General features: G+C 42.4%; 1 protein-coding gene across 1 annotated transcript; it reads right to left on the bottom strand.

The window, feature by feature from the left end:
- Positions 1 to 1810: 1810 nt before the first annotated feature.
- On the bottom strand, positions 1811 to 51619 carry S1P (membrane-bound transcription factor site-1 protease). The gene is made up of 26 exons (XM_075703532.1): positions 51410 to 51619; positions 50820 to 51122; positions 46909 to 47060; positions 46439 to 46547; positions 46161 to 46240; positions 40891 to 41008; positions 40050 to 40160; positions 39841 to 39950; positions 39385 to 39501; positions 35163 to 35230; positions 34958 to 35060; positions 32874 to 32950; positions 31832 to 31906; positions 30175 to 30484; positions 29346 to 29528; positions 27221 to 27297; positions 27023 to 27118; positions 24268 to 24347; positions 24127 to 24162; positions 21664 to 21945; positions 20484 to 20561; positions 19524 to 19667; positions 19162 to 19284; positions 17003 to 17129; positions 7570 to 7732; positions 1811 to 2191 (listed from the first exon to the last, which is right to left on the bottom strand). The coding sequence occupies exons 2-26, from the start codon at positions 51010 to 51012 to the stop codon at positions 1931 to 1933; spliced, it is 3273 nt and encodes a 1090-aa protein (XP_075559647.1). The 5' UTR covers positions 51013 to 51122; positions 51410 to 51619; the 3' UTR covers positions 1811 to 1930.
- Between the last annotated feature and the right edge of the window lie 8435 nt (positions 51620 to 60054).

Genomic DNA, 60054 nt, shown 5'->3' with positions numbered 1-60054 from the left:
TCTCACTTTTTGTGCTCGAGGTCAACATACTTAAACTGACAGCATGCCAACGATCGTCTTAGTAGGCATTCACCTGAGGATGCTAGGCTAGTGTCTTGCTGTGGCTATAAATTATACGTTATGTTTCATAATATCCACAATCGTAGTAGGAAAAAATTGTAAAAGCTGAAATTTTCATAGTTAAAAAATTTAGGGTTGGGGGTGCTAAATAGTCAACTCTTGAATCAGTGTGCCAATTTTGATAAAATTTTCCATGACAATTTAATATTATTGGCATTAAAATATATTCCAAATTTCATTACGCAAGTGTAAAAAAGAAGCTATGCTCATCACATTGAGCAATTGTGTCAGCTTAGGGAAACAATCATTTAAACACTATTAGATATATTCATTTATTCTGAATATCTTCAGGGCAACGTATAATACAGAATAAGGGCAACCACTAGCACTTTTATGCTTTCCTTTATACAAATCACATCACTTGAAAACTAATCTCAAGTAGCAGTTGCCAATAGCCTACAAATGGAAAGCTCGTGCATTTTCCTGTTATCTTCCTTAGCTATTGGCCCCCCTACCAGTCTCTAAGCAAGAAATGGTTTTTCTGCCACACTTAAAATTAATCGATGGATTTTAAAAATCCACAGTGTTGACCACACCCTCACCAAAAGGTCCCTTGTTGCTAGGAAGCATGAAACACAAACCTTCTAATGAGGGCACTGACTCCGTGTTCATCTTTTCTCCCGCTCTGCAGCTATCTTAAAACCACCGTTCACAAGAGCTTCCAATGGTAAATGTGTGCCAACGTCAAAAAATAAAATGATCTTTCTCTTTTCTACAGAGCAGATAACAAACCTTGGTGAGAAGGTTCGTTCCTATAGAGAAATCAGAACACCAAAAATCTAAAAATAAGTTTTTATGGTGAAAATAAAAATTTTAGCCTCGTATCCTCCTTTATTGTTGAAGTTTGATGTCTCAAAGCTACACTGCAGGCTTGGAGAGGTGCCGTAGTGGACTCCAGAAAAACAGGCTCGTAAATTCGAGCAAACAAGCATTTCTGCATTCCACTTGAAACAGAATGCCAAATGCTGCTGCCAGGACTAAATCCCATGTTTATGTGCTCAGTAACGTAATGTCACGACCACTAAGCCACTGTGACAATTACTTTACGAGTAGTACTTTCAGGCACCTAAACATAATGACTAACAAACAATGACATGCAGAAAGCATGTGTTTGAACAGGAATGATGCATGCAGTGGTATTGTGCTTGTACTTTCAATGGGCTTAAAGGCATGCACACACTCAGCAATTCAAGGACGTGTTGCATTGCCATATACTAGTGGAATGCGTAGCTGGAAATAACAGCTATAATTTGTCGTTTTTGAAAAGGGTCGGAGGCCTAAGAGGTTTCTATGCATCATGTCATTAGTGCTCTACTTTGATATATACTAGTATTTTGGCATTATGCACTCTTCCACCATGAGAGGCACATTTATGGCATGAGACAGTTGCAAAATAAGTGCACAGACACATCTGTCTTCTCTCTCCGTACCTTCCATGCAGGTCTCATGAAAAGTGCAGTACCAACGTATTAGTGATATTTTAAACTGTATAAAGCTGCAACAAACCAATTTTCTATTGCAAAAGTATGCTGCGTTGTAGAATTATACTCACAGAACATGACAGCATTATTATTTTGTGTGGCCATCATCTTCTTGGTGACATACTAATATGTACACGAAAGGCCTGCGATACTACACATGTGATTAAAATCATAGGGGGGCGGGGAAGAAGCCGGGAATGAACACTGTATAAAAAAGAAATAGCTTTTTATTTTCTATCTGAGTGGGCCTCTCCCAGATGCACAAAATTTCAAAGAATGCACACAATGCACTGTTAATATGAATACACTAGTGTTTTTAAATAACAATGTCACAGTTCAACATGTTGGTGCAAGTTCACACTGACATGAACCTCAACATGAACATGATTGACAGAGTCATCGATGGCCACGCCAGGTGCCATGTGTCCTGTTTCATGTTGATCAGAGATGCGGCGGAAAGTCTGAGGCACAGCAGACCAGTCAATAGGGTGATGGCCATTTTCAGCACGTTCAACCAGGTCACGCACCACATCGCCATCTTTCCTCAAAAATGGCTCACTGTCTTTTGCCACACTGTCCTCTGAAACCACCTGCAGAAGACACGATAGAGTTGTCGGGCCCAGTTGGCATTAAGGTCATTCCCTTACTCAGAGTCTTGTTAGTCCTCCACAGTGGGTTAGTCAGCAAGTACTCCAGCCACCTAGATGAAGGCAACAGGCAGCTGCCCTCACCAGGAAACACAGAGGCTAAACAGTCTCCACCACCGCTCTTACACTCTTACAGTACAACTTTATGAAGTGCTAGAAATTGCAGCCATACTGCACATGTGTGAAGCAAACAAAATCCATGACTTCAAGTTGGACAACAATGAGCAAGGCACTTCAGTGTACTTTGTTGCAATACTATTAACAGTGATAACTTGCAAACCCTACCATATATATACATAGTAGAGTACTGCATGGATGGTTGCACTGTACAGATTTCTACAGTGAGAAATGAAACAACATTGGCTCTCAATAAATATCACATGCAATTCTGAACAAATAAAATCACAAAAGCTCAATCTCCACGTCAAAGCTGCTAGTCAAATTCAAGCCAACACAGAGGTAGAAAGTGAAAAAAGACACCAGCAAACAGCTGTGATTATACGAATTCAAACCTTTTGCCATTACATGATTACAAAAAACCTTATTCACTGGTACACCTATAATGCTCACAGAATCTCCACATTAATTTCATTCAAAGTCAAAACACACCACAGTAATTACACAGCACCAAAAGACCAGACTACTACAAGACAATGAACAATTCTACAGTGATTCAAAGTTGTAAGGTTCTCCAGGCTAGACCTTTCAATGACACTTGCTAAAGGCAATAATATGGAAATCCAACAGCTAGGCAACAAACGTTACGATGTTACCATATGTATAACAGTTTTATCTGTTGCTTATCTGTTGAAGCAGCTTCTTGGTTCATGTCAACCATTTCAAAAAAGCATATGGTTGGGATAATTGTGTAGGCAAGGGAAATTCGATGAAATGAAACATAAGATATCACCTGAACACTTTAATTAGGCTCCTGAAACAGGTACGCGAGACTGACAACACTATATGTTTGTTAAATGACAATGCACTACATATTGTTATCCTTTGCTGTTTTAATGAATATGCAGTATATGAAGCAAAACAAAAATATCTGCAATTTCAAAAGATAAGAATTCTTAAGATAAAAGTGAGATAAAAGTGCGCATGCTAAACTGCTGGCACTGTGAAACTAGTTCCAAAAGATTTTTAAATTTCTGCCATAAGCTGAAATCTACAACCACATTTCATCCAATGAAATGCTGAAAATGATGAAATCCAATGGATGAAGGGATGGGCAGCTCGGAGACTATAGTTTTAAAAGGAAAGCCTCCACAACAGTGTGGTGGGGATCACAATATTTTCGCAGTACAGACAAAAAGCTGAGAGAGAGAGAGAGAGAGAGAGAGAGAGAGAGAGAGAGAGAGAGAGAGAGGAGTCATAAGGGAAAGGCAGGGAGGTTAACCAGGCTGAGCCCGGTAGGCTACCCAGCACTGGGGAGGCAGGAAAGGGGATTGAAAGAGGACAAAAAGTTGAGATTTTCCAACAATGTAATCATAGAATGTGACATCTCAGTTCCCACTGAAAGAAGTGTTTCACAAATTTTTTTTAATGGTACTTTCTTGTTTTCTCCTAAATCTTGCTCAGAAAATTTTTTTGTTGTGGTTAGTGTGACACTGCATTTGACATCACTGCTTGTTTTGTCAGGTTCTGTAAATAGGAGTCTACTACCAAGAGTGGAAAAGGATAAGTACCAAAAATTCAGTGCAAGGCTTCACAACTAATTTTTCAAGGGCTAGTGGCATCAATAATCGCCTTAAATTTTTGGGGAAGCCCCGTTGGACATTCTTTCCATCGCTCTCGAGCAGTAATGTCTCGAACAGTAATGCCACAAGCTGTGTTGGAATATGGACCCTGCACTTAGTGTGGGTTCGTGCTGCACAAATGTGTAAGATTTTTCCTCGTTATAAAACACTAATACAGTAAATACCATCACAGAATGTGATATCCGAAAACTTCAGATGTGATACATCCCTACACAAAAAAGGAGGCTGGTTTCAAATATGATGCTTTTTTACACCATCTAAAAGCCAGAGGAAAGAAAGAAAGGGGAAATACACCCATTCCAATAAATTATGTTCTGCTTGATCCTCAAAGCAATGGATGAATGTTTGCTTTTGGGTATACTGATGAAACTAACTATTTTACTGCATATCCCTACTGCAGAATGCAATGCTAAATTGAGCCAATATATAAGAAAAACCTTGGTGTGCTTAAAGTGTACACAAGACAGAAATCCACCTACTAGTATAATTTCACTGCATTTTGTCCAGTTACTAAACTCTCTTAGTGAAGCACACAGTATCATGTGTGGCAAAGGATAGCTTTCTGTAAAGTCAGATAGATTTTATAAGTGTAGCGTTTAACATTAAAAGTGCATTTTGCTTCTACTAAGATTGCGATGTGCAGGCAATACTGAAGTACATTACTTTCAGGTAGTAGATTAATATAGCTGCACAAGAAAGCCAACTGTTTTAATCAGTGTTCAGGTATGTTGACAGAAAAATGTAAGCAGCAGCACATTAGCAGCTCATATTTCAAGACATTTACAGCAGAATAAAGTAACCTGGTATGCATACAACAGCCCAATAGGAAAGGCCGAGGTGTATTCTTGTTACTTTTCCCCTTAAAACCACAGCTCTTATGGATCTCAGATATAAAAGCACGAGTCCAGTTCGCAAAGCAAAACAGAAGCCACATTTTAATATAAACCAGCCTGAAGAGGCAATGTTAACAAATTAAAAATTTTACTTGTTCAACAGGTAGTAATGGGCGAGCTGTTGTGGTGCACTTGAGAAACACAAGTGCGCTGAGAAAATACAACATGCCTTAACACAAGACTGATGAGGCACGATAACAACTGCACAAGAAAAGGTTCAGGACATCTGGCTTTGCACTGTAGAGCTAGTTGCAGCTGCTCACCTACACTGACAAAAGCTGAGCTGAATAGGGAATACAATAAACAAATCTTAAAAGAAAGTCAAATGGAAGCAATAAGAAATTGAAAAGTGAAAGGACATGTGCATTGGCTGCCCCTCAGTTGCATCTTCAGAAAAAGCATGACGCTTCCTGGGTATTTTGATTGCTTCATGGTCACACACACACACAATGATGGTTATCGTCAGTTTGGGTGTTTCTTTAATGGTGGCCTTCATAGTGCAAGCATTTACCAGCCACTCGCTTAATGTGTGAGTAAAAAAACCAACAGTTGCAACTGCTTTGCAGATGTTATTTTACGCATGTCCGCATTTCTCGGTGCACTGCTCTAAGTTAAAAATGCTCACTGATCACCACGATTCAACAAGCTGACTGCCCTAAAATACTGGTGCCACTGTTCTGCCCATTCCGTAGACCTTTGACAGATATCAAAGTGTTTATCCAGAGCAAAGAGCTGTAAGCAGTTCTGAATGAAATTAAGTTCACTGCTGTTTATTTTTATGGCCATTTCATTGAGTCCTTAGACAAGTGTAATGCCCATGCAGCATCCTTGCAACCCTTTGATATGCTTGACAGACCTGCCTTCAAAGTTCCTGTGCACACCAGAATGAGCACAAAAACACTTGCACTGCAAAGGCACTAGATGCTTGCAGGCCAACGATAAGGGCCTTGATATCAAGTCTTGCGTAGCTTAAACATGCAGATGTCTTCAATTTCACTGAAATATCTACGTCCCGGACAAATGCAAAGAGCTGCCTGCTTTAGTGGGAGTAGTGAAGACACACTTCATTTCTAGAATTGACAGAGCTCATGAACTACTGAGCAAGCAATACTACTCCAAAGCGTCACTACTTTCCTGCACTGCAATGCCGACCACCCAGCTTTGTATTAATGACCATTTTTGTACTTTCTTCTGTTATATCTGCCTTTGCAACAATTGTGCCTCACATTCCTCGAACTGCGTCTTATTGCCATCTGTCTATTAATCCTTATGCAATGCCATGGAACTTTCAAATGCAGGATATAAATAAATATGCAACCTCTTGCTACAAAGATGTCAGAAGTTTAACTGCCTGCAAGTTACTTAGTGTAAAGGCAGTACTACTTTAAGCAATTTGGAACACAACGTCTAGGTTCCCTTTTGCAAAACAGGTCAGTATTAAATTAGAGGTAATAACGAGATTATTTCAAGCTGTCATAAGTTTTCTGTGCCAGAAACCCAACAAACGGGCAGATAATCATAAGGGACCATCCTCTTTCTTAAATGACTAATTTGACAAATACCTTGGTCTACACACATAATCAAAAGTATTTTTGTCCATTGTACAAACAGTACAATACCTAAGAGGTTCATAAATGGTTGAAGCTTTAGGCCAGCTTGAAATTCAGGCTTGTTTGTTGTAAGCTGGACCTTGAGAAAGTTGTGTTACATACACAAAAATGATCAAGTAATTTATAAAGTAATATTTCGGACTGAAGTTCCGTCCAAATACAACAATAAAGAAAAAGCGGATGCAAGAGGGAACTTCAATGTGCCCTATATCTGTGTAACTTTGGAAAGGGTACCACTAGGTCTTCATAAGACACAAATGTGCAAAAGCTGGGCATGCAAGTAGCCACAGTGCTCCCAATAAAGTTCCAAACAGTAAACTGAGATAAGAAACTTTAACACAGGTGAGCAGCGATAGCTGTAAAGATTACTGCTACTAAGTCAGACTTTATATATATAGATGAACACCACTTCATTTGACAAAACGAATTCATCAAAGCTTTCGTCATAGTGATTTGATTCATGCAGATGAGATTAAATGATACGTAATGACGTACATGCAAGTAACCTTCAAAATCACTTAAATTTCACTTAGTGCTTACTGCCGTGAACCCATAAATTGCAATGGCATAAACAGAAACTGCAAATAAGAATGTTAACCTACTACCGAGTGGACTACTTTGGGCTTGGCTAATAAGTAGCAGTTTAACATTAATGCTAAAACAGATGCAATTATCATTTTAAATCATCACTTGCAGTAGCTTCAAGCACCGGTCTTAATATTCACCACAGTATAAAAGGCATGAAAAATTTAGTAGTGATTGAAAAAAAATATATATATAGAACAAACAGGTTGACTGCAGTGCACAAGACAGGCTGAAAAACTGTTCACAGAATTATATCACACGCCTCGCAGAAGCTTGCTAATGGGTAGCGAGAGGATGCGCCGACGTGCACGACCCTTGCGGCCCTGCGCTCTGCGAGTGGCTGCACGGCAGCAGCAGCATCGGCGGTACAGCAACCAGCCACAGATGGCAGCTGTCAGCACCCCAAAGCACAGCACCGTGCGACGCTGCTCCAGCGCCAGCCGCAAGGGAGAGAAATATTCAGAGGCGCTCACAGCCTGCCTGCTGTCGTCTTCATCTGGCTGCAAGGCCCATCCACCCCAACGCTGCTTCAAGGATGGAAACGCCAGGTCGTCGGCCATGTCAACCACCCCTCCTGCACCAGCTCCGAGTGGTAGGGGCTCAACAGAGAGCAGTTTCTGGGACTTCCACAGGATACTGCATGCATGGCATGAGAGAGAGAGAAGTCATAAGGGAAATGCAGGGAGGTTAACCAGGCTGAGCCCGGTAGGCTACCCTGCACTAGGGAACGGGGATTGAAAGAGGAGAAGGAAGAAAGAAGTTCACAGTTTGCACTGTTGCACGCTCAAGCACTCATCGCTGAGTCACTCACAGGCAGTCATACAGGCTGGTGCATTTCAAGAAACACACCAGCACCCTTGTGGCCTTGCACATAGCAGACACATGAGGCCACGGGCCCAAAATCTTCTGCTCTGTGAAAGGACGGTCATCTAAGTGACCCCAAAGCTGTCCGGAGGGAACTCCTCTCGTCTTCGTACATGTGGGGAAGTCACACAAGAGATGTTTGGTCATTTCTTCGACACCACATGTGCTACAGTTGGGACTGCCCGCCATTCCAATTAGGAATGAGTAGGTGTCTGTGAAAGAAACTCCTAGCCGCAGGCGGCACAGTAGCGTTTATCCCCATACAGTAACACCTCATTAAACCATACCCACTTAAACAGTAGTTTCATTTTAAAGGTAGTAAAGTCAAATCCCCGACTCAGCGGCCATTGAACATAAAGCTTTTTGTATCCACATAAACCATACCACCTTATTGCGTACGTATCGGTTAACACGTAGTGTTTCCACTTTTCATTGTGCAATCACGGCGGTGCGTCATCCCGAATAGGTGGACCAGCAGAACAACAAGCCTCAGAGATCAGAACAAGGGCCTCCAAGCGCCCTGTGTGTTTGTGCGTGAAGTCACATCAACATCAACATCATTTCGGTGCCTTGCCAGAGCGTTGTGGGGTCTTGTAATCTAGGACTTGCGTAATGCCAAAGCTCGCATAAAAAAGACCGAGTGCTCAGCGTAGAATAAAAATTGGACATCGTTCACGCTATCGAATGTGGCACAAAGAAGTTGGCGCTGGCACACGACAAGAATTTACTGCTGACTACGGTGTGTGGCATTGGGAATGTGAAGAAGTTGCTCGGCAGCACTGCTGCGACCGCGAACAGGTGTTGGCTATGAGGTTTGACTTTTCTATATCGTTGCCTATGTTCTTGCCGAAGGGTCGCCTAATGACAGTGACGAGGACGACATGGAAAGAGATAGCACAGGTGATTCAGGCCCAACAGTGGCAGAAGTTGCGTGTTACATCAGCCTCATTAATGCAATCCTCGCAAAGAGGACAGCACCCTGCAATGAAAAAGGCACCCCGCAACTTATGCAGAACTACCGCGCCCGTGCACGGAGAATATGCAACACCAATAAGGAATCTGCCATGTGAGTGTTTGCCGACAAAAGGGGGCTGGCTGAAAAGCTGGCTCACAGCTTCAGCAAGTTTGAGGCTACTGTTGTCGCTGCTAAGCCGCAGCGGCATCAAATGAAAATAACAGACTTTTGTCGCGGGAATTGAATAAATACTGCATGTTTTTGCCCTTTCATCGCACTCTCTCCAAGTTCTGCTTTTGACAGGTAAGCGGGTGATCTCATGCTATTTCACTTAAACAGTACTATTGTTTAGTACATACTTTTTCCGACCTCCGGCCAACTACGGTTTAACGAGGTTTCACTGAACGTTATGACCAGGTAAAAGTTGTAATGTCATATGCAGGTCCATGGCATATAGGCGCCGGTTGGTGAACTCCGATATGTTCCATTTTCTTAGAGTAACTATATGGGGAAGACCGCCGAGGTGCCATGCTGCATCCATTCTCAAACACTTCCCGAATCAAACTTGCACCTACTTTCTATGTGTACAAAGTAGAAAACTAACATAGAAATGACATTAAAGCTCTAAACAAAGTACAAATCTAGCACCTACTTTCTATGTGTACAAAGTAGAAAACTAACATAGAAATGACATTAAAGCTCTAAACAAAGTACAAATCTAATGCGCACCCGATGGCAAGAAAAGTAGCTTGATCAACCAGTTGCTACTAAACATTCATCATCATCATTATCATCATCATCATCGGCGGCGGCGCAGCAGCAGCAGCAGCATGTAGTCAAGCTCTAGAGATATCAATGTCATAAACAACCCTCACTTTCTTCTTTTCTCTTGCTGTAATGTTTTCTTATTTTCTGTGTGAACACAATGTAAACCAGATGTTCCAAAACCGTTTTGTTTTGGGTAGCACCATCTGCTTCCAAGTAGTACTGAGAAATGCTCTAGTTCTTGCTCCATAAGCATGCATGACAAATAAAAAGAAGTTGGCCCATTCTGTATCAAAAAGTGAATACTGAAGAAAATCTTATTTCACTATACATGAGTGCCTCTTATACTGATGAACATAAAGATTTCAGCATAATAAAGCGGTAATGAAAAAGCTGAGACTGCATGACAGTCAACTTGCGTTATTTCGAACCTGACGGGACCAACAAAACAAAGCATGAGAACCTAATCTTACCTCTTCACTGTGCAATATATATATGTGTACTTGTCACTGCCACAAACAGTACAGTTAGAAATGAGAAAAAACGATTTATTTTACCCTGTTTCAAAATGAACTATTCCGCAAAGCAAAATTCTTCACAGAAGAAAGTTTTTCGTTGCCTTCTTGCACTTCTAAGGCAGGTCACGGTCGAGCAGCAGCTTTCTTGTGCTCAGATGACTCGCGTGCGAGCTGTCAATCTGCCAAAAGGCACAAAAAGCGCACAATTCCAAGAACGCGGTCTTTAAGTGCTGTCAAAGTGCTGCCATCTATGTAATAGAAAACAAAGACTGCCACAAACGTGCCCCTCCAGTGCTGACAAAATAACTGCCATCTATGTCGCAGAACACGAAGACTGAAACAACACGGCTTTCAAGGTGCTGAAAAAGTGCTCGCATCTATGTAGTAAAACAAAAAAGAGTGACTAACTGCACATTTCAAATGCTACTACTGCAGCTGTCTATGTAGAACCAAAACAATATGGACGTGGTGAGTTCATCGAATCGCTCTGAAAATGGGATTATTGCCATTGATGAGCTGAGCTTGTCTAAAACACTTATGGGGGGAGGTGGGGATCAGAGGTGTAATTCTTTATTTTTTGTAGTAGAGCAATGAAATTTGGCATGCTTATTGGGAAGTGTGCTGAATGAATAATTACAACGTTTCATTAAAAGGTCATGCAGAATCTACCCTTTTCTAAAATTTGATTTTTCATGAGAATTTTGTTATTTGATCCCTGCATCCAGTCTTAAGGGTTTAAAATACCTTTTTTCTTTTCTTCACTACACAGGTTCACAGGAAGATGGGGGGCAAAGTGATCAGCAGTGGTGAAACAAGGGACCTCTCAGGCCAACATTTTGACAAACTTTTGTACTCGTTAAGATGTGCCCCAGCAACGATAAAAACTTGTTCTTGTTGAAATGTCGGCTACCAGCCTGAGACACACCGCTGAAACACCGTTGATCTTTTCCTTCTGTCAATGCAACTAGGTAGTACTATTTCAAGGCCCACAAAGATGTTACTAATGGTACCTGTTTCTACTGAAGCGGACTATTTTCTCTTATCTCCAAGAGCAACAAATGTGATGTAAAGTATTTACATGAGTATAATGCAACTATGAAAATAATGTGAGGGAGGGGTTTGCGCCCTTAAGAAAAAAAAATTAGTATTACAATTATAACGCGAGCTCGGGACTTTTAAGGGCAGCTGTAGTCGAGGGGGCAAGAAACTGTCTCCGCAAGCACTCCGTACAGATGGTTAATCATCGAAGCTGAAATGTGCAGCCCTTGGTGTTTATAACTGGGTAAATCTTGACGGTTCATTAAAGTCTTTCTCAATTATTGGCTATGTCATTGTTTTTCTTAATTAATTAATGATGACACCTAACACAGTAGCAGTGGCACGAGCGCGTTCGCGCGGTAGCACCGAGGGGTGCCAACGAGCAAGTTGTGGAAGATGACGACGACGCTGGAGGCAATGCTGACAATGATAGTTCTTTTCTAGACGTGGACACCATAGTGGAGAAAGTAGCCGTTAAAAGTTACTATTACATTATTATTTAGGAAAAAAACTCATTATAATAGCGTAAATATGGTAACTCTCCGAGCCTGCTTGTCCAGATTGTGCATTAAAGATCACTACACGTGCATGGATGATAACCCACAGGCCAGCACAGTGTGTTGTCCGGTGTATTTGGGCACAGCTGACAGAGTTCAAACGCCACTGCCACTAAAAAGAAACTTTTTCTTTTTTATCCTCACTATGTTGCCGTGGCGGTGGAGTGCATAGGATACGGCACTTATCGCTCTTTCTGTGTTTCCCAGGTTGGCTGGGGACCCAACGCTACTACAACAGGCCTGTAGTACAACTTTTCTTGGACCTGCCCAGCTGCTTCCATCCTCAGTACTATGCTACTTGCCAAAAGCATTTTCATCGCCTCCGCTAACCTGGACATTTGAACTTCGCGCCATCTGTTCGCAAGCCAGACCACGTGTGCTGCCATCGTCGTCGACGAAGCGCAGCTCGTAACAGAGCCGGGGGCGTTTCCCATCATATTGGCTGTGGCGGTGTAGTGTAAAGGACACGGCACTTATCGCTCTTTCTGTGTTTCCCAGATTAGTTTCTTTCTCTACGTTACTCATCTTGCAATGCGCTCTTTCCGCTACAGCCAATCTACACATTTGTGTTCATTTGTTGTTTTTATTGCCCTATTTTGGAAAGCCATAGACCTTTACAGTTGGAAACTATGTCGCGTTGCTATGAATGTCGCTCTGTGATAGATGAAGGCGAATTGTTTCTGACTTGCCACAATGTGAATTTTCGTATCATAGCGGTACCTGCTCTGGCATTGCTGAAAGTGCCATTAAGGGCAAAAGAGATCAATTCAAAAGTCTTGGAAGTGTGAGTCTTGCGAACCTACAGGAAGTAAAAGCTCCTTCTCTGCCAAAGCGTGTAAGAATAAAAATGAAATAATAAAAAAACTTGCTAAAATGGACCAAAAACTAAACTTGCTTGTTAGTCTGCCAAACAAGGTAGACGGGATTGAACAGTTCATCCAAACACTTTCCGATCACTATGATGAAATTCAAAGAAGGCCTTGAGAGCCACGAAAAGGAATTAAACACTGTCAAACGGAAAGTAGAAAAAACAGAGAAGTACGCTTCCCCTAGGGAGCTCGGTCAGATTCAGGCTGACATAGACACAGTTGAGTGGCATAGCAGACATCTTAACATTGAAATACACGGTGTACCTGAGGCTGACGGTGAAAACCTACGTGAAAAAGTAAATGCCTTGCACAGAAGCTTGAACTTCAACCTCTATCTGAGGAAGATGTAGCAGTTCATAGGCTCCTGGCAAAGCAAGGAATAATGCGCGGAATTATTGTCTGCCTTGCACGGCAGGAACTGAGGGATGCATAGATTGCCAAAAGGCGAGCCTTAAGGAACAGCTAGGGCAACATCCTCATTAACGAAAACCTAGCCTCTCCCTCGAGGAAGCTCCTTGCCACTGCCAAAGTATGGGCAAAGGAGGCAGGATACAAATTCGTGTGGCACTCAAACGGAAAAGTTCTCGTGCGTAGGGCAAATGGTGGATCAGAAAATGTCGTTAAGGATGAAAATGATCTTCATGCTCTATTGGAATGAACGCCAACTTCTTGTTGCTATCATTTGACTCTTTGGCGAAATGAATCATTTGGGATATATTGGCAAGGAGGATTGGTTCACGTCCTTGGCCACTCAAAAGAAGGGACCTTTCATACATATGAACATTCGATCAGTCTCCAGCAAGCTACCTGAATTAGAAATTTTTTTTTCTGATATAAATAGTCAGTGCAATTAGTAATGCTAAGCAAAACATGGTATTGCTCTGATGTCTTTCGCCTGCCTCGCAAAAAAAGTATTTCATAAAAACCGAACCTCACGTTACGGTGGAGGAGTATCCGTTTTGATAGATGATTCTCTATCATATGAACTGTTAGCCGAGTATTCTTGTATGACAGAAAACTGAAATGTTGTGTGCCCAAACACCGGGTGTACTCTTTTTGCAGTACGTTACCGCCACCGGATGGTTTATTGGAACCTTTTTTTCATTTTTTTAGAGAGCATGCTAGAATTTGCATCAGAAAACAAATATAAAGTGGTCTTAGGAGATGACTTCAACATTGACATGAATTCCGATGGTGCTAGGAAAACGATATTTCAAAGAATTTTTGTGTCAAGCAGATGTATAAATGCAGTTGAAACCTTCACGAGAATAACAAACTACGAAAACTACTCTTGATCTTTTTATAACAAACTATAATCCATTCTTAGTAACTAGTGGAGTCTTAAACTGTCCTCTTAGTGACCACATGCCAATAGTCATGTTTATCCACACAAGAGCAAACGAAACCGAAAAAGATAACACTGAAGAAACATTTCAGACAATAAACGAGTACAAATTAACTGCCTTTCAAGATGTCTTGAGACAAGTATCTTGGAAGGAGGTTTTTCAACAAAACGAGGCTGAGCCAGCATACAACATTTTCTTAAAGAAATTTTCAGCTCTTTATGCACAACATTTCATACACAAGAAAAGAAACCACAAAGCATATCGGAGACCTTGGATCATCAAAGAGCTTCTAAAAAAAAAGCTAAGAGAAGAGATAAGCTTTATGCCAGGTTTATAAAATCTCGGAACGGCGAGGATCTAAAATGCCTCAAAATATTTAGAAATAAGTAAAATAAAGAGCTAAGAAATACAAGAAATCGCTATTATTTACGCACATTTTCTACATGCGAGGGAAATACAGAGAAGATGTGGAATAAGTTAAATGAGTCAATGGGGCGCAAACAAAACACTGAACCTATAGGAAAGTTTCTGTAAACGGATTCCTTTTAACCGGAGATCACTTAGTTAACGCATTTAATGATTACTTTACAGACACTGATTCCTATTCATCACAAAGCCCACCATATACATTTCAGTTCCCTGCAACTATGCACACTATTTTTTTTCAAGAGACAACCCCTACCGAGGTTTGTTCAGTTTTTCTCAAACTGAAAAATTCATGTAGCTGCGATGCTGATGGCCTCCAAATAAGACCTATCAAACATGTCATTTGTGACATTGCAACTGTGTTCGCTTATATCTATAACTTATGCATAACATCAGGTACTTTTCCTGAAAAAATGAAAATTGCAAAAGTAATTGTGTTATATAAGAAAGGTGACAAGCTCAATATAAAAAATTACCGCACGATATCTATTCTCCCGCAGTTTTCTAAAGGTCTTGAAAAAAATCGTTCTTAACCAATTAACATCTCTCAGCAAGAAACAAACTAATGACAGATGCTCAATACGGTTTTCAACAAGGTAAATCAACAGAACTAGCACTTGTAGCACAGAAAGAATATATATATACTGCAAAAACTCGAAAATAAGTTACTTGTAATTGGTCTATTCATAGACTTCACAAAAGCATTCAACTGCATAAATCATGACCTCCTAATACTTAAGCTTGAAAGATATGGCATCAGGGGCCTTCCTCTTCAGTTACTGACATCCTACCTTAAATATTGGCAGCAATATGTGTCTATAAACACTAGCATATCATCTACACGACAAATACAAACAGGTGTTCCTCAGGGAAGTATCCTTAGTCCATTTCTATTTAACATCTGCATAAATGACATATAGTTCTTATCCACCGAGAAGCAAAATTCATAAACTACGCAGATGATACAAGTGTCTTTTTATCAAACAACTCTTATACAGGCCTCATTGGTGCAGCGAACAATCTCTTAACCCATCTCTCAAATGGAGCCAGGACAGCTTTTTAAAAGTAAACTCCAATAAAACACAAGTAGTCATCTTTAAAACAAGAGGTGCGTGTACTCAATTGACCCACAAGATATTTTACAACTCTGAGAATATAGAGGTTGTTGACGTGGTAAACGTACTTGGTGTACACTTTACCGACACATTGCAATGAGACGCTCGCGTGGATTTTATACTCCAGAACCTGAGCCGCATAACAGGTATACTACATTGAAATTGGTACCTTTTACCAACGTCAACTAAACTGATCATTTATAATGCACTGTTTGCCTCGCATGTAAATTATTGCCACCTTGTATGGGGCACATCAGCTTCCAATCTCTCTCAAATACTACTGATGCAAAAAAATAATAAATAATACGTGCTATTCCAAATGTGCTGTACAACTCGAACACTGAAAGTCTTTTCATTAAGTACAACATAACAAAAAGTCACCTCTACAAACAAACTCTCCTACGCACCTACTACTTTCAGGTAAAAGATAGAAGCAACTTAATAACAAATATAGCAAACTTAAAAGAGAACACATCCACATATGACACGCGCAGCCATGAAAATTGGCTCATACCTTTTTCAAGAACAAATTACGGCCATCAAATGGTCACAAACACCTTGCCACGGCTACTAAATTCTTATCTAGAAGCCGGCATTGACATCCATGCACTGACACCATCGGAGCTCATCTGTCTGGCGAAAACTATGATTTAAATCACCGTGGTACAGTGAAACCACGTGCATTCACAGTGAAAGAAATGTAATTACTCCCTTTAATTGATGTAACCCACTGTTATTTTTTTATTTTCATTTCTGAAAGTGTTCTTTGCCACCGGTCTGCCAATATGTAAAGGGGGCCAGGGACTGCTCAAGCTGCCAATAAGCAGCTTTTACCTTGGCCCCCTCCATTTGCTTGTAAATGGGCCCGAATAAAATGAAATGAAAAATGAAACGAAACACTGAGTTCTCTTAGTAGCCAATAAATTTACTATGAATTTCGGAAGTTTTTGCTTGCATTCCAGACAAACCTGTTTTGAATTCTAAGGCTTTTAAGGTTGGCACAATCTCGTATGCCAGCACTTCTTGACCGTTCAAAATCCTTCTACCGTTCCCCTATTAGAGCACACCATTAGTTTGGGCAGGGCTGAGATAGGCTAGGTTAGGTTAGGTTTACTTTCAAACTACAACAAAACTGACAGTTGGGCAGGTTGATGGTTTTACAGTATCAAGAAAACAATGATAAGTATTGTGAAGAAAAGAAATGACTAGAGAAACATAAGAACTGACTCGCAACTAAAACATACTCAATTAGTACCACGCCAAAAGGTTTGTGCACTACTGCTCACGGTAGCTTTTACGTTATTCTGAACTTTTCTTTTTAAGTGTTTCCTACCTTTGAAAGCAACACATAAGGACGAAGGTTGTTTGAATAAATTAGTTATGAGTCAGTGCTTTGTTCATTTGGACTTCCATTTTTTCTGTCATTTTCACAATGTGGTTAAAAGATGGTCACCTGGGTGCTGATTCATTGAGTGGCTGTGGCACCGCCCAATTCAGCGTTTGGCACGGAGGCAATGCCCGCAGCTCTGGTACCCCAGGGTGGTTCTGGAAGACCTTGGAGTACCGGTACAGACGGTTTCCTATAAAACACAAATAATGTCTCTTGACCTCTGTAAAAATCACCTGACAACCACTCCCTAAATCTGCTGGGGAGGAGAAAGCTCAATTGCATAATTGCGAAAGCTCTTCTCCTGGTAATGATAGCTTTTTTGGTACAGTAAAACCTACCCGTACCCGCTTAAACAGTAGTTTCGTTTTAAAAGTAGTAAAGTGAAATTGCCAACTCAGCGGCCGTTGAACATAATGTGTTTTGTATCCGCATAAACTGTACCAGCTTATTGCGTATGTATTGGTTAACACGTAGTGTTTCCACCTTTCGTCGCGCAAAAACGGCGGTGCGACGTCTCCATCGGGCGGCCCAGCAGAACAAGCCTCAGAGATTGGAACAACTGCCTCCAAGTTCCCTGTGAATTCGCGCGTGAAGCCACATCATCATTTCGGCGGCGTGCCAGAGAGTGTGGCGTTGCATACGAGGACTCGCGTCATGCCGAAGCTCGGATAAAAAAGACACCGGATGCTCAGCATAGAATAAAAATTAGACATCGTTCGTGCTTTCGAACGTGACAGGAAGGAGTCGGCGCTGGCACGTGACAGGGCTCTACTGTTGACTACAGTGTGTGGCATTTGGAATGCGAAGAAGTTGCTCGGCAGCGCTGCTGCGACCGCGAAGAGATGTCAGCTACGAGGTTCGACTTTTCGCCATCGTTGCCTCTATTGTTGCCGAAGTGTCGGCTAGCAACAGTGATGAGGACGACATGGAAAGTGATAGCACGGGCGATTGAATAAATACTGCACGTTTTTTCCCTCTTTCATCGCACTTTCTCTGAGTTCCATTTCTGGCAGGTAAGTGGTCGATCTCTAGCTATTTCGGTTAAACAGTACTACCATTTAGTACGTACTTTTTCCGAGCTCTGGCCAACTATGGTTTAACGAGGTTTCACTGTATTGTAGGAGGGTAATTGACAGACACAGCTCGAACAATTTTTCTCTATAGTGTCCCTTTGATTCAGGGGCTCATGAGAACTGGACAAATACAATATACTTTTTCTTTCTACTTTCTAGATGGATATGATAGCGACAGATGATCTGTTTAAAAGAATGTGGATAATGCAGCTTTCTATACCTCTCCTGATGAATTGCAGCAATAGAGAGCACATGTGGTGTGGCCAAGCATGTGCTCATGGGTACCTGCTTGGCATGCATGAGTAATATGTGCTCGTAAATTAGCGACTTCTTAAGCTACAATGATTGTGATGTACACATTTTTCACTGTTTTCTAGTTCAAAATCTGTCTTCACTTCTGACATGCAAAAGTAAAATGTCTGTTTATACTTTTTGTGCGCAAACAAACAGGGACGAAGAATAGGGGCAACACAAGGACGAGCGCTTTCTTCGTCCCTGTTTGTTTGCGCACAAAAAGTATAAATATGAATATGTTCCAACTAGGCCGACTCGCAGTTATGCTTAAAATGTCTGAGTGTAATTTCTGAAGGAAATCTCAGACATAAATTGTTCTTTAAATAAATTTTGGGATGAGCATCTCTTTTAAGAAGGTACAGCTTCTTGACTCTCCTGATAAGCATGGTACAACGTGTGCTGCTGTAAACCACACATATGATGATTACGAACACAAATGCAACTCCTAAAATGTGTAATGGAAGGAAACAACTTCTGTTCAATGCATTGCTTATATCAAACTCGGAAGAAAGGAGTGGGCTCAAGTGAGAAAGTCTTGAATTGCAGTTGTACATATATGGTGCGTTCATAAAGCTGACGTCTCCAACTCGCGTATTAAAAGAAGAAAGGGAAAGAAAGGCAACCTCAGAACGCTGAAATAAAGTGAGAGAAACAGAGAAAAAGGCTGACAATGATGTACTTTCAGCAAAAATGCTGCCATCTGGCAAGAAGCCCAGCATTAATTAGTGGCTGCACTATTGACACAAACTGCAAGCTGGTAGCTCATTCCACTCTTGAGGAAAAGAGTAAGTGGACCTTAGAACTTAGATGCACTCCTTATTTAGTATAAGTAAAATAAGAATATGATGTCTATACCTTCCATTCGTTTTGGCAGCACTGGATCACTGGGAAGCACAGCGGCATTGGTGGTTTCAAAGAAAGGTGCAATCAGGCCTGTTGTTGAGTACTGAACCAGTGCATGCAACAGCCAATAGCAATCTGTAAAGAAATGGGGAAACAATAACCTTTTGACACAGATACTGAGACAGGTGCATTATGCGTTCCATGTCCCTGCAAATGTATGCATGAAAACAGAGTAAACATGGCGATACAATGCCATGGCACAGGAATGAAGAATGACACATCTCACTTTGCAATGGAACCACAAGCACTCACTGACAAACATAGTTTAACGACCAGCCATTTAAAAGAAAACAGAAAAAAAAAAAACCAATAACCTTTCTGGATGTGCGTAGTGTCAATGCAATTAGAGTCTCCATAGACAGCAATACGCCCAGAAGTCTTGGAACTGCCAGTTTGCAGTAGACCAAGGATAGGAACCCCTTCCACATGATCTGCTTTCTTCTCCAACACTTCTTGGCCTGAAATGTAACAAAGGGTGCTGTTTAGTCAGCTTCTGTTCACTTCACCCAAGTACAAAATGATACTGAAACATATAATTACAGGCAATTCCAATTTATTTCTTGCAATGGAGAGTTTATTCATACAAAAAAACAATGAAATGTTACGCGAGTGAAGATATATTAGTATAGCAATGAATTAATTAATAAATGGTTTACTCAGCTATCGATAACTGACAACTCGCTCTGTCGAATAAAAAATGCTACTATAGGTCTTGCTTTAAGTTTTCCGCGCCTATATAAGAATTCTGAGGTATCCAACTCGGCGTAGCAAGAACACTGCATTCGGCTTTGTGGGGCTAGTTCAGTTTCTGCCCTGGTACGTCTGAAAGAATGTACTTAAAGAAGAAAGAGAGAAAGAAAACTATGTTGTGAACACATGATTTCACCAGTGACCCACCCCACATACCTACCTCTCTCTACATTTTTCTATTTTGTCCCCACATTCCAAATAGTTTTCAGTTTCTTCTTGCCTTTCTTACTTCACGAAGAATGTGCATATTTTTCATGACGACTACATTGTCTGGAAATACAATGTGGTAGTTTTCATGCCTTTCCTCTGTTTAAGTCTCTGTAGATTTCTGTCGTCCTCAACAGCACCTTGTTGCCACACTTAAATGAACTACAGAACAGGCCGCCGCAGATGATGAGGCCCCAATGACAAAGATAAGTCTCTCCAACAGATCGTTGGCCAGCCTGTCTTGGGCATTTTGCCCTAATTCACCACAATCAAGAACAGAGTAGAATTCAGACCCACAGCCAGAATACAATTCAAACCTTGATTGGTGAGTGATCTCCGAATCAGAAGACCATTCTCTGGAAACTTGATAATGCTTGTACCAGAGGCATAGTACACTGCAAAACAAAGAGCCCATAAACAAGAGAGAAAAAAAAAAGAAAGAAAAACAGAGACCTACAAAAGACAAGGCACTTAAATCGCTACACACTTAGTTGGCACAATATTGGAACATATTCTGTTCTTGCAAACAATTTCTTTGCCATTCTGTTATATTAAAAAATCTCTTAATTAGAATTACTCAATATGTTTACAGTAATCCATAAGAGACAATGAGCCTGCCCTGTAAAAAAGGTTCAAATGGCTAACCAGTGGGCACATACAATATGCACTCATCATAACCATCTTGGATTTGGCATGAATGGGCTTTAATAAGCTCACCAAATATCCTTAGAGACTGAATCAGAAGTAATAAAATAATTATATAATAATAACAACTGATAACATGATTGTGCATTTGTGGTGGTGCAGAATACGTGCATGTAATTGTTCTTCTCAGGCCTCTTATCAGCACGGCAAGATGCTGACAGGTCATCAAAATTTGCAGGAGACCCATTGTTGGCCCATCGTCTGCATTTCCTTTGCATAGACCTGATCACGATTTCATCTTTTCACCAATATCTGTGTGTATGCTTACGATGGATATAAGATATAATGAACGTATTTTCACATCTGATGCGCCTTCGTTATAATCTTTGATTCGACTGTATATACTTTTCTTAAACCACTTTTAACCTAAAAGTTCTTCAGCTTGCCTGCTCTAAATTAAAGCCATTCAAACAGTAGGTATGATAAATTTTATAAGTTTAACTATGAATGGGTTTTGCACTAACTGAAGGTTAACATGATAACTGCCAACCAGAGAGAAGCACTCCACAGCAATTAAGACATTAACATGGCAATGTTTACTCATGAACAGGATGTAAATAAACTAGAATAAACAAACATAGCTTCTATAAAAATGAAAGAATATGGTGTAAATCAACAGTCTGGTGCACCATGCTTCATTGTTTGTATGGTTATTTGTATGGTTGTAACTAAAAAAAAAAAAAAAATCGAGCCCCTTGGATCCCCTTATTTTTCTTGTTCATGACCCAGGACTGGCATTCAGGTGCCTACTGTAAGCAACTGCATATCGAGTCACGCTTAAGGTTGGCTTACTTTTATGGTCTCCAATGGTGAACTCCCCTTCATAGACATGGTCACCTAGGCCAATGTTCCAGGATGACAACAAGTCATTGATCGCTGGAACATTTGAGCCTCCAGTGTCAGGCATCCACCACTGGCGTGTATTCTCATCAAAAAACTTGATCTTGCGCATGACAGAAACATTGTACCAGTCGGCAAACACCACCAATGACAACCCATTCTCTACGTCACGACGCAGCTTGGCCAGCTCCTCAGGAAAGTATTCTTCTTCAAGATCAACAAGCAACAAAGTTCCTGGAAACATAAAAGTTGCAAATTATGGCTTCTATACTAACAGTACTTTAAATGCAAGAATACTCTTCTTAAGTTTTGTCACAGCCTGCATAGATAAAAAAGCTTGAGGGCAATCAATGGGATTCTTGCTACAGCAATGTGTTAGTATTAGCTTTCCCCCATTTTGCCCCTTTTGCACATTTCAATTTTGTGCAGAATGATGAGACGTACTAGACTCTTGATTGCATAGCCTCGGCATAGTTCAGTCGATGCACTTGTACAGGGTCACTCGTAGCACTCGTAGAAGGTGCAAGTCCATCGTTACCTTTAGCTATACAGCCAAAAGAACACAAATGCAGCCAGACTATCTGAAAGCACAACGTGTCTAGACTTGTCCGGGAGTAAGTGCATCTACTGATGGCCGAGCGCCAACTCTCTCAGCTGCATTCCAGTGTGTTGCACCGCCGCCTCTACTTTTCTTTCATTGGCTCCACACCAGGCAGTGCGGTGCTTCCCTAGGTCCGGAGCGGATGACATATGATGCACGCTTTCTCCTCTCCCCTCCAGCCTCGCTGCACCTGTGCTCCCTCTCCATGATGCACTTCCTCTCTCGTGACGTTAAGTGCTTCCTCTCCTCTCCATTCCTCAAATGGGTTTCTGTTCGCATGAGCACTCTAATGCTAATGCATAAAAGGTGCTGTTTGTTGTGGCTGCAAGCCGTCGAAATTAGGTATCTAAACTGACTACATCACAAAGTGCCAGAAAAGCATGGACACCAGTTACAAATATGAATATGGAAACTATATAAATTTTCACTCTGGTCAACTGTCACCTAGGAATAAGCTTCAATTACTTCACAGTTTCTCCACTGTTTTCGCACACTGAATGCTGATCTGCATCAATACTGAACAAGAAAGACTTGAACCACTGCCTGACATTGGAGACACCAGTATTGGCACCGTGGTATTGTTTCCCACCACCAAATGCTACCCCTGCCTGTCATTAACCCTTTAAGGATGGAAGACGAGCTCGGCTTGTCAAGCGCAAACTTATTAACAGACGAACGAGACCAGCTTGTCCAGCACTTCTTTGTTTTTCATGCAGGCCTGAAGACGATTTGAGCTCCTGTGTTGCTCCACGCTTCTTCCAGATGGCGCACATTTATTTTGTGCTTGTTGTAAATAAGGTCAGATGGCACAGTGAGCTGTTGAAGATTTGGAGCATAGGCACACTTGTGTGCAGTGAACCCCACTTTTGCTAGTGTAAAAGAAAGCTTTTTCCAAGTAAAATTTACATTTCTAACTGAAATTTTCCCCATTGCCTTGTTTTATATGATTATCAGAATCACTTGCATGTATAAAAAATTTGCGTCTTTCTTACAAGCTTTTTCATTTTTTTGCCGTCCTTTAACGGTTAATGACGTTTCTCTACGTTTGGTTCTGCCAGAGGCACAGCTTTGGACAATGCCCATTGGGTAAATAAGTGAGTAAAAGTAGCTGCATCTCATTTTAATGAAATGGCAGTAATATCGCCTACAGAGGACCATACTGTATATTTGTGGTGAAGGTCATGAATGTCTATAACAAAGCAATAGGAACGAATTGCAGTGCCCCTTAAACTTTGCCATAATGAGGCTTAACTGCACACACGACAAGGGCTAGGTATTTCAGGAAGTTGAAGAGCAAGCAGTCTTTTCAAGAACACTGCAGGCTTCCTGCTTCTATGTAGGAACATTTAGGTCAGATGTATGCAACAGTATTTTGTAGCTGCTAAGTGGGTTTACTTATGTTCAAAAACTGTTGCAGGGCCTCTTAAGGATGGGAAAGAAATATGGCTATGACACCTTACCATAGCATAAAAGCCAATTAAGTCACTTCAAGACAAGCAACAATTATGTAGCCCTGTGCACAGTAACAAAAAAATAATGCACATTTTCCTCTGACTTGTTTATGAATGATAGTGCGCAAAGTTTGCAATTACTCCTTTTTCTGCTGCTTGGTTTTGTGATGCATAATGAATGCTTGGTCAAAAGCAGTGGGGACACAATTCCTGCTACCATCATTTCTCAATGCAAAAACCAGATAGCAGAATCATAAGAAAAACAGAGGGGAGGAGTGACAACACTCCAGAGAACATAGGGCACCACAACAAATAGGAAAACAAAAATAACAATTTGAAGAAAGCATAATTCAGGATGCATACCATAGTTTTGTGCATCAAAGCAGGTGAATGGGAAACCTGCAGACGTAAGAGAATGTTTCAATACTCATTAATACCAAAACACTTCACAAAACACAGAGCTGCACTTAGATTCTAAGCAGCATGACAATGTGTTGTGCTTACCAAGAACTTCAATGTAATAACCATGATTTCGTAAATGCTGGTACATGTCCTTAAAGTTAGTGTGGATGTGGTCTCCACTCCTGCAAGGGAAAGTAAACTACCAATTACACCAGAAAGAATTTGTTTCATTGAGACAGCAGAGCTGTAAAAGTGAAAAGATGGGCTGGTTAATTCATGACATGTTGACAGCACAATTTAGATTTAAAATAAATTCAATGATGGCGTTTTATGTGCCAAAACCACGATCTGATTATGAGGCACCCCATAGTGGGGGGCTCCGGAAATTTGGACTACCTGGGGCTCTTTAACGTGCACCTAAATATAACAATATAGATAACACAGACTCTGAAAAATGAGCAGTGCACTGAATGGGCCGTGTAAGTATTGAACACAACCCATGTACCATTTGTTTAACAAAAGCAAAGCCTTCTGTGTGGATGAAACCAAGTGTATGTTGACAGCAGCAACCTGAGGATACCTCCAGTATGTTTTTTTGTTTTTTTAATTAGTTTGAAATGATTAACTAACTTTGTAAATGCTACACTTACATAAAATATGCGATTACCATGTTTTAGAACAAATACAAAAAATATCAGTCTTGGTTGTTTCCGGCATGCCACTAATTACGCAGCTCTTGTTTTCAAGCTTAAAACAAAGCCCAAGAAATTTCAAGAACGTCATGGCAGCCTCTGCCTTGCACGCCGCAGCAGTGATGCTGCCAATCACACTGCCAATGAACTAAACATGCTCCGTGCCTCACCTGCCAGTTGCATCGACCTGACAGTGTGTTCTTGCCGTTATGGCCAAGAAATTACTGCTAGCAGCTAGCTACATGGTTAGCCTGAACACAAGACCACTTGTGACAGCAATAAGCAGCCTGCCAAATTCATCAAAAACTGCAGTGCAAGCTATCAATTTGCCACGTGAAGTCGACCCAACAACTCGGCCTTCCACTTTGCTACTATGTACAATGTACTGTAACACCATACTTTCCGAAACAGAGTATGACTGGCAGCATCTTGTCTGCCTTTCTACACTTACTTGAATATGGTGTGCACTTTTGGTGTGATTCATAGCTTTGGTAATTTAACCCCTGACAATCAGCTTTTATATGGATAATCTGCTATTCAACAATTCAAGTTTAAGATAATAAGCTTTCATCTTCATAGAAGAGCTTTGATACCCTTCTGAACTTTTTAACATGGTCAAATTAAGGGTTGAATTTAATTAATTGAATTGGCTTTTATCAATACAAAATGTTATTTGCTCAAGATGCTCTTATTTTTTGACTAATTGAGATTAAAAAATAATAAAGATGGCAAAAGTGGACAAAACTTTCAAATGTCCACTTGTACAGAAACATTACTACTGTGCTAGATATCATAGGGAAACATGCTGTTCTTATTAAGTGGGTTCTTAGTACAGTTGTTCAATGAAAGAACTGCTCGGTGAAACGTATTGTGGAAGAAGCAAAGTAATAGCTTATTAGCTTGTTTGTAAGGAACTGTTAAAGGAGTTGAAAGCCCTTGGGAACAGTTTTAAAATTTTGAACCCTGTAAAATAAGAAAGCCCTGAATGACACAAAACACCAACAAAATTAAGCTATGCTTTGATTTTATGTGATCTTTTCTTTCTTTCAGTTTATTCATGACAACTTCAGAACAACATTGCATTAGAAGACATGGATAAAAGCTCAGGAAATGCCTGACATGGCCGTGCCACCCTGGAGGTGAGGTAGCTACATGACATAGTGCAGTAGCTGTATACTGTAAACCTAACATAGTCAAAAACCAATTTTCCGGACATGCCCGATAATTCGGACGCCTTCGCAGCACAGTCACGTATCCCAGAGAGTCAATCCATAAGAGCATCTAAAATTTCAGATGCAGAAACCTTTCGCTGTTTGATTTTGCAGATTTTCTGCCGCGACCGCAGGTCCGAAACTCAATTAATCGATGCCACCACCGCCGCCACATTGATTATTTTGCCACCTCAAACCGGCGCTCTTGCTCGCAGATCCACTAGAAGCCATAGCCACAACCAGCTAGACTATCAACACCACTTTGATGTCCGTTACCAAGCTTCTTGCTGCTTGGTGCCGCGTTTGTCATTGAAACGCCACTGTCAGTAATGGCGCTGACCCTGCCTTGTCATCCTCGCCAATGGCTTCGAAGCTGGGAAAGCACGATGCGTTGCATAATGCTGGTTCCCAAAAGTCAGCTTCGCCTCAATACAGCAATGTTACGCGGTGAAGCATAAGCAAAGTACTGCAGTGAAGCATACTAAAAGTGGGAAGGGGCAATTGTCACGGGGCACAGTATGAATTCCTTCATTATACACGCGAGTACCCGCCGTCTCCTGTCCCAGTACGAGCACCGATACGCCTAATAAGTGTACTGGCAGGATTTAGGAGCTATTTCGGACGTGCCTGTGGCGAGTTGAGCCCTTGGGGGCAGTAAAAGGCATGCATTCAACTTTTCGGACTGCTTGATTTTTCGAACGTTTTCGCGGCCCCTAGGGAGTCGGATAAATCTGACGTTGACTGCATATACAAAACATGTGCCTTACCCAATAATTCTTCAACTAAAGTAAACTGACATACAGGAAAAGAGTTAAACAAGTGTTGCACATGCTGTTGGTATGACAAAGAATACACCTTTGCTCTTGCATATATACAAAGCAAATTTTGTTAGAATAGGTCAGCATGTCAGGACAGTGGTTTATATAACACCAGTTAAGACTTATCTGGTCTTACCAATCTAAAGGATCTGTTTTTATTTTCAAGTTGTCCCTTGGAAAATAGCCCGGAGGATAACGCAAGTTGTGATACTGATCCCACAATATGCGCTTGCTGAAACAAACAAACACAAAAAGATGCATTATATGTTCTTTTCATAAACTTATTAGTTTCACCCCAGCAGTATGACTGCACTAAAGGAATAAAGAAGGTTACCTGCGAGGTGGGGTCGGAATAATCTTTGCCTTAATAGGCAACTTTAGATTTGATTTCCGCGGTTCTGTCTCCCCTTCCTAAAAGGAAGACAAGAAGAATGTCAATTTTTGCAATAAGAAAGGTAAGTCTCTGAAAGAAGATAAAAGAAAATAACATGAAAGCGAATGCCAGATGGCTACTAAGAAAATGCAATGAAATGAATTTAACAGTATGCTGCCGTCAGAATAAAAAGCAATATAGCAATAACTGAAAAAACATTCAATTAGTAACAACAAAAAATAAAAATCAGCAAAATGAGGCAAAGAAGGACTGGACAAAATTCTGAAGTGTCAAAGGACAAAGAAATTTTAAGTGCGACGTGATAAAAAACTTTTCACTTACACTGACAGCACTAGAGCTTCGGCCTGCAATATTAGCTAGACAGGGCATGCCATGCATGGCTGGAAGCCCAAAACGGTGTGTGCCTCCAATCTATGAAGCTTGCCTCCAATCTGCCAAGCTATGGGGAATCAACGGAGTAGCCAAATGGTGAAAGCCACCTCCTTATGGGAGCCCCACCAACACAGTCATACTGTATTCGTGTGGAGCATGTTCCACGATAGTTACTATGCTTGTACACAGACACAGTGCTCATCCAAACACATTAGGCTTCTCTGGTTTGGCTTTGGCTGCTCTGGTGGGTACCTCATGTTCACATTCTTTATCGTTCTTCACCTCTCTTTCGAGAAACGTGTGGCCGTTTCACTTGGACATTTATTCTTGCCCATGCGCATGATGTCTTTGAGATCCTCAAGTAAGTGTTTGACTCTCAAGCAGAAGATACAAGATATTTTAGGAGATGAAACAAATGCTGGAGTGGCTGCATTTGCTTTGCAACACAACTGAATGCAGCAGCAGCAACAATAGTGGCCTCATATAATTCCTGAAGAAGATGAAGCACTGTACCCGTGCCATTCCTTTCAATCCTGTGTCATTTTTGTGCGCTATAAAGTACCATGGATCACCAATATGCCCAAGCATGTGCTCTTTGAAAAAGGCCTTGCCCACGTTCGGCAGAAACTTGCAGCAGAATAAACGGACCTCAATTTTTTTTTCAGTGCTATAAGATACAAGGCTGGTCATCATAAACGTGAGATTGCTGGGGTATCTCTTCATATGCTTACACAGAGCTGCCAAACAGTTGGGATGCTACATTCTAGTTTTTATTGCACATCTGCTTTTATCAAATTACCACTTTATATAAAATATTTCTGTCACCTTTCCTCACTGGCATGGATGTGGCTCAGATGCCACCGCATGGTGCATTGAGTGGCCAATCTCGAATGCTGCTGGGCTGTTGTTATCCCTGGGATTGGCCACTTGGTGCACATGGCACGGTGCCATTTGAGCCATGTTTGAGTCAGTCAGAGTGAAAAGAACTTAAAATGAAATACTAGGTAGAAAAATACGATCCTAGCGAGAGAACAAGCAATTCTTGTAATGAGGTGTTTCTTCAACTACTGTGCCCAATCAACTATGTCATCATTTATATTTAATTAAAAAATTAAATTCAAAAGGTTTTAATTTTAAAAATTGTGCCAAAGCCATGATCTGATAACGAGGCATGCCATAGTGAGGGATCCTAATAATTTTGACCCCACAAAGCATAGTACTATATAGGTGTTTCTGCATTTTGCTCCCATTGAAATGCAGCTGCCAGAGCCGGGATTTCATACCGTGACCTTGTGCTTAGCAGCACACCATAGCCACTAAGCCACCAAGGTGGGTTTTGTATAGGAGTCTTGCTATGATGAAGTACTGATATAACCACTACTTTTCGCAGAATTGTCTGCGTTTGTTATAAGTGGGTTCAATCACACCACCATTACAACATACAAAGTAAATGTGACATTCAATTGCACATTGTTTTGATATTTTTGCCTCCAAAATATGCGACATACTGTGTTGTGGTCACACATGAGAGCAGTGCAAGGTGTCCCTCCAGCTTGCACAGCATTGCTTGCTAAGCATGAAAAATAGTTTACATATCTATATGTGCAATCCGACCAGTACGTGTGTCCAATGGTTGCTGCGCCCACAAGCAAATTCTGTTCTCTGAGCATCAGCACTGTCTGAACTGCCTTACCCCAGGTGAGGATTCTACAGTGAGAGACACGTGTCCCTGGGCAATGCCTTCCCACTGTGCAGCTTCTGCAGTCACCAGGAAGTGGATGGAAAGGAAGCCTGACCAGGGCCACAGCACTTCAGGATAGCCAAATGCAAGCTCCAAGTAGTGGCCGTGTTCCGGAATATAGGGATGCCACTCGGGCTGGGCAAGGAACAGCGGACATTAAGCCAACTTTCGTCATACACAGATTTAAAGGAAACGACCACAATGTGCCAAGACAACACTGCCAGCTGCACTGCTAGTGTGAGACAGATCCATAGCATTAGATACAATGACACAAAGGGGAATAGCTACAATAAAAAGATGAAAACAACTTGAGCAAAATCTGTGCTACACATAATGGTAATGAATTTTTCATTCCTAGTCAGTGACTCATAAGAGTTAACACACCGAAACTCCTTATTAGGCAAGCACTTATCTACTATCCCATTTCAGCAATGTTTTCTTGAAGCGAAAATCTTCAGAGCACCTGTTAAAAAACTAAATATTACGTACCTGCATAAATCATTGTTGCCATGCAAACCTGAACACTACATTAATACTGTCCCTTTTAAAAGTAGTCATCAAGGCCACAGTAAACTTAAATAATTTCTCGTCAATATCAGCACATGGAGGATACATGCCTATAACAACTATTGGACATAAAAGTATTTTCACGGTGCAGCAAGGCTGGACTGTAGTTGCTATATTGTAGTTAAACTAGAGCTGACTGAGTTCAACTGAGTTTTAAACAAAGAAGAATAGAAGTCACAGTTATTAAGATGACCCTCGTACATGTATTACTCACCTTCCCCACAATGCGACCTGATACACCCATGCCATTGAGAATTGTGACATTGGCAATGATGGGCAAGGCACCATGGTACAGTGGCTGGGTGCAGTAAGGCCACATGTAGGGGCACTCACTGAGATCCAGATAGCTGGGACTCAGTGTTGCCTGAGGACGGTAGTTGACCAAAGCTCGGTAAGCTTCAAGCAGCTGCAGCTTGCCCCAGCCTTGTTCAAACATAGGGTAACCCTGCAGACGGCCAGCTGATGCCATCAGAGCCTGCTTCACACTGGCAGGATTCAGTGCTGATCCCAGATGCAATGCTCCACTGCAACAAGTATAATGCAATAGTACATAAGTTTTCGTGCAAAATTAAATTCTGGAAACTCGGCTATGTACTATATGTAATGTATATCTGAAGGACAGATGCTCAAACAAACAGGTATAAACCCTATGTATTCGGTTAGAGCAACGTACCCTATGTGCATTCAGTGATCCGAAGCCTAGCAAGCACTGGTGATGACTACAATAAACAGGGCACACAAAGAGTACTATTGTACATTTGCCATTTCAGTATCTTCCTAATGCTGCAAGCTAACAGAAACTGCCAGCAATTTATCCCTTACTGCTCTACTGGGTGATCATTTCTAGGCTTTATGGAATATTTAAAAATCACCTGCGGCAGATAGCATAAATTCTAGTTCTTGAGCTGTATTATTCAAGGAGGCGGACATCACTTGCATGAGAAATTGAGACATTTATTGAACTAACTTACTAAAAATAACTAGCTTATTTAATTACTTTATTGCAATTAACAAATTGTAGCCGGTGAATTTGTAAGTCATATCCACTTAAATAAATTTTCAGGATCACGCCAGTTTCGGGATATTCATTCCCAAAGTGCACAATGAAACACGAGGGCATTCCAGTTACTTTTGTGCTTCAATCCATAAATGAGCATTTTGTTAAAAACATAAGTGGGACAACAGTGCATTTTTACTGGAAGTTTGATGGTGCATTTCTCAAAACCCGTGCCATCCTCAAAAGTTGTTACAAGTGGATATGCCTAGCAAGCTCCCTGGCTACAATTCATATACTGCAATATGTGCCATTAGGTAATTCTTTAAGATGTCAATTAATTTTTGTTAATTAGTTTATTATGTATTGTGATTTTTGATGCATGCAATGACTGCCTCTGAATAATCCAGCTGAAGGACTAGAAAAGCTATCTGCCACAGGTGATCTTTACAAATTCTGTAAAACTTAATAATGACCACCTCGTATATAATAGCCCAATTACTTGATTTGCATTCGCTAAGTAGTGCTGTTGTGAAATGCGAAACATACACCAGCACATATTTAACACAAAAAGCAAGCACTCGTAGGAACTTGTAGAAGCCAGCTCAAATATTAGAAATAGAGTGGATTACACTTGCATAGCACTAATATTAAGATTACCTCACTGCATGTGAAATGCCGCCCAGCGCGTGAATAATATTTAAACTTGTTGACCTATATATTGTCAGGTAACTGAATAATAATAATTTCTAGTGCCCTTAGCTCAAACTAAAAAAATAGGTAATTTAACTTGCAAGATCAGGAGTATGCTGCAATGCACTTCCCTCAGCTCTTTAACCTGCAAGCTTAACAGCATGTTACAATGAACTAGCCTCACCTCATGAGAAGTGTCACAGCTCCAGCAACCACTGGTGAGGCAACACTGGTTCCCGACAGTGACCGGCATGATCCTCTATGTTGATGAGGAACGAGGCAAAACATTATAAAGTATACAGGAAGCCTAATACCCATACTCAAAATAGGCAAAATTTTAAAGAAATTGTGAATAAGAATAAGAAACAGGAAAGAAGCTAATGTGCAAATCAGCTAATACAAAAGCAGCTTGTATATCAAGAACCACTGCACTGCCAATGTAGCAAACAGCAAATATCCTTTACCTAAGTTTCCAAAGCCACTTTGCAGATAACCAGAATTGTTGCTGAAACACATGCTTGGGCCCCTATGCTATTTTGGAGGCTTCAAAGTTAGACATATTAAGGGGGACAGTTCTGCCACCCCTGGGAACTGCAGAGCAAGAGCCGAGTTGAGTCAGTTTTTCTGCATTGTTGTTATTCATGTTGTTCAGCTGTCAAATGACCAATTGAGTTCGAGCTTGTCATGTTCTCATAATTTATTGAGTGCTTAATCATTAGAATTCCACACCAAAGCATGCACTCACTTTGCATCTCACTCCCCATCATTTTCAGCTATACTTGAGCTAAAACAATGTTATGTGTCAATTATGGAGATGTCTTTCATCTGCCATGCTGCTTCACATCTGGTGACACAATCACACCTGGTGACACAAGAATACTTTTTATTGAAGCATACCAATCCAGGAGATTCTCCTGATTGCCCCAGTGTGTTGAGCGTTGTTGAACTGCTATGTTTGATGTGAATCAGTCAATTTTTTAAATGTCTATTATAATGTAATACTTACTTACTTAATAATGTATAATACTTACACAGATTGTAAGCCATTCAGTGTGTTCCTAGCTTTAAAGTATTCATTTGAACATTTATTAAGAAGAAAAAGCAAGCACAAGCTATTCAGGAGAAACCGAAGAACACAGCAGTCAATGTCTTAAATTTATATTGAACTTTATTAGCTAAGCATTACTGAATTAGAAATGTACACTGTGCGCAAACAAGATACTCACGAAACAGCTGAACCTCGGACGGAAGAGCCGTACGTGACAATGTCTGGCTTTAGGCGCCCATAGCCACCAGGAAGTTCCTACATGGTAACCGTGAAACAAAGCATTTTTGCCTTATAACACTCCACACATCTACTCAATAAGGAATTTCCTGCAAAAACGTCCGTGTCCCGTGCATGGGTGCATGTTAAAGATCACCTGGTGGTCAAAATTAATTCGAAGTCCCCCACTACGGTGTGTCTCATAATCAAACTGTGGTTTTGGCACATAAAAGCCCACAAATCATCATCATCAAGGAATTTCCTGTGTTAATAAGGTTTTGAGGGATGATACAAACATTCTTGGAAACATGCTGCCATGCCTTGATCGAGACTGCTTTACCACCACATGGCATCTCAAGCATCAGTAATCAGTTAAAATTTTTGTTTCTGGGGATAACAGCAGTCAATCAAATTGTGTGTTTGAGTAATGCTATGTTAAAGACTGAGTCAGGATAATGTGACAATTCTATGCCAAAGCCATTTCTTTTCATGCTTCATCAGAGCTGCGCTCTGTCTGCATTATGAACGGGTTCAGCTGGTCGTCAACAGTGGGCGATAATGCCCCATTCACAGTGGAAAATGCCTGGTCCCCGATGTTGCCAAGTGGTAATTTACTTCATCGACGTCATGTGACAGAAAAAAGCCATTGTTATGCCGATCGGTCTGACACTGATGTTCATCACTGGAAAAAAGCATCGCTTGTCGCAAAGCCAATCAGAATGTGGGATTTTGAGAGAACATAGGGGATAGGGGCAGATACGGTCATGGTGTAAGAAAGACAAGTGCTCTGACGAGTGCGGGCGGCCTGTCTAACAAATGTTTGATTACGTCAAGCCTTGCCATAATGGGCAGCACAGGTGTTGGTAGCCAGTCGCTCTGTCGTTTTTGCTGGGGACTCCAACCAAACCAAAGAAGTGGCAGGCCACCAAGACAGGTGCCGCTCCCTAGCTGTGCCAAACGTTCCTTCAACATCCACTTCTTATTGCAGCGGCATGCAGTCTGAGCACTTTCCTTCATACAATGTGCTTCCAGTTAGCTATTCTGCAAATGGCACAGCCATGGCCTGACACGTCCTGAAGAGAAGCCCCCAGGACAAGTGTACTGTGTAGTATGTGGACGTTATATGCATTAACTGCGGATTAATTGTGCCTTTTCCATGCTGGTACGAGCCGAATCGGGTTTTCACAGTGAGCACGTAGCATTTTTCTTCTCTGTGCTGTTGCATTGGAGAAAATTAAAGTGATCATTCCAGCCTGTTGCAAAATTCATTAATCTGCAAATAGGAACACGGTTTATCATGCGCTGCGTATATGCAGGTATGGTGCAATGCAACTGGTAAGCACGAACGACATGTTGCTTTACATAGTGAATAGTCCAGGGTGGCAGTACAGTACAGCTGTAAGGATGATCAACAGGTCCTTGCAGCGATCAACAGATTACAGATCAACAGTGTGCTTGCTAGCACGCCGTTGTTGTAGCTTTAGTACGAGCATTCGCAATGCTAAATCGCACATACAAGAGACTCTTGCACTAACCATGAATTCGTAACAGACCTGTGAGAAGTAATCTGGCGAGTTTCAGTGCATGTCGTGAGAGTCACTGGTTGGCAACGAGCATTTTGTATAATGTGACAGGAGATCCAGACTGAATGCGGCCATTTTGTCACCGACAATCTCATGATCGACAGTTTCGTGGAGTGAATGTGCCATAAGAGTGGCATAAAATAGAGCGGAAGGAATCGCTACATTGTACAGGCCCTGGTTTGCACTGGCTCTTTATCAGGTACAGCAAGTCTACAAAGACGTGAAACACAGGACCAGGCACACACAGGCATATAGATCAAATGGTAGTACCATTTTAAATATATGGTGCGTGTTCTTGCAAAGTTTAGGTGAAGATAATTTTTTCATGTTCCCCTTTTACAAGCACCCAGCACATACATGCCCTGTATAGAAAGCATCTACCTAATCTAGTATAGTTATAACAGTCATTAAATTGCAGCAGTACAATCATCAACAATGTTACAGCCGGGCTAAAAACACTCACCCAGGTTGTCATTCCTCGGGATGAAAAACGGGCAATTTGGTCTTCAAAGTTGATTCCACCCACACCAATCACATCCATCTGATCAGCAGGGTTGTTGAGAGTACTTCAATAAGCATGCAAAGAAAAAGCATTTTAGAAGCACAAAAAAAAAAAAAAATGGAGCAAAGAAAATTTCTTGAAAATTGAGGCTTCGTAAAGGCCTTACCCGTACAATGGGCCATCATTGCCGATAGCAGAAATCATGATGACATTGTTCGCTGTTAGCTCCCATACCTGTGTTACAAGAGCAGCAAAACTTCTAATTAACAATTGTGCTGCCTAAATTCAAAAGGAAGGGGTCAGCAAATTATCATGTTATCATGCTACTAACAAAGCACAGCAACGTATTGAAACTAAGCCTTGTTGAACGCAAGCACATTATTCTGACATAACTTGTATTACTTCTTATAGTTCTTACAGAGAAGTATGATAATACTGCTTCACAAAATAAGCTTATGTCAAATTTAAGTTGAAGTCAATGCTTTTTAGCTGAAGTAACCTCCTGTATTATTATCATGATTATTATTAATAGGTTTACAGACACAAAATGATCACATAAAACACATAATCATAATTCTAAACTAATAAGGTTAAAGGGACACTAAAGAGAAATACAAAGTCAAGCTAAAGTGATAGATTAGTGCTCGAGAATCTCTAAGGCGACAATATTACAGCGAACAGAGCTTTAATAATTGAGAAATTGAGGTAAATGTAAGGCATGTTTAGACTCCCCCGGGACATTCAAGCACTTGCCCAATGACGAAAGCACTCCTCAGTTAAATTCCGTCACTAGTACTCAACTACTCGTTGCAAAAAACATCCTCGTATTGTATTATAAGATGAAATAAAATGCTACTTGTCCAGTTCCATTTCATGCTCAGAAAAAAGAACTCATTGAAATTACGTTGACAATGATGCAGGTGGTCAAAAGCTTTCGTTTTCACTCGACTCTGCACCGCCCATGCTTTCCCGTTTCAGTACTTTCCTGATCGCGTAGTGCTGCGCTGGTTTTGCTAGCTCGCGAAACTCGCACAAACTGCAAGTAGCGGAGAATTCAACTTCCATGTGATGTCGCGGGATGCCCCGAACGGTCTATGCCCCTTGACCAAAAAGCAGCCTGCAGTGGCGAATCCGCTTCTCACAAGAGGTTCATTTGAAGGATCGCCAGCCGTTTGTGCACAGGTGCGAGTAAGAGCAGGCGCAAGAGAGAAAATATGTGGGCTTTTGCTCCTTGAATATATGACTCTGCCTAGGCACTACGGAGGAGGTTTCTTAGCGCGTGTTGTATGTGTTTGTCCCCTAGACATGTTGGCATTGCAGAGTGCGGTCGAGTTTGTTTATGCTCTGCCACTGGCTGCCCACATGGTGAGGCAGTGGGCATGGACACCCCATTTGGTGATCGCTATATCTGAAGGGGTAAGGTTGTGACTGTTGTTATATAGGTCGCGGGTCGCTTTTTTTTTTTTGTCGCGACGATAGATTGGATTTTTCACAAAGCACTGCTCCAGGAGGGCACATGTAACTGGCAAACGGAGGCCTCAGGAGAGCACCTGAGGTTATAACAAAGCAGGCAGTGCAAGATCTCCAGGGCACCCAAGGGAGAGCGGAGGGTTCAAGGTTGTGAAGTAGGGTGGCCTGTGGGTTGGGGCCGTGGAGGCCGAAGCGTGCCAGGGGTTGTTTGCATGAAAATTGGCTGTCCGCGGTCGCGGACAGCCGATCTTATACACCTCTGGCACACGCAGGCCTCGGCGAGCCCCCACCCATGTATTATGGCGATGGAAAGAAACGTGAACAACGGAGCACGTGGCCGAAGCATAACTGAAGGTATAGTGCGCGCCATCCAGTCATCACCATTGACAGGCGGACACATCCAGTTTGATCGCGCGGTGCGATGGTGCGCCCCCTGTCCTGCGATATTTTTGCTTGTTCTGCTTCTGTTTTATTTGAAAACGAGGAAAGGTGACGGTAGAGTAATGAGGACCAGCACAAACTGTACTATCGGTAAGAAAAGAAACGCGAACCACGGAAAGCGTGGCTTTTGTCTCAGTCAGCGCTAGTTCGAGGAAACGTGTCCAACTCTCATATGCTTTGGCTGTAGTCGACTATTGGAAGCTCAATCAGGTCACAAAGAAGGACGTTTATCTACTGCCACGTATTGATGATCCCATGGATAGGTTGCGAAATGCGTGCTACTTTTCCTCAATGGACTTGAAAAGCGGTTACTGACAGATCGAAGTGGATGGGAGAGACCATGAGAAAACAGCCTTTGTGACGCATGACGGACTTTATGAATTTCAGGTACTTCCTTTCGGTTTGTGTTCGGCACCAGCAACATTTCAGCGTCTAATGGACAATGTGCTCTCCGGACTCAAATGGCAAACATGCCTGGTGTACTTGGATGACGTAATTGTCTTTTCCGCAACATTCGACGAACACTTACGAAGGCTGAAAACTGTTTTTGAAGCGATACGCTCTGCCGGTCTCACTTTGAAGCCTGAGAAGTGCCATTTTGGTTTTCACGAGCTCCAGTTCCTCGGTCACGTCGTCAGTAGCCAAGGAGTCCGACCTGATCCGGATAAAATTGCCGCCGTCGCTAATTTCCTGATTCCGTCAGACGTTTTCTGGGACTCTGTGCATATTATCGGCGATTTATTGCGAATTTCTCGCGCATCGCATGGCCGTTAACAAAGCTCACCCGAGAAGATATGCCTTTTACTTGGGGCGAAGACCAGCAGCGGGCATTCGACGAGCTCCGGCAATGCATGCAATCGCCTCCCGTATTAGCACACTTCGATGAGGAAGCCCCAACGATATTGCATACAGAAGCTAGTAATGTTGGTCTAGGGGCGGTGCTAGTACAATGGCAGGGCGACAGCGAAAAAGTGACAGCTTACACCAGTAGGACACTATCCCGAGCCGAAGCTAACTACTCCACCACTGAAAAAGAATGCCTCGCAATGGTATGGGCAGTTCTGAAATTTCGTCCGTATTTGTATGGTCGGTCTTTCACCGTCGTTAGCGATCACCATTCCCTCTGCTGGCTCATTAATTTGAAAGATCCTTCCGGCCGGCTCGCACGCTGGAGTCTTCGACTCCAAGAGTTCGACTTTGTTGTTGCATACAAGTCGGGAAAACGGCACGCAGATGCCGATTGCCTTTCTCAGTCTCCTGTTGAGCCAGCACCACAAGACGATGACGACACGGTCTTTCTGGGACTCATGGATACTGCCGATCTCTCACGCCAGCAACGGGATGACACTGAAATGCTGCTGCTTATTGATTACCTTCAAGGACGAACCAACAGCGTGCCGAGGCTCTTTGCAAGAGGGCTAGCATCGTACTGCTTGCGTCGCAACGTCCTCTACAAAAAGAACTTCTCGCCTAGCAGCAGCAACTACTTACTTGTTGTTCCATCATCGCTTCGACGTGAAATCTTACACGCCTGCCACAACGAGTCGACTGCTGGGCACTTGGGCTACACTTGCACATTGGCACGGATTCGGCGGAATTACTACTGGCCGAGGCTTACTGCGGTTGTTAAACATTACGTTCAGACATGTCTGGATTGCCAACGTTGTAAATCGCCATCCGTCAAACCAGCCGGCTTACTGCACCGTGTTGACGTACCAGCCACACCATTTGCACAAGCAGGCATGGACTTTCTGGGCCCCTTCCCAACGCCTACTACTGGTAATAGGTGGATAATCGTCGCCACGGACTACCTCACTAGATATGCCGAGACAAGTGCTCTGCAACGGGCAACAGCAGATGAAGCGGCACGATTTTTTCTGGAATCCATCGTTTTAAGGCATGGCGCTCCCGCAGTAGTCGTCACAGACAGAGGTACTGCGTTCATGGCCCAGTTTTTAGATATCGTTCTACGTCTAAGTGGTACCGCCCACCGGAAGACAACGGCGTATCACCCTCAAACAAACGGACTGACAGAACGACTCAATAGGACACTGGCTGATATGATAAGCATGTACGTAGATGTAGATGTAAGTAGACGACTGATAAAGTACATTTCTTGGCGGTGCTGCTCCGCGTACTCGTCGATCCCACGTCGTTACACTATGCCCTTACCGATGGCCCCGCCTGAAGAACCGGGATGGTGCTTTTTATGCCGGGGGTCGTGTTAAGGTGGGAAAAGAGGACAATGTGGACAACGGCGAAGACAACGAAGTGGTAGCAGCCTCTCGGAATTCTAAGCTGCTGTTTATGTATCTCTTTTAAATACATTGCATAAATAGTTTTATACCCGTGACAATACACTTCTGCGAAAGTTAACACAGCTTGCACATAATCTTACAATAATGTGAGCATGCTAGAATGAATTGAGGTTAATAAACGTAAGGGTCAACAACAGCAACTACAAAAAGAACAATCACCTTGTCCACAAAAGGATGATCCATGAAGTCAGGCCCGCCAATGCTCAGATTAAGCACGTTGATTTTTTTCAGAATGGCATAATTGAATGCATCCAAAAACCAGGATGTGTAGGACAGCTGCAAATTACCAAAGATGGGTAATGCATGAGAAAATGCAAATGAATCGATCAAAATGACACAACAGACCTGCACCAAAACTGTACTCAGTCTGAATACGTATTTTCGCAAACTGACTCAATAGGTGCAATCAGTGGCTTTTCAACAAGCAAGTCAGTTAATGACTTCTCTGTAAAAGTATAAAGTTGCAATTTTCTAGTCACCGACATCAGAAGTCAATGTCGCTGGAATAAAAAAAAAACAGTGCGACAAGCAGACACCTATCATGATAATGAAAAACAATATGATTGACTTTTCAACTTCTACTCTGCAAGCAGCTATACAACAAAGTGCACTGACCTGATCCTTGTTGAAGACACGGTACACATGCAGCTCTGACTCGGGCGCAAAGCCAAGACAGTCACGGCTGCTTGCAATCACACCAGCCACAAAAGTACCATGGCCTAAACCTGCAAGTAAACCAATGAGAAAATTTCTTCCATGCACTTGCACTATAGCCTTGCACAATTACTTGGCAAGCTTTGCGATTGCAACCACTGAAGACATACCATCATCAAGCATCTTTTCATTTGTCCAATTTGTTCGCTCTTTCACTTTTTTAAAATGAGGATGGTTTTTTGGAAGCCCAGTGTCAAACACTGCCACCTTGACCTTGGCACCTTGGCACAAGAAAAGAAAGAGAACAAAAACAAGGAACAGTAAAAATTTATGAGTTACTAAACAGGCAAGCAAGCATGTATACAATGCAAAGAAGCATGGCTTACAGTTATGTTGACATTTCTGAAACAAGGGTGTGCAAACACAGGACATGATCTTATGTTCTCTGCCAACACCAAGAACAGAACATGCTTGCCGTGATCCACATTCACAGCCATAGCATAAAAACTGAAAACAGTAAACTTCAGTATAGTTTAAAGTTAAATAGACAAGCATATGACTTGTATAATTTGTAGAATGCGGCAATATTATGTTCCAGCCATATTTAATAAATTGCCAATGTCTGTGCTAGAAGCAAGCACAGGATGTGGGATTCGATTCAGAAATTACTCATGATTTTTGAAGTTTAAGAGAACATTTTGTATAGCTTTCTTAAATTACATTCTGACCCGCTAATAGTTAACTCCACTAATAACCACGTGCAATTTTCTGTGACCTGACTCTCAGGCAGTGCCAGTCAAGCCCTCTGAGGCTTCAGCAGTACCTGCTCTCTGTATTTTGTTTTCCTTTAAGCCCAATAAAAATTGTATTGTATGGTATTGTATCGTATACAAGCAAGCTGAATGACACCTATCAGAACATTACCAAGCTAAGCAGTGTTGATGAAAACTTCTACACATCCAACACGTAAATTCTGCAAGAATGATCTGCTTTTGTACACAAACTACATACCTCTAATTCCAAGATTCCAGAGTACATCAGCTTGTAGTGCTTTTGTGATTTGCCTAGGAATAACACGCATAAGCTTGCGTTGCGGGCTACGCTCTGGTTCGTGTGCAAAGGCACTGTCCTGCGTATGAAGTAAACAAAAAGTACCAGTGTATATGTCCACATACTTGGAAAATAAGAGAAAGTAAGTGGCAATGATCGCTAACTTTATGACCTCTAGAGCTGCAGCACATATGGCAATAAAAACAATGCCGTGTACTACAGCTGGAATTCATTTAACAACATACCATATATACAGAGTGATCATTTTAAAGTTTTGCGAAATATTTAATAATTGCCTGTTTGAAGGTAACGTAACTCTAGTCTTTGAGCTGGATTATTCAGAGAGGCAGACATTACTTGCATGAGAAATCAAAACACATATTCAACTAAATAAAAACGTTGTTTTTTTAGTTTTTTAGTTTCTAATTGTTTGCAAGGTGTATCCACTTAGAATGAGTTTCCAGAACGACACCAGTTTGGAGATATGTGCCATCAAACGTGCCATAATAATGCACTGTTGTTCTATCTACTTTTTTAACAAAATGCTCATTTATGCACTGAAGCACAAAAGTAACTGGTATGCCCATGTACTTTGTCCCACACTCTGGGAAATATCTCAAAACTGGTGTCATCCTGGAGATTAATTTCAAGTGTACACCTCTTACAATCTTACCGGCTACAATTCATACATTGGAATATGTGCTGTAAAGTAATTAAGTAAGAACATAATTAGTGAATTTTCGTTAATTTGTTGAATATGTTTTTCAATTTCTCGTGCTAGTAATGTCTGCCTCTTTGAATAATCTAGCTCAAGGACAAGAATAATGCTATCTGTCGCAGGCGATCTAAAAAAATTCTGGAATACTTAAAAATGATCACCCCGTATACTTGTCTAAGGGCAACACCCATGTAAGGGCTGCATCCCTTAATTTGGGCCTAAAAACTTCACATGAAAAAATCTTTCAAGAGTTATTGAAGCACTGGTCACGCCACCCTCGATAAGTGTGCTCCTCATCAGCCAAGGACACATGGCTCGAAATCACCATCTTTGCGCAGTATTGGTGCATGCACGAAGGCAAATCATACAGTACATCGAACTCCTCCTCTTTAATGTTCATTGCTTTTACATTTGACATTTAGTTAGCGGGAAGCTGACCGACTTGAAGCACCGGTGTCATCACAAAGTTGATATCCCGGTGCCTCACGACTTATCCTAGCGCGATGCACCTGAGAAGACTTGTGCAGCATGAGAGCCTATAACGTTCTCTGTAGACAGTGCCTGTAGCTACAATATTGCCGTAAGATCCCATAGTGGATGCCATGCACCCAGATATTTCATGCTTCCTGCATACATTTGTGCAGTAAGCTTTCATCACTCCTACGCCACCTGAAGTATTCCATTCACTTTTGATGTGAGAACATCAGTAGATTTTTTTATCACACAATTTTACGCATGGCACAACGTCTAAGCCCATAACCAAAAACAGCTTCACCTTTGAACAGTGCCCTATCACAATAAACTAAACTACAGCTGCTGTCGTGCCCCCCTTATGTGCCAGCAATGTCGAATAAGACAGTAATTGAAGCTAACAGAAGGGCTCCTCATGGTCACTGCATACACCAGCATGCATAACTCTTTTCAAAGCCGATGCACATTTACTTAGAGGCCACAGCCTAAATATCCACTTAAAATTTTAAGAAACTACGTGTGACCCCTGCAGAAAAATGTGTGGCAGCAACAGCTCAATCTCAAAGCAGTACTGACTCGATACTTTTGTCTTCATTTTTTTCTTCAGAGGGTAGCTGCCAACCAATTATTCGAAATATGAAGCCTTGATTCCTAGAGAGCACAACAAATAATTATATCATTTTTTTTTTTTAAGTGACCACCATTCCCATACACAAACCAAGTGGAGCGTGGCCTAGGCTTGAAGAGCACTATGAAGGAGAGCGACACACTCAGGCTAGTCAGGAGCCTCGTGGTTAGCAGAGTGGTGTATAGCCTTCCCTACCACAAATGCATCGAACAAGAAGAACAAGCGGACGCCATACTGCGAAAGGCGTACAAAACTGCGCTTCACCTGGCAGTGCACATCGACCGAGAAACTGCTGGCCCTGGGACTGCACAATACCGTCAGTGAACTAAGAGAAGCACTACTATGCTCTCAGGCATGTAGGTTGATGCAGACCCCCACGGGAAGGGCGCTCCTGCAAAGATACAGCGGCGGCAACATGATCCAAGAGATCGAACGTACCGAGGCCATTCCGGACAAGTATCGCACTACACTGCGAGTCGCACCGATACCCAAGAATATGGACCGGAACCTGCACAAGGCGCGTAGAGAAGCAAGAGCGGAGTACGTGCAGAGAACCTTGGTGAACAAGGACAACACAAGGTATACGGACGCGGCAACGTTCGTCAAAGACGGAAGACAAAACAGCAGAGCAGTGGCGTCGGTGGTTAATTCGGACCTCAAGGAGATCACCAGCGCATCACTACAGGACTGCACGGTAGTCGAGGCCGAAGAGGCAGCTGTGGCTCTGGCAGCACTGGAGGGCTATCAATCTGGCAGGTCCCTAACAATAATAACAGACTCTCAAGCAGCATGCCGTAATTATACAAACGGCAGAATTGGGCGCAGAGCACACCACATACTCTGCTCATGCAACCTGGGAAACAAAGTTCAGCATACCATAATCTGGGTACCAGGGCACACTGGCATAACAGGGAACCAAGAGGCGGATAGGATAGCTCGAGGGCATACCAACCGGGCGTCCGACACATCCAGCCTTGAGGAACCCGAGTCAGTACCCATGGGCTACTCAGATATACTAAATTATTATAAAGGGGTCAGACTGAAGTACCCACCCCCAGATAAGGATCTAAGCAGAGAGGATGCTGTTGCATGGCGCCAACTGCAGACGGGTACTTTCCCGAATCTAAACCTTCTCAATAAAATTTTCCCTGCACAGTATGAGGCTAAGTGCCCATGGTGCGGAGAGAAACCAGATCTATACCACATATCATGGGCCTGTCAAAATATTGAGTCCCCAACTATCTATAAAATTAAAAACCCGAGTGCGGAACAGTGGGAGAGTATGCTTTCCAGCGTAAGCTTGAACGGCCAAAAGCGCCTAGCAGAGAGAGCTCGCGGGTTGGCCATACTCAGTGGAGCCTTGGACTAGGGCACCAACCCTGTGATTGCAGACAGAAGAATCCATCAGAAGATGGAAGAGGCCGTCTGAAGCCGTGAAGATCTCTTTTCTAGAGCCCAATAAATGTTTTCCTATCCGATCTGATCCGACAGCCGTGATCGTGGCATGATGAATTATAGGCGAACGTGACATAAGGCAGCACCACATCCCAGTCCTTATGGTCTGGTGAAACATATTTCGATAGCATGTCACTAATGGGCCAATTAAGTCGCTCAGTAAGGCCATTGGTTTGGGAATGATAGGAGGTAGCCAGTTTGTGATTGGTAGAACATGAGTGTAGGATATCAGCGATGACTTGGGAGAGGAAAGTGCGACCACGGTCGTTAAGCTGCTGTCACGGGGCGCCATGTACTAAAATGACATCCTGGAGTAGGAAATCTGCGACATCAGTTGCGTAGCTAGTGGGAGGTGCCCGAGTGATGGCCTAGCGTGTTGTGTAATCAGTAGTGACAGCGATCCACCTGTTGCTGGAGCTGGACTCGGGGGAAAGGGCCAAGGAGATCCAAACTCACACGAAAGACTGGCTCAGGTGGAATGTCGATTGGCTGTAAGTACCCGGCAGTATTCTCTGTGACTTCACAAAAATCAGAGGTGGTAATCACGTGGTATTGCTAACTGCAGACGCTCACCTCAGTCAGCCTCGTGCAGTAATTGCAGGCTACACCATGGCTGTGTCGAAAGCTGAACACTTGATGAAATAACAGGGGCGAGAAAGAGAGTGGGTCGCTTCGTGCTTCCAGAAAATAAGGTATCTTCATAGTGAAGTGACACAAGAGGATCAGGCTTATCCCATGTCAAATGCAAAGAAGCTCAGAGTGAAGGAGGAGAGTGGGGCCGACATGGCAGCAGGTGCCTAGCTTCCGGTCATGTTGCCCCAGGCTGAATGATGCACATGTGAGCAGGGTGGCTGATTGGGCAAGTTGATGATCCATTATCGTGAGTGTACAGCCTGACAGTTAAATGTGGACAAGTGACAAAGACAGCACTTGTCCATGTAACTTGTCTCGTCCATGTTTAACCTTCACACTATACATTCACATGTAGGCCGTTTGCGATACCATGTGACTTTAACCTCTAATTTCTGAAATGTCACAAACAGCAAATAAAGCCATTTGTGTCCACTCAACTCTTCAGTGATTTGTATAGTTTCTGCACCTAATTTGTAGGAGTGCTCATGAAAAAGTTTCTTTTTGGCATGCGAGGCAAGACACTAAACAGACTGACTATGAAAAAGTAGTAGTGCCAAATATTAAGTGCCAATAGAACGTGCAATTCAAATTACATTTAAATTCCAGGGACCAAAACTATGACATAAAAGCTTAAATGTTCTTTTTTTCCTTACTAAAACAATATTGAGTAACATCTAAAATCCATTAATGGAGAGAACACTGGCATTAAGCTGCATTTTTATTTTTCAAGGAGATGTTGCAAAAAAATGGCAGCAAGCACTGCATTTCCTTTTGATTTCCTAGTTCTAGTAGGCCTATAGTCCAAGACAACTCAGTGCTCAACCACATTTCTGTTGAATTGCAATTACTATCCATCACATTCACTTCAAGCTTAGAAGGCTCGTTAAAGCAGACAGCAGAAACATTCACTACTGAAAGCACAGATAAGTGTGTATCAGAGTACAATGAGTATGTGAAGGCTATCAAACTTGGCTTTAATACTACATTTATGAAAAAAAAAACACGCACACAATCTGAGACACACATCTACATGGACCAGGGTACTACAAGTACTTAACACTAGTGAATTTGACAACTGCACCTTTTTGTTCCAATTTATTCAAGTCACATAAAAACCGAAAATGTTTTTTATCTCAATTTTTGTTTACTCAGTGGTATACTATGTAGTAACAGCTACACTCTCAAATGGTACACTGTTCACCTGAAAACAGAATACTTGACACGCACAGGTTTTAGAAGCAATCACAACTGCACCACTGTAATCCCTGCTTTTGTAACTTTCTATTCATGCAAGTCTTCTAAAATTAAGGAGCACTCGAGACATACCCATGCAAGGCTGTTTCGTCTTGAGAATGAACGTGACGAGTGCCAACAAGAAACGTCCCTGCATCGTGCTTCATCAGAGGCTATAGAGTAAAAAGCAGCATGTCAGAGCATAGGAATATTTGCCTATGACTGGGCAGTCAATTACATCATAATTAAAGCTCCACAAGAAAGTCCAGGAAGTTCAAGAATAGGGAAAGAGTCGCACAGCAGCTGAAACTTGACAACACGCTGCTAATTTTCATCGCAGCTTCTAGAGACAGGGCAAAAGAGTTACTTACCATTTAGAAACTTTAGCGTACGAGTCACACTTCTTTGTGGAGTAACATATTTGACCAGCGGGTGATCCTGAAGAGCTGTCAGTCCCTCTTCCACAGTTCCTTCAAGTAGCTAAGGGCAGGTCAAAACAGCAGAGTTGTTACTCCAGAATACCCAAACTGTGGTGCCACAATGACAGTAAGGATAAAATTACTGGAATAGCACCAAAACTAATACCAATAAGAATTAGCCAAATGTACTGGGAGTTTAGTAGTTACAATGGCTTTGCAACCTTTCGACATAAGGAACTGCTCAGGGATGGGACGAACAATGCACTTTTCCATCAGCATGTAAAAGTAGTTTTGCATTAACAGTGTGAAGGAAGTGCCTCATTTATAGTTAGTTCACAACACATTTCACAAGGCGTAAAAAAAGGATTAAAAAAAAAAAAAAGATGCATCCATCTTTTTTTTTTTTTTTTTCTCTCACATACCCTTATAAGTTCGAAGTCACTGGGATAGTCAGTGGCTGCATTTTGGCGGGGCAACCGCTCCCAGTTATGGATTCCCGAGCCTCTGAGGGCTGCTTTGATGAATTTGTCTCGTGCATTTGTCCGGTAATAGTGCTTGAATGTGATTATATACTCTGTAATAAAAGGCCTGATATAGAAAAAATGATACAGACTATGCACAGCTATACTAGAGAGCCTAATAAAGAAACCTATTGCTGCACTGAGATCACTGCAAATGAATCCATTGTTCCTCCAATACAATGCAAACATATATGAAAGAGGCCCATATTACCCTTAAGAAACTTTATATCACTGGCTAACACTTCTAAGGTTAGACCTAGTACACATGCACAAAGACCCGACCCGAGCAAGTGGATGGGAGAGAAGCAGTCGCTGTAGCTCAAATGGTAGAGTATCGTATGTGTAATGCGGAATATGTGGATTTGGCGGCAAGATGTTTTTGTCCACTTTCATTTCCCTTTACCTCATTGTTTCTACACAACAATTAAAACCACAGGTTACTTCTCTTATGCTTTATTTGGCTTCACTGTCTGTTGGCTTCATGTGGTTGTGTATAATAAAAATTGAGCCCCTCAGTTAACCTTCTATCTCATCAAAATATTTAAACATCTTATCTTTATCCAAATAATTTAAGCATGTTGATGTTTGGCACGTTACCCAATATGCCGTTAATTACTTTAGCACTAAAACTGACACTCTCCTTAGTTTGCTTTTTTTTCCCACATAAACACTTAAAAGGACTGTCTACCATTTTTCAAGGACCTCCCATATTATAGTGTAGTAGACAGCAAACCATTTGAAGTGTCTAGACATGCAGTCGTTCTTTTTTTTTTTTTTGAAAAGCAAGTCAAAACTTCTAAAATAGACTTTTTGGATCTGCATAGTCTTTTGTTAGAACTGTGACAATGACAATGTCATGCGAGTAAATGTGAGAAACTGGAAGCGCATAGGGTCTTGCAGGAACGATTACTTTGGGTTAAACACAGAAATTATGACACAAATAGCCATCCTCAGTACATAATCAATTGAATGCCTTTTTTTCCTTCTTAGTCACCTAAAACCTCACATGTTTCCTGCAGGCACAGTCTGTGTAGCCTGTGTCCTTCTGTTGGTGCTCTGCTGAAATCCAAGTCTTTTGTGCGATATTCTAGCAGGAATGTTGTGGTACGGAATGTCTACACTTGCGTTGTGATGATGTCAGCACAGCTTAAAAGCGCAACGCATTTTTGACATCCTGAATATGATGGGTGATTTTTGCCCCCATCCCACAATGCAACTCGCACTGATGGTGGTCCCCATACCAAAACGGCACACTTAAGGACCCACTGATGCAAGACTCCATTTGTCTGCAAAAAGGCAGCACCCCTTTTAAGCACATACTAACAGGAAATAAAGAAATTACTCTATGATGCCAGCAAAATATAGGAGGAACACATAAAATAAAATTTTAAGCAATACGTCAATCTTATAGCTTGCATGACGGTAAACAGTTTGGTTTATACTGTTTCACCGTTGAACGATGCCTCATGTAATTTTTGTTCCATTTTGAGAGCCAAATTAAATATATAATTCCTTGTTTATAAAACAAAAGCATTCTCGTTTCTTTCAATGTGAAACACAATATTCTTATTTCTACCACAATCTGAAGATATCTTCTGACTGGTAGACAGGCCCATTAAGAAATAAAATTGCTTTTTTGAGATGACCAATAAATATTTTCAAATCAACATTGCCAATCAACACATCATTAAAGAGACTGACAAGTGACCAGAGTGTGTTGCGAGAAGTTGATGGAAATGAAATGGCTATGATAGTGACAAAATCGAGCACGCTGTTTGTGATTTAAGTAGCAATTACAACTTTAAATTGGCAAACAATGTCTCAAAAACCAATAAGAGGTGCAAACTGTCGGTGAAGCCTTGGTACTTTGTATGTAGCATATGACATTGCTTATGCAAGTCGGCTGTTATTAAGTACCACACACTTATTTCTTAAAATTGTAGTTTGTATATTATCTGGTTTCTGCACTTTATTCTATGCATATTACGAACTACATAAAGTCCACACTAACAAATGGCACTCACGCCTCTCAATGCATAGCGGTGCACATAATTGCTGTTGATCACGCATGAAATTCTGTGCCTACATGTGAGCTAAAATCCTTTGTTCCAGCTCGGTCAGGTTTTCGAGAGATGACATGCGTGCCTCAGAAATCAAAAGTGCACGCGTGGCTATGGCAACATACTGCAACTAGGTATCACATGTAAAAGCGTCGTTTCGTTTCAGAAAACTTGGCTTGGCTAAAAAACAACCTTGACTTGTTATTGACCAAAGCTGTTAAATATTAAATTAAAATTAAATTCTGGAGTTTTACATGCCAAAAACATGATCTGATTATGAGGCACGCCGTAGTGTTGGACTTCGGAAATTTAGACCACCTGAGGTTCTTTCATGTGCACCTAAATCTAAGTAAACGGGTGTTTTTGCATTTCGCCCCCATCAAAATGAAGCCGCCATGGCTGGGATTTGATCCCGCGACCTCATACTTAGCACCCAACACCATAGCCACTAGACAGAAGCTGTTGAACAGGAAATCAGGACAGGACAGGAAGTCAAGAAAGCAAGTAGCTATTATTGTAAAAGTAATTTAACACATAGATGTAATTTAACACATTGGAAAATATGAATTGCAGGAGTATCGGCTTGATAAACAACATAATACTTTTTTATAGCTACGACTGCACTTGTTGTCTGTTTCCCAAGAATGCTGGTGCATAATCGCTATCGCGCTCATCTATCACTGTTTCCAGCATGCTTTTAGTGAACAACATCCTTACTGCAGATAGAAAATTTCTCATAAAAAATGTTCCACGGCATTTTCTGGATTACCACTGCATGATTCGACACTGACTTGTAAGCATTCCATTGCACTAAAAAAGATGGGTACCATAAAAATTGGTGGTCAGTCCCTTTAACTAATTTTAACATTGTAGTTTTTATTTCCTGCAACACTATCACAACATAAGTGTACTGAAGACTACCTTTTCTACTGTGCTGTATGGAAGATTTTCACTAATGAATCAGAATTGGACGTGCTTTCCTCAACACAACTAGAATGAAAATATTGCTGGTACAGAGCCTCTTGAATATGATAAAAGTAACTAAGAGACATTTAAGAACATCAGAACTACTACATGACCTATTTTAGTAACTGTGCATGAATTCGCAACATACATGGCACAATATTTTTCACCGAGACTAGACTTGAAGAGCCCAAAGGCAGAGTAACTATAAGATGTACAAAACAACCCGCATCCAAATTCGTGATCTTTTTGTGTGTGTTTCTTCACATAGGAAAAAAGAAAAACTATACAACATGCTATATGTAGTAGAGTTTAACATAGCTGAAAACTAAACATATTAATACATAGAACCATTCACACTCTTTATAGTTCTACATGCATGAACCCATGTCAAAATTTGAAGAATTCGATTAACTTTTCTCACTGTGGCACCAAACAGTTTTCAAGGTCGCTGCACTTTGTAAACTGTTTGGAAACAACAAAAGCTATTTCAAACCAATACACATTCATCGACATTTTATAACATTCTACAACTAGCAGAAAAGCTTGATATTTTGATTTTCAAAAGGAAAACGCAATAAAGGTGACGGTAGATTATCAAATCACACATGATGTTGCAGTTGAAAAACACTCCAGTCTATTAACGATAAAAAAAAATATCCACGTTACGATATTTTCTCTTCTAGTTTCCTCTGCCACATGTAGCTTGTTCCCTCGATTGGTGTTTGACAATCTGCACGACTTAACAGACAATCGTTTTAAGGAGGCGGGGAACGAACAAATGCGTACCGTTTCGCACAACTGAAGTGGAGTATTGCAGCAAAACCCTTTGCTCAGGATGGCTAGTATTGCACACAGACTCCGTCAGCTGAGCTTTCAAACCGCTCCTGGCTCCGGTAGGAGCGCATAATAACCAGAGGACGGGCAACCAGCAGAGAAAAAGAGGTCTTCTCCTGCGCTTCCAGCGCGCCCTTAGTTTCATGGTGACGCAGCGATGAACGCAAACGGCGTTTTTTGCAAGTGCTCAATTCAATGGCAACACGCATATTCAGTTACCGCAATACCGCCATCCAGGCACGTGCACTGTGAGAACTGAAAATGAACAAAAAGAAAATGTGAACGCATGGACTTTAATACAATTATGTAAACACGACTGGTACTAACCAGCAGAACGACAGAACACACTTCTTCCACACTGAAATTAAGCCGTATATTAGGTCACTAAGATTTAACCGATGTGTTTGCAGTCTAGAATCTTTCTGGATGCTTCCTACAAGTTGGTACAATGCAAGTAACAATTGTACTGTGTTAGTACTACATACAGCCTAAGAAACAGCACCGAATACAGCAAGTCAGTAGTGTGGTAGAGACCAAAGTACCTGATCCATGTTTGGTGATCCGCTGCTGATCACCTGTGAAGTAAAATAAAAAGTTTCCACCATCTCTTGCAGACCTCTGGCGTTATGTCATGCATTGCGGGACCAGAAATCACATCGCTCGTGTGCTCCTACAGCTACTCTAATTGGAGGACTTCGCACAGCCGTACGCACGGTACGTAGCGCAACGAAGCGGCCATTTTTAAAGATGACTCTTGCTTGCCCATAGTTGCCAAAAGGTATCCGTGAAATCAGGGGCGGCGCCAGGATTTTTTGACAGTGGGGGGGCACCCACAACAAGTGAGTTCCTTCGGGGGGCAGGGAACTTACGCGTTGTGTTTTGACTATGTTTAACTGGGCTGAAGGCCTTCTAAACACATCACTGTGAATAGTCGCAGGAAGATATCAATTAAAATTTAGCATATTTACACAGCAGGGCTTCTGCTGCAAATGAAAATTTATATTATACATAGTACAGCTCATACATAAAAAACAGTATTAAATAAATAAAAAAGACAAGGACCCAGCAACAAGAAAATAACATCAGTTAAGTAGATCAAAATATAATTTCAAAAGAGTAATTTCACAACAGGAGAGAGAACTAACACCACAAGCAATTAATGCGCATATCAATTCAGACTTTGGTAATGATGCGCTACATTACAAATAAATAAATAAATAAATAAAAGAGTAATAAAAGAGTAAACACACTTGGCGCCGGCTGGTGATTCTAATTAACGTTGGAAATGGGGGAAAAATAACAAAAACAAATAGAAGAGAGGACAAAACTGCAAAAATAGAGCACGCAATAGGCATGCACCCCCCTCCCCCCCCCCCCCCCCCCCCCCACTGGCCCCTTGCACCCGATTCCCTGCACGGCAGTGAATCGCAAAATGTCTGCCACTCTTGCTACATATATATAGAGACGATTTTCCTGCAGACATTGTTTGGGTTATCATCGGCCTTATTGAGATTAGAAGAACTGGTGAAGCTTATACAATGCTGAATAACGGACATGTCCTCTGCTATACAGGTCTCCTAGATAAGAAGCAATACGGGGTAGGATTCCTAATCCATAAGGACATAACGGGCAACATTGACGAATTCTACAGCATTAATGAGAGGGTAGCTGTAGTCGTACTCAAGCTTAATAAGAGGTATAAATTAAAGGTAGTACAAGCCTACGCTCCAACATCCAGTCACGATGATGAAGAAGTAGATCAGCTTTATGAAGATGTTGAATTAGCGATGAGAAAAGTGCAAACTCAGTATACTATAGTAATGGGCGACTTCAACGTAAAAGTGGGGAAAAAGCAGGCTGGGGAACAAGCAATTGGCAACTACGGCGTCGAGGGCCTTGCAAGACATAAAACGAGGAAGAGCGGCAGGAGAAGATGGAACAACGGTCGATTTTATCAACGATGGAGGAGACATAATGCTTGGAAAACTGGCGGCTCTTTAGACGAAGTGTCTATCAACTGCAAGGGTCCCAGAAAGCTGGAAGAATGCAAACATTATACTAATCCACAAAAAGGGAGACGTTAAAGAATTGAAAAATTATAGGCCCATTAGCTTACTCCCAGTATTATATAAAATATTTACCAAAATAATCTCCAACAGAATAAGGGCAACACTGGACTTTAGTCAACCAAGGGAACAGGCTGGCTTCAGGAAGGGATACTCTACAATGGATCCCATCCATGTCATTAATCAGGTTATCGAGAAATCCGCAGCGTATGATAAGCCTCTTTATATGGCTTTCATAGATTACGAAAAGGCATTCGATTCAGTAGATATACCAACAGTCATAGCGGCATTACGTAATCAAGGAGGACAGAACGCTTACGTAAATACATTGGAAAATATCTACGGAGGTTCTACAGCTACCTTAATAGATCTACACAAGAAAAGCAGGAAGATACCTATAAAGGAAGGGGTCAGACAGGGATACACAATTTCTCCAATGCTATTCACTGCGTGCTTGGAAGAAGTATTCACGCTATTAAACTGGGAAGGCTTAGGAGTAAAGATCGACGGCAAATATCTCAGCAACCTTCGGTTTGCCGATGATATTGTTCTATTCAGCAACAATGCAGACGAGTTACAACAAATGATTGAGGACCTTAACAGAGAGAGTGTAAGAGTTGGTTTGGAAGATTAATATGCAGAAGACAAAGATAATGATGAATAGCCGGGCAAAGGAACAAGAGTTTAGGATCGCCAGTCAGCCTCTAGAGTCTGTGAAGGAGTATGTTTACCTAGGTCAATTAATCACAGGGAACCGCGATCATGAGAAGGAAACTCAGAAGAATAAAAAAGGGTTGGATCGCATACGGTAGACATTATCAGCTCCTGACTCGAAGCTTACCATTATTATTGAAAAGGAAGGTGTACAATCAATGCATTTTACCAGTGCTGACATATGGGGCAGAGACTTGGAGACTGACAAAGAAGCTTGAGAACAAATTAGGGACTGCGCAAAGAGCGATGGAACGAAGATTGCTAGGCATAACATTAAGAGACATAAAGAGAGCGGTTTGGATCAGAGCAAACGGGTATAGACGATATTCTAATTGACATCAAGAGAAAAAAATGGAGCTGGACAGGTCATGTAAGGCGCAGGTTAGATAACCGTTGGACCATTAGGGTTACAGAATGGGTACCAAGAGAATGGAAACGCAATCGAGGACGACAGAAGACTAGGTGGAACGGTGAAATGAGGAAGTTCGCGGGCGCTAGTTGGAATCGGTTGGCACAGGAAAGGGGTAATTGGAGATCGCAGGGAGAGGCCTACGTCCTGCAGTGGACATAAAACAGGCCGCTGATGATGATGATGATGATGATGACTCCTGCACTTCCCTGCCGTACGCGTCGCTGAGGTGTGTTAATTGCACTTGGCTTGCTCTCTCCTCCCGACTTCATCTGCGTGTAGGAAATCCACGATGTCTGGCAAGACTTATGCGCGAGTGAGCTTTCGTGCTTTATGAAAGCAGCACCTTCTTCCAGGGCTTTTTTCCAGCTACTGCATCCACCGTTGAAAAATGCAGATTTCTCATTGGTACCAGTAGAAAAAATTCTGAAGGGTAACAGAAAGCCGCGTCAGCCTGCGCGCTGTACTCCAACCAAGGAAATAGGCGGTACCTGCAGTCCGAGTGGAAGCTTCTGCTCAGTTTGCCGTACTTCTTAGATGGAAATGGGGAAAATATTGGCTGTGTGGGTGACTATGTCTTAAATTTCGAAATGTCCAACGGGCCTGCACGGTCGACATCCACATCCGAGGCGGAAAATTCGGTCGCAGAATCAGGTTCATCCCTTGCTCCACACTATGCGGAAAGCTCAATGCACTCACTGTCCATCTGCACCGACAAGGACGGCCAAGCGTCGTCAGAAGTGATGCTGTACACAGTCCCTTCAAGCGGAATCAAAACGGAACGCTGAGCAGGATTTTCTTGTTCATGGAGTGTTTCCGAATCTCCCATTGTTGAAGCAGAAAGCTCGGTGGGGACGCATTGTTGCTTGGACCGCTTGCTTGCAGTCGAAAGAAAGTCGGCAATAGACCTTTTCTGCGACATCCTGAGGCAACCCAAAGGTCCTGTGGCGTCGACAACACGTTTCAGACTCTTTCGGCGGCGAGACGGGCTGGTGTTCCCTCCCGCGACACGAGCACTGCTTGTGAGTCAACAAACGAACTGGCTCAGGTGCCACCGTGAACTAGAAGGGGTCAGTGCAATGAGCGGAACGGCTGCGCCGCATCGCGAATGGTGCGCCCAGGGGCGATCGTAGCTGCGGCGCTGTCGTCGCTCGCTACTGAAGCTCCTGTTACGTACGTCTCAATATGGCGAAGAGCATTTCTTAGACGTTTACCAGAGGCAACCCACCCCATTCATCATCCGCCTATCCAGAAGTCAACGCAGCTTTGACGCCGACCGTTGACGGCGGGTCAAGAAAAGACCGTCTACCTGAAAATGGCAAGCTGAACTAATGTATGAAAGGGGCCCAAGTCGACGGCTACCGAAAAACAGCGCCGACCTTGGATTCCCATGTTGCTATAGGGTCACATATTTCATACCATCGGAGGCGGAGTTCGGCGGAACGGTGTGAAATCCTAAGTGGGGTATTGCGAATGATTCTATGTTTGTGATTGGCCGCTATACAGTCATCAGATTCCCTAGTCTAGTCACCTAAGGAAGACAAGGGGATAAAAAGCGGAGTCCTTTCGTTCAGAGAGGCTGATGTGTCCTGATGTGAATTCAGACTTTAATACGCTCCTACATGGAGTGAGCTTCCGTACCTGGAGCCAGCGTACATAATGTAAGTAAACCCTTTTAAAGCGAAGCTTTCTTTGCCTCTTCCTTCTACTTTCCCACTGCTGCCGCCGCTGCTGCTGCTACTACTACTACTTTCTGGCACACCGTGTTGGGGGGTGGTTCAGAGCGTGTGTATACATGACAGGAGCGCGGTAGAGAAAGGTGACGCGAGAAACTCACTTGGACATTCGCACCACGTCGAATGTGCAGCCTCTGGAGCTCCCTGGGCGTCGCCACATTAGCCTCTTGAGGAGAATCACGGTCACTGACCAAGTCTGATGAAATATTTGACGTTTCGGACCCGCGTCCTCTATGGAATCTATGGGCGAAATAAAAAATGCTCATGCACTTATATTTAGGGACACGTTAAAGGACACAGTGGTGTCAAAGTTAATCCAGAGTCCGTCACTACGGTGTGCCTCATAATCCGACTGTGGTTTTGGCACGTACAGCCGCATAATTCAATTAAAGTTTAATACTTTTGTCATGATGCGATGTGCCATGTGAGCCAATGACAATACTTAACCCTCTCAGAGGTTATAAAAAATAAAGCACAACAATACCTCAAGCAAACACCTCTCCCTGCGTATTCTCTGTACTACGCAGACAAACAGCAGGTGTGCACGCAAGGTAACGTTCAACGTCAACTCAGCAGCGTCGCGTCGGACTGAACGTTGAAGAAATGAAACATTCTTCGTCAACATCACTGCTAATTATCGTCAATCAAAGCAAACAGCACAGAAAGCTTCGCTTACATAATTTTTGCTTTATTCCTACTACCGGACGTACTCTCTGTGGGCTTGGTGGATTCCAAGCCCAAACGACACTTCGAGCCGCAACACTTGCCAGTGCGTAGGCATACGGCGCGCGTGTCTTTACAGACAGGCAATTAGGTTCGCGTAGCGGGTGGTTGACTGTAAATAGTGGCGTCCCGCAAGGGTCGGTGGCTTACCGGGTCTTTTTGAAAGTAGGCAGTGTTGTGTCGACGGTTTTCTGTGAGAAAATCTGCGGCTTATAAAGGTCATGACCCCTGAATTCGTCTGACCCTACTTGCGATTTTGTGGCCGAGGCTATTGCATCCGAGGCACGAACTTGCCGGTTCACGAAAGCAGACCGAACAGCGAAGAAGTGTAGCCCATTTTTAAATCTATTTAATACCGTTGGAACCATTTTTATCTTATTGCGGCAGTTCGCGCTGTATTTCAAGCGCCTATTCTATCACAAGCGCGAGGGTAATTGCTTGTGAACAGAAATTTTTTATAATAAACTGTTATGCTTAAACAAGGCCGTCTTCTGTAAGCGGCGTTGCTCTCACGCATTTGCCTCCAAATTATGACATCAAAATTGACGTTTTATTTCATACCGCTTACCTGGGTTAGCTTTCCGGCGCTCCTGGGGGGGGGGGAGGGGGCAAAAATGCCGTCAAAAATACCGAATAGTTCCTTTAAGAACACGAATACAAAGTGTTAGTGGGTATTATTCCATTCCTATTCGAAACTTCGTATATTCGCCCACCTCTAGTATTTAGTTGTGAGCTTCGTCTATGCACAAAGAAGAAAATACAACGACTTATGAATAAGCTGGCTTCAAAACCATGGATGCCTTTCTGCGAGTCTCTGGATACCCAAAAGCCTTTGTCTCTTATATGAAGAACTGTTCGTGGCCTCTGCGCAACTCCTGGACAGCGCCACCCATTCAATTTCCTGGCTCTTTACCGACAATGCAAAGAGATTGAAGTCGCAGAATCTTTCTGTAGGAGGATTGCCGGTGAAGCAAGTTCCTCTACTACGCAGACTCCCGACCACTCACCATTCTCACGTGATCGCCGCATGGAGTGCGCTTTTTCTCTGGACGAACTAGAGGCTGCGCTTGCTGTATGCAGGCGTTCCTCAGCGCCAGGGCCAGATGTCCTTACATACCGCCCTCTGTGTAACCTAGGGGAACGAGCTCGAAAGGCACGCCTGCTCCTTTACAACGACTCGTGGCAGACTAGCACGGTTCCCCAGGAATGGAAATCAAGTCGCCTGATTCTGCTTCTCAAAGCTTCCATACCACCATACCGCCCCATACCAAGATTCCGCCATACCGCCCGATCGTGCTTGCTAATTGTGTAGGAAAATTAATGGAACGGATGGTTATTATGCGTCTGGAGTGATACCTAGAGCACTATAAAATTTATCCAGACACGTTAACAGGATTCAGGCGCGGCCGTTTACATATACATATAGAGACAACGTTGTCTACTTGGTAGCGTCCGTCGAATTCCAGAAGGCCTGTAAACGCTTGTCTGCTGCCTTGTTTCTAGACGTTAAAGGGGCTTACGATAATGTTACCAATGAAGCCATCCTTAAATTGTCAGAAGCAATAAGAATTGGTGGCAAGATATATCTCTGGGTTCGTAGCTACCTACAGATGCGATCATTCTATGTGGTCACCGGGGATGCCCCGACACTCCAATATTACAGTAGTCGCGGAGCCCCTCAGGGCGGAGTACTAAGCCCAACGCTTTTTAATCTAGCCCTTATTGGACTACTTGAATACCTGTCAAGCACCGTGCGACTCTCTATCTATGCCGACGACATCTGTATCTGGACGTCAGTGGTGACAAGGTTTCAGTTTCCTGCTCGGCTTCAGAAGATGACCTCATCAACAACATGCTACCTTCGCAAACAAGGTCTGGACGTGACGTGGGAAAAGTGCGTAGTGGTGGCGTTTACCCAGAAGCGCATGTCTGCATACGGCATATCAATCAACGGACACGTGATATCGTCCCGCAGAAGTCGCAGGTTCTTGGGGGTCGTCTTGGACTCCTCATGTGAACCACGTGAAAAAGCGACCGATCGCTATATGTCATCTGTTCAGGTTCCTTGCAGGAAAGAACTGGCAGGTGTCTACACAATCTATGTTACAGCTACAGGGTGTTGTTTGCTGGGTTCCTCCGATACAGCCTACCTGTTACATCCAACATCTGCAAAACCAATTTGCGTACAATTAGAGCATTCAAGCCCAAGCTCTGAGGATATGGCTTGGATTACCACGCAGTGCGTCAACAGCTGAAACTATTGTCATTGCTCAAGATTATTCAATCACGACGCACATTGCTGTAGAGACGATGCGTGCACATGTCAGGCACATTGCCCGGACCCCTTGCCACCGCCTCGCCGCACTCACCTTGGAAAGACCCGGCACGTCATCTAGCATAACTGTCAGGGCATATCGTGCCTCGCTTACATCGGTGTACACACCTGAGGCCAGGCCGGTTTCTCTTGCATGGTGTTCGTACCATGCTGAAGTACACCTCAGAATCCCAGGACTTCTGAAAAAGTCAGTTCTACCACCGCTTGCACTAAAACAATGGAGCTTACTCCTGTTGTACGAGAGATACAGTAGCCACGTACACATATATACTGACGGATTGACCACCTCGACCAGTTCTGAGGGTGCTGTGTTTATACCGACAAGAGAAGTAACACTTCGATTCAAGACGTCACTTGTCACGACGTCTACGGCTACAGAACTCACGGCTCTGCGCAGTACTCTTCAATTTATTCACACAGAGAGTCCGGATATATGGGCAGTGTTTTCCGACTGAAGATCGACTTTACACAGCATGCAGTCAGTTCTCCGACGGGGAGCCCACGAAAAGCTAACATACAAAATTGTACAGCTTCTCCATGATGTCAAGCAGAAAGGCCACGAAATTATTTTCCATTGATCACCTGGACCCAATCTCAGTCCCCAGCAGCTGTGAAACAACTGACCTCGGTGGCGGTCAGACCTGTGACGCAGCAGAGGGTGCTAAGAATCTCTGGATCCGGACAGGCCGCCATTGGAATCTGAACCAGGTAACGTTTAACGCAAGAACGTAATCTAGTGAGGCGAGTCTAGCAGTGCTATTGGAGGAATTAGCGAGCATTAAATGGGATATAATAGGGCTCAGTGAGATTAGGAGGACAAATGAAGCATATACAGTGCTAAAAAGCGGGCACGTCCTGTGCTACCAGGGCTTAGCGGAGAGACGAGAACTAGGAGTCGGATTCCTGATTAGTAAGGATATAGCTGGTAACATAAATGAATTCTATAGCATTAACGAGAGGGTGGCAGGTCTTGTGAAACTTAATAAGAGGTACAAATTGAAGGTCGTACAGGTCTACGCGCCTACATCCAGTCATGATGACCAGAAAGTCGAAAGCTTCTATGAAGATGTGGAATCGGCGATGGGTAAAGTCAAAACAAAATACACTATATACTGATAGGCGACTTCAATGCCAGGGTAGGCAAGAAGCAGGCTGGAGACAAGTCAGTGGGGGAATATGGCATAGGCTCTAGGAATAGCAGGGT

This window comes from Dermacentor variabilis, chromosome 1, assembly GCF_050947875.1.
Source record: "Dermacentor variabilis isolate Ectoservices chromosome 1, ASM5094787v1, whole genome shotgun sequence".
Classification (NCBI taxonomy): Eukaryota; Metazoa; Arthropoda; class Arachnida; order Ixodida; family Ixodidae; genus Dermacentor; species Dermacentor variabilis.
The sequence above is the reverse complement of the archived record's forward strand: the minus strand, read 5'-3'. Positions and strand labels throughout refer to the sequence as shown.

What these genes read in the sequence shown, in the direction of transcription:
- S1P (XM_075703532.1), bottom strand. Translation starts at nt 51,012, where the DNA reads ATGAAACTAAGGGCGCGCTGGAAGCGCAGGAGAAGACCTCTTTTTCTC. An exon ending in GCTGTGACACTTCTCATGAG is followed by an intron (nt 30,485 to 31,831) that starts GTGAGGCTAGTT and finishes TACTTGTTGCAG; the next exon opens with TGGAGCATTGCATCTGGGAT. An exon ending in AAAACAGATCCTTTAGATTG is followed by an intron (nt 24,348 to 27,022) that starts GTAAGACCAGAT and finishes TTTCCCTTGCAG; the next exon opens with GAGTGGAGACCACATCCACA.